This window comes from Mytilus trossulus, chromosome 11 (assembly GCF_036588685.1).
Source record: "Mytilus trossulus isolate FHL-02 chromosome 11, PNRI_Mtr1.1.1.hap1, whole genome shotgun sequence".
NCBI lineage: Eukaryota > Metazoa > Mollusca > Bivalvia > Mytilida > Mytilidae > Mytilus > Mytilus trossulus.
The window spans coordinates 44,756,969-44,829,057 of NC_086383.1; the positions used below are offsets into that span (position 1 = coordinate 44,756,969).

The 72,089-nt window shown below is 32.0% G+C and overlaps 2 protein-coding genes and 1 long non-coding RNA gene across 3 annotated transcripts; 1 reads left to right on the forward strand and 2 right to left on the reverse strand.

The window, feature by feature from the left end:
- Positions 1–19,653: 19,653 nt before the first annotated feature.
- Positions 19,654–37,224, reverse strand: LOC134690406 (ankyrin repeat domain-containing protein 39-like). The gene is made up of 7 exons (XM_063550377.1): positions 37,091–37,224; positions 36,549–36,618; positions 32,444–32,467; positions 31,219–31,299; positions 25,261–25,359; positions 23,757–23,864; positions 19,654–20,750 (listed from the first exon to the last, which is right to left on the reverse strand). Exons 2-7 carry the CDS (start codon positions 36,552–36,554, stop codon positions 20,652–20,654), a joined length of 417 nt encoding a protein of 138 aa, XP_063406447.1. The 5' UTR covers positions 36,555–36,618; positions 37,091–37,224; the 3' UTR covers positions 19,654–20,651.
- Positions 37,225–50,924: 13,700 nt separating this feature from the next.
- On the forward strand, positions 50,925–54,708 carry LOC134690408 (uncharacterized). Its single transcript, XR_010101926.1, has 3 exons — positions 50,925–51,170; positions 52,987–53,060; positions 54,630–54,708. It is a non-coding gene; the product is annotated as an uncharacterized LOC134690408 (long non-coding RNA).
- A 14,746-nt stretch (positions 54,709–69,454) lies between these two features.
- Positions 69,455–70,477, reverse strand: LOC134690082 (uncharacterized). The gene has a single exon (XM_063550057.1). It carries the CDS (start codon positions 70,475–70,477, stop codon positions 69,455–69,457), a length of 1,023 nt encoding a protein of 340 aa, XP_063406127.1.
- Positions 70,478–72,089: the final 1,612 nt, after the last annotated feature.

Consider the following 72,089-nt stretch of genomic DNA (forward strand, 5'->3'; position numbering starts at 1 on the left):
TCAGCGTGTTCTTTGTATTTAAATGAATAACGATACAGATAATATATGGGGTTTACATAAATCATACCAGACTGATATGAGAGGGAAGTAACTCAACGAACGTAAATCAAAGTACGTAAAGTACTTTATAAATATATTACAGAAATAATGTTTTTTTCTCAATATCATAGTTTTCATGATAATATTCAAAAGATTACACAAATTAACAAAAAGTAGTAAAATATTTACTATGATATGTACAAAGGGCATTAACTCTGTATACGGTCAATTGACAATTACTTGTATGTAAATCTTACTTTTGTCTCTTTTATTAAATTCAAGAAAATAACCGAAAAATGCCTTCAAATTATCGATTCGGGAGCAGCAACCCATCAGCGGGGTGTTTGATGCATCTTAAAATTTTTGGGCTGATAGAACTTTACATGAAGAAGTTTCAGAGATATAAGCCAAAAAAATCAGTTTATCCAATATTCTTTTTAAAGCCATGCCGGTAATATTAGTTGATGGGCGGAGTCATTGGATACTGTTTCAAACAAGATACCATAAAGACGATGTAGGCCAAGTTTGGTATAATTTGGCAACCTTGTTTCAGAGGAGAAGATTTTTGTAAAAGTTCGGACGACGAATGCAAAGTGATGAATAAGTTCGATGCTTCTTCTGGGCAAGATAAAAAAAGGGCAAGTACATAAAACCTGACCGATTCAGACGTTTGAATTTAAATATCAACCAACTGAACGAAAAAAATTACACATTTTCTGTTTCAATCATTTTCTTTTTTGAGAACTGAATTTGAGTTTAAATAGTATCGTGGTGTTACATACCCCTGCACAACTGGCTGTACCTGTTGCATCTGTATTGACATTTGAAAACACTCTATCACCAGCTTTGACATGGACACGTACCTGCAAAAATATAAACAGAAAATTTAAGGAAAAGATTAAACAGAAAACTTAAGGGAAAGATTAAACAGAAAATTTGTCAATATGAATAGTATCTATCATTTCTTTATACTCTGGTTTGAGGAACGTAAAGTGGTTTAATAATTCAACCCGACCAACCATGCAATGTCTACATTCTTGTGCTTATTTATACTTTTGTTATGCAAAAGAAAAAAGAAAGAAAACAAAACTAACCTTGGTGGATGTTCCAGTTCTTCGTATTTCACCGGAGCTCTCTGGGTAAACTTTCAATCTTGGAACATTTTCAGAAATCTGTGACTGAAATGTTTGATAACAAATAAATGTTGTCATGGAACTATTGAAATTTCATTTACACATTCAATCGTTTAAGCATGTTCGTTACTCTGTTTCAAAATAACAAGACTGTTATGAATTGATCGTATATAAATAAAGGAATTAAAGAAACCCAGAACAAAATGAATGGTTCGTGTGCTTGTTTTTGAGATATAAGGCATTGAAAATTTTCGGGAAATAATTATCTGTAGACTTTTCATATTAATAACCTTGGCACCTGTTTTGGTTAAATACTATTAAAAACAAGGATTTTATAAGATTACGAAATTAGGCTCCTTAAACTTTATGTTATAAAATTATGGAAAAACGATAAGGGGTTAGTGGCAATTTCTTTCAAGGGAAATACATGGATTAAACCAGAAGATTCCGAAAATCTGGCAAAAGTTAAAAAAATAGAGGCGCAAACATCCTTGAATAAAACACATCTCTATATAACATACATGTTACTATTATAAACATTATGAAGTCTCATAAACACGTTAATTTGCATATACTTAAAAAATAATTCATGGGGGCTCAATTATATCATGATTTTACCGCGGGATAGCCCTTTTTGCAAAATATTAAACCCTGAGCGATAGCAAGGTACAAATAAAGGCACCGGGGGACAACCCGTGGTAAAATCACGATATGTATCTATTGCAAGTACTTTCTTAAATAAACAACATAACCGGAACATTTCACATTAAAGATTAATTATCCTGCATCTTAACTATGGTGTTACCTTTGACATGTAAGATATACCACTGAAAAAAATAATCCATTGGGTAATTTTTTAACAGCAGGTCATCTTCATAATTTTTTGGAATACTTTTACGAAAAAAAATACTCTCATAGTATTTTTGTCAATTGTATATGAGGGTTTTGATTGCGCTGTCTAAAACGTATACCACTGTTTACATAATTAAATCGTTGTTAATACAAATCAATCGTTGCCAGCATTCTTATCCAGATTTTAAATTCGGCAACTGGACAATTCCGGAAGTTATGTATGTGTTTGTTTATCTTCTTGAATTGGGAACATAAGTGGCACTTTATTATATATAGTTAAATGATCCCTGGCGCTGGACCATCAAATAGAAATAGACCGTTGGTTTTCCCGTTGAATGGTTTTACACTAGTAATTTTGGGGCCCTTGATAGCTTGTTGTTCGGTGTGAGCCAAGGCTCCGTGTTGAAGGCAGTCCATAGATCCTATATTGGCACTCACACCGAATCTTCAAATATCTATGATAGAGGTCAGGGCTGGAAATAGTCGCCAAACTGATATGTACTGATAGTATTGCAATCTCCTAGAAAATATCATTGATTTATCACAAATAGATCCAATCAAACTAATTTGAACAGAACACTTTCTTACTGATTGAAAGTCTCTGGTCCATGATCTAGGGGACAAGACCTCAAAATAGTTGTCAAAATGTTATGATTTGACAAAAAAAAGGAAGTTGGGCAGATGGAAACACAGTAAACCATATATAATATAAAAAAAAATCTTACTCTATATAACTAATATATACATTTTTCACTTACACAAGGCGTTCTTATTACTAGATCTGACCATTCATTGTTGAACTCGTGTGTAGTTGTACATGCCTCACAATAATACACTGTATCCTGTTCTGCACTAAAATCAATCAGTCCGGTAACGGAGTCTGGGTTTTTCAGGTCACATTTCCACTTTTTCTCAAATTTGACATTTGACATCTTGAATCTTTTACTTATTATCTTATTTATTTCCTCTGTCACGAAGGATGCAATGTGTTTGTACATGCCTGTTTTTATTTCCTTTTTGAATTCTAAAATCTGAATTTGAATCAAATTTGGACATGTCATTAAAAGTAGTTTTCTTAACTTTATTGTCTCCTGTAATTCAAAGACAGCAGTACCTCTGAAAAGAGCAACTTGACTTTTCTCCTTTTCAGTGGTATCTACTACTGCAATTTTATACTTCCTGCTCAATGAAGCAATTAAATGATTAATAAGATGTGGTGGTAGAAATCTAAACTTAAAACATAACCAGGTGGATTTCTTGCAGGTATCATTAGTCACATTGAACATCTCATATATGTCGTGTTCTGGTTTTGATTTGACCATGCAAGGTACATAGTAGCAAGTTTTTTCAGCAAAACTGCTTTTGGTTGCAGGTATTATGATATCAAATTTCTCCATAATATTGAGGATGTTCTCTTTGTGTTGATCTTGTTCATAAAGAACAGTTGTTTTATCTTTAAAAATATCTTCTAACACTTCGCTATGTAATATTCCACTAACATGCAAATCTTCCAATTTTTCCTTCATTCTATGTCGGCTTATATTTAATTGAAATTTCTTTGCTGTAACTATACATTTAAAAACGTCAGACAACCACTGTGTATCTAAAACGATAAAATCAGGGAGATCGTTAAAATATACCAAAGCTCTCAATTCATGGTGGAATTCAAGGAACAACCTGAGTTCTTCTTCATTTAATTCCTTCGGTATTTCCGAAGAGATGTCCTTGATATCACGAAAAGAAATAACTGGAATTTGCAACTCTTTCTTTTTATTTTGAAGACGCTTTTCGAGTTGAATAAATTTTAAAGGATAGTTTGTATTCCATGTACTCATTGTGCTGGCTAATTGGACGATATCTTGTCGTATTTGTTGAAAAACATAATCATCATCCTCAGTATTTGAAATGAAGTATTCGTGTCTTATATGTCTACACGCATCATCTGAAATATCGTTGACAAATTTATCTAGATGATCCCTACACGAACTCTCAATCTACAATATTATACAATGATCAGCGCAAATAATCTCAATCCAAAATGTAATAACACTCATTAAAGTTAAAATGTACCAGGCATATAATAACACAAGACACTTATTTTGATTGCAAAAGACTTATTACATAAATTCTCCAGTTACTCCTCTTCCATATTGAGCAAGCATTAATATGAATAGTTCTGTTTCCAAACCAGTTCACCGTGGTTTTTTTTTTGTGCGGTCCGCGTTTCAAATATGTCTATTTCTTTTAGAAATAAGAGACAATGATTTAGATTTTAATTACTAAATTTTCCAGTCTGATGAGTCATTTCAGGATAAACACAACATAGTTCGAAAATATAAAACTAATTTGTACTACGAAACAACAGAAAAGCTCAGCAGATCATCGTTTTTCGTCCTGTTTCTAAAGCTAAAACTAATAAATGTTATATTTTCCGACAACATACATATATTGTATATGAGTTGAAAAGTATTGCAGACCAATATTTCTAAAGGCTTTTCCAAGTATCTTGACTGCAGTACAGTACAACACACATTCTCTGTATTGCGATTCAAGATAACAGCATAATGCATTATTCATGGCTAAACTTTTTCTGAAGCAGGTTGGCATTAAAAACCCTTCTCTGTCTATTACATATACTATTTTATACCACTGTGTCGGAATACTACTGTACATCGGTCATTTTGGAAGGAAATTAACAGTTATTGATTTTATTCAGATACATGTACTTAAATAATTAAACTAATTTTCAAAACTTTTGTCGGACTAATATTTACACTGTTTTTGGTGGAGTTTGTGTATCTCACTCTTTATTTTTCTGTGTTTGGTTTTAGTATTTGTAGTCGCATTCTTTTTTATATATATTTCCGTATCAATCTTTTTTTTTTATCTAAATTTACCAATTAACTTTAAAAAGCTTTGTTCTATGATAATTCTCGTATTTTTGTCTTTCATTTTTGATAATGTGCTGTGTTATTCAAAGCATACCGTTTTTACTTTAAGGTATTAGCTTTATTTAAACACATTTATTCTCAATCTATTTTCACCGATAGATACACAGGAAATAGGTATTTTGCTATTATTTGGTATGCATATTAAAAGCAACAGTAGTTCACCACTGTTCAAATGTTACAAATCGCATGAGTATATCTTCCAATTGTTACGATATTACCGCGCCTGTATTTCCTATTATATATATATTAATCCCCTTCACCTTTCATGGATGTGACCTATTGAATTAGACTATTTACCGGATTTGTAATAACACGAGCAACACGACGGGTGACTCATGTGGAGCAGGAACTGCTTACCTTTCTGGCGCACCTAAAATCACCCCCAGTTTTTAGTGGGGTTCACGTTACTCAGTATTTAGTTTTCTATGTTGTTTCTTGTGTACTTTAATTTGTTAGTTTGTCTTTTTCATTTTTAGCTTTGTCGTTGTCAATTAATATTCGAGTTATGAGTAAGACTGTTCCACTGGAGATGTTCGCTTCCCTTTTAGAGAAAACAACTTGGTTACAAACAAAAACCGACTACATCAACTATAAGAAGAAAAGTAACGTAACAATAGAAGTACTGAAGTGCAAAAAATAAAAGCCAATGCAACATACATTGAAACGAACTATTTGAAACTAACTGCAATTTTCCCGACTTGGTACAAAACATTTTAAGAAAAGAATAATGGATAGAACCTTGTTTTGTGGCTAGCGAAAGCCTGCTCTTAGTAACAATATCAAAAATACCGCTAAACTGACAACATTACATGACAGGATTACAATTTACAGTACAGATAAATGCAAGAACAATCAGGGCCGAACTTTTTTCACATGATCCTTACAAACCTCTTCATCCTTTGAACACCTGATTTTGTCTTTATGGGAGCCAACAAGAATCACGGATGGATCCAAAGTATTTGATGCACGTGTCTTAGTACATGTAGTATGAACATTCATTCCAGGATTATTACTTTCAGGTTTATATTGCTGCTCTCTTGTACAGTAGCAATGTATAGAGTTCATCCACAATTGGAACATATCTACAAACAAATTATTAAATATCAGCATGTACAAAAATGTACATTGTTAATTGATACATCAATTCATCCTGCACTTCGGTGTCTTCCTATACAGATACAGCCCTACAGATATCGCTATGCTGTATCTGTTTACTATACAGATATCGCTTTGAACCTCCGCCCACTGCCGGACTGAGTATTGTTTGAACCTGTGTGACCTCAGAATGTGTATTCCAGTTGCATTCCAATGACGATGACAATTGTCGATTTCAAAACTTGAATGTGTGTGATTGTGTTACAAAATCAACCATATCAATTTCAGCATGCATTCTTAATGAATGTCAAGTCTGAAGCGTAGGACAACTCGTACACTTCTGTTTCAAATTTGACAATGTTTTGTTATTTGTTTTTACTGTTGAAATTAGTTGTTATGTTTAGATAGATAATTATTCATCTTTAGCGATGCATTATTGTTGACAATTCGAGATTCTTTTATTGCGAACCCGTCTTCAGCGTAATGTGTGATTTTGATATTTCTACGAGGGCCTCAAGGGATTACAAGTCGAAAATAAACGCTAAATATATTAGTTTTTGTGTCATTCAAAACACAAACAATGTACAGAACTAATTGCAGGATAAATACAATAACTGTTAAGTGTCTTTAAATATCAGCTGTATTTGTACTCAGCTCGAAACAGGTTTAGTATCTCGCTAAAAGCTCGAATACACCTTGTTTCCTAGCCTCGTACAAATACAACTGATATTTAAGGGGGTACAGAACACCTAAGAAAAGATAACTCTTACTCATAGTCTGATTCATTGCTGCGTTTTAAAATTATGTGCAATATGCAAGCTTTTAAAAGATCATGATCAGAATGTTTACATTATTGCTAAGACCAGCTGTACACCCTTTGTTATTCATTTAAGCCTTAAAAATCAGTTAAAGTTAATCATTTTCAATAAATGAACCTTCAATGAGACATTATAGGGAAATTTCAAAGTGAAATAAATTTACCAAAAGAAAACAAGGACGTTTGACAAGGAGGGAAACAGAAAGAGAAGGGACCATAACTGTTTTCGTTTTTTACTTGGCAATGCCTACATGTAGGTCTTAAATAAAATGAAATAAAGTGCAAAATGTCTAAGGATGCTACCATTTGATATTAGGGGGGGGGGCTAGGAGACTAAGGCCCCGGATTTATAAAACTTTGTCCTGCATTTTTTTTTTTAGTTGAACCTGAGACTACTTTAACACAAAATGTGTTATAGTAGTCTCAGGTTAAACTCATCATTGTATTGTCCTGCATTTTTTATTTTCCATTCTTTGCGGACCTGTAATTTTCATTAGTTTACTGAAATTGTTTTCATAAATTGTCATCCTGTTATGCTAAATTACTGATCCTGCCTTTGTTTGTTCCAAAGCCTGTCTTGCCTTTTTCAAATTTCATCCAAGCCCCCTCCTCAAATGAGGGTGGATATGACCTTTATCGGGACTCCGGGATCGAGTGTTTCTAATGTTAAGATTTAGGGATTGACCCTTTTTGAGATCCGAAATTCTATTTTCGGATATCGGGATGTCGGGATTTAAATTTACCTAAATTCGGGACCTCGGGATATCAGGTTTTTAAGCCGGGATTTCGGGATCAGGACCCCTCCTACCCTCCTCTCAAATGTTAGCTCCCTCCGACAATAAAATTTTAACCAAATAAATAAGAATCCCTGGACAATTTCACAATGCTTATGTTCGTAGATCTTCTTATCAACTTGATTAAATCAAAACTGAATTGACTTCTCATACTTTTTTTTGTTAAACGAAACTAGTATTTTTAAATAAAATACACTATGGCCTTAGTAATACATGTAGTACAGTAATATAAAAACGATTACGAATACTTCATGATTTTATAATTGCTGTCATATTATTTAAAGTGCAATTGAATATTTTATTGAATGATTTATATTCATGTAAAAAGTTTGAAGATACCCAGCTACTCAACCACCAGTGCATCATTAAAATGTCACGGAACAAAAAAGAAGAAAAAACATCTCATTCAGTCCAAAAAACACTACATATATTTTTGCTTTCTTAATTCATCTAAAAAAACTTTATCTTTCTAGTATCTTTTTCCAACCTTTATCTTGACATGTGTAGAAAATTAACGGGTGTCTTCTATTCCGTCCGCAATTTTAGGGAAAGTAAAGTCCATATTTAGAATCATAGTTGAAACTGAAACTACACATGTATGATATAAATGGAACATGTTATTTTCGCTTTATCAAACTTCAATTTCGAAGGGATAGCAAAATTTGCTATTTTCTTTTGTTGTTCCATTGTCATGTTTGTATCTTTCCGATTTTTTTTTTATCAAATGCAATTTTGAAATAAATATAAAAAAAAAAGTTTGATGTTATTGCAAGTGACAAGTGAAAATGTTTATTTTCAAGACTCAATTCAAGATTATTACCGAATAGAGTAATCATTCTCTATCATAATAAGGGGCCCAAAAATAATGCGAAACTTGTAACTGCCGTGCTTTAAACTAAAAATCAGTTGTAACTAATTGTCATATTTATAAACCTCTGCAGAAATACTAAAAAAATGGTCTATGTTTAACGAACTTGATTTAACAGTATAAGGATTTTGCACAGTCAGCTCTGTTTCATCTCTCATAAGCCGTAATTCTTTGCACCAATAGTTTTGACGTTATGTTTTGAATCGTATATTTTTGAATCTGGCCAAACGACCAATAAATTGAAATCTTGATCATGTAAAGCATCTGCTTACTTTAAAGCTTTTGCCTATGTATCATGTGTACTTTTCGTGTGTCATGCTTTTAATTTCAACAGCTCGTATCTCAAATCAAAAATCAATTACATCCTTTTGTTCCCCCTGCAACTGATTGTCGGTTTGGGGGGGATTTTTTTAACCCCTGTCCGTCTGTCCCTTTATTGGTATATATATAGTTATTTGGCATAACTCCTCCTATTGTTTGATTCCTAGAAAGTTTTCACTTCCCTGTCTGTTGAGTATTTAAGTACGTACACTGCGCTTCAATAGAAACGATTCCCTTTTCAAACAATTCTATGTGACAACATGTCCATTATGTATTCCGTGTGCATTGAATGGCTTAAAATGTCATAAAATGTGTCTATATTGTTGTATGGTCGATTAAAGCTTTTGTTTTATGATTTTATTTAAATAAATATGAATTCATAACTACATGAAAGTCATGGCCTGTACAAGTGTTTCTTACCACAAAAAACACATATATCGTTCTTGAGGTCAAAGTTCAAGGTCATATGAAGGTCAAAATTTTAAGAAGGCACACCACCTCATGGTGATACATCCACATGCCAAAGATGTAAGGCCTAGGTCAAAAGGCAAAGAATTTATGGCCTACATAGTTGTGTTTTTCACGGAAAAACACCAATAAATTTGACCTTGAGGTCACATTTGAAGGTCACTCAAAGGTCATCATGATGCCAGACACTTAAGCCTGTGATGATACATCCACATGCCAAATAGCTAAGGCCTAGTTATAAAGACAAACAAAATTATGGCCATTATGTACTTTTTGAATAGATTTTGCTCTTATTAAATGAACCAATTTGAGGGTGGGGCCTAATTTAAACTTAAATTCCAAAAATTCTAACGGTTAAATTTTAAAAAAAATTTGCAAGAACAACCGACTAGTATAGCACTCCAAATGCTTAGTTTTATGAAAAAATTAAACGACACATTTTTTTTCAAAATAAAAATTCTTCTTCAAATACTAGAAGCACAGCCTTCACTTTTCGGGGCTAATTCTGATACCCCCTATTAAAGTTCTGACAATTTTTTTTAACCGGAATAAAAAACTTACAAGAAGGGGGTATCAGTGAACTAATATTCTCCTCAGCTATCATTATTGGCTATGCTATTGTCAATGCAATTTAGGATTAAGTTTTATTTTTTTTTACAAATTCAACCCTATACCCATATTTCAGAAACTTCCAATTTTGGCCGATACTAGTATGTAAAAGATGCCATATTTGAATTGCCAAATCTTTTAAACCTATGGTTCAAATCTTTTAAAATTTTCACAAGATGTTAAGGTTGGCCTAGTTTATCAATGAAAAAAAATTAAGAAAAATTAAACGACAGGAATTTTTTTGGGTATAGTGTTGGGTACCCCCTTAAAGGCACTAAACAATTATTGTCTATTAACAAATAGGTTAAGTGATAACCAAGTGTCAAAGTGGTGAGAAGATTAAGTGTAAAACAAACTAATGAGTGGTTTATGCAGTATCATATATAATGCGTTTCCCCCGGTTTTAGTTTGTTACCCCGATTTTGTTTTTTTTGTCAATGAATTTATGAGTTTTGAACAGCGGTATACTACTGTTGCCTTTATATTTATGACAATTGTAAATTTTCCTGTTTTTTTTTATAATGACAACCTCAAGGTATTAATCATGGTAATCAGGTAATGTTTTGACACAAAATCAAATACTTTTACAGTCATGCTGTTCAAATAAAAAAAATAAAAATCCAAAATGATTATGTTTTTAAATAATCATTAATTTTTTTTTGCAGGTAATGCAAAAAATTACAACTACATGAAATGCAAATATTGCAGCATTACTAGGAAAAATGTAATCATTTACAAATTAACATCACTTGATGTCTTGTGTCAAAACTAAACTTGATATTATATGGCCCCATTTTATATATTTAAAATATATATTTTTCTACGGAATCATTTGATATGATATAGAAACATATCAAAACCGGATTCTAAAAAAAACAAGGGTGCATAAATCATCATCAGTACATATCAATGTAAAATACCGAACTAACAGCAAAATTCAAAATGAAAAGGACCTAACCAAATAGAAATCAAAAGATCAAATACATCAAACGAATGGATAACAACTATCATATTCCTGACATGGTACAGGAATTTTCTTTTGTTAAACAAATGGTAGATTAACACTGATTTTAAAGCTAGGTACACCGTTCACTTTTACAACAGTCGTATCAAATTCCATTATAATGTAAACAATGTGTGACCAAGAAAACCAAGCATAATAGGTACAATGTGTAAAATTGGGGTATATATAATCAAAGGTATCTAGGATAATAAGATCATTAGTTTTCGAATAATTCATAATTTTGCAAACAGTAAATTTATAATACTGACTATACAATTGATATTTGTTTAATCACCGAAGTCCACCAGCAGTGGCATAGACCCAATGGTGTAAATAGTTATCAAAAGTATAAGGCTTATAATTAAATACGCGCGTTTCGTTTACATAAGTCAACATTGTTCTATAATCATATTCACTATAAACATGATAAAAACAAACAAAAGATATGTCCCAACAAACACACCAAATCATCTATTTTTTACTAAAAATGATTGAGGCCAAGTTTGTTTTAATTTTGACCCAATAGTTAAATTAAAAGCTAACAAGTTTAAAAAGATTTACTAAAATTACAAATATTATTGCGAAAAAAACCTATGCGTGACAATAACCCCAATATGATGCCAATTGCTAATAGGTATTTTTAACTTTTTTGTAGAGCTTTCATTGCTTGATATTTTTGTTTCATAGGTTATCTCAATCTCTTATGATATTGAAGATAATAACAAAAAATGTAAATGTTTAGTCATGACACCCATCTTCGTTGGTCATCGCGGTCATTGGTAATACTTTGGTTAATCTTGACCCAGTTATTTCAGAGGAGACAATTTCTGCAAAAGATTACGAAAAATATTGAAAATTGACTTTTGAGGGCAATAACTTCTTTAAATGACAAATGACAATTTTGGTGGTGACTGACTTAGACATGTTAGAGATGCTGAACACGTTTGCTGTTTTTCAGTGTATCTCTATCTATTACAATATTCAAGATAAAAACCAAAAACTGCTAAATGGCCTTAAAATTACAACTTATGGGACAGATATCCAACAACGGATTGTCTAATTGGTCTGAATATTTCAGGGCAGATTGATCTGGACCTTATGAACACTTTTATCCGAGTGAGATGTGATCTAAATGCTTTAGTTTCAAAAATATAAGTCAAACACTTCATTTTACCACTATGTTATTTTTTTAATTATGTTGGCCATCGTGATTGTTGGGCGGGTCATGAGTCACTGTTGAAACTAAAAAGGGAAAGATTAAGGCTGAGTTTGGATTAGTTTGACCCCGTGGTTGTTGAGATTTTTTGCAAAAATTATCGACGGACAGGGCCGACGGACGCAGGTTAAGAAAAGCTGAATCTACTCTCTGTTCCAGGTAGGCTTACACAAAATTTCAAATTTACCATAGCACTAAAGATAATGATGGAATGTTATAAATACTAAGCCACGTCAAATAATTATTACCACATATTGACTAAACAGTAAAACAAATAATTTAGAAAGAAAAATCAAACAACTTTCTTTTACATTTTATTATCCGCTCTATTTATTTCAAATTGTAAATTATTTTGAGGTGTTTCTTAGAAAAGACAAATATGGTCGGCAAACCTGCAGCTATTGAGGAGTTGTTCGTAATTGACATGTACAAAAACCATCAACATCAAACTTACATTTTTAGAAATGACATAAAATCAAAATGTCAAATACATTTTTTTCATTTGCTTCTTTGGTAATAAGTAATACTGGATAAATGTTGTCAATTAGAACGTTAGTCATAACTGGAAACTAAATGCTGACTGATTTGTAATAGTATAATCCTTTAACATAACTATTAAGGTACATTCATCTTATTTTCTACAAATATTGTTTAAATCTAAAAAGATTGGATGCAGATGTATTTTGATTGTAGTAAAAGAAAAACTTTTGTGAAATGCAGAGATAAAATGCATGGATTAAAGAACTGAACCATGGTAACATAATGTATATATCATTGTATATTAATTTGTATGTATGTTGTTATAGGGCTGTTATAGCTTACTATTCGATATGGGCTTTGTTCTTTGTTGAAGGCCGTACGGTGACCTATAGTTGTTATTTCTGTGTTACTTTGGTCTCTTGTGGAGAGTTGTCTCATTGGCAATCATGCCACACCTTCTTTTCTAATAAAGTATCTAGATCTTTTTTTTCTTTTGACAATATACATATATTTTCTTATAAATTACATATATATATATATTAGAGGGAGTGTCAGTATCACTATATTCCGTATTCAAAGTAAAAGGCAAAACTATAACTTAATATACTTGAAATATTTCTTATATCATAATCATTAAAACTGACCGTGTGCATTTTTGTCCTCAACCTCGTTGAGTTTAGTTACCACAATGTAGATTGCATCTGAGGACAAAAAAGTCTGATGTGTATGGTAGAATTCTTCATCCCCAGCAAAATCCCAAAATAAGAAAGTGGCATACTCCTCTTTGTCATTCAACTCAACCTTAGATCTTTCTATCATAGTTTTGATATCCGTAACTGCTTGTTCTAATAGTAATGTTTCTTGCACTTGAGGAAATTTAATTTGAAAATCAGTGTCTTTTTGTTCCTTTATTTTAGATTCATTGGATGCAAGATGTTTTTTAGTAGCTACTACATTTTTAACTTGAAATTCGGTTGCGACTGGCAGTATTACTTGAGTGTTTTCTGGGTTTTGTATATTTTTAGGCATCTGAGATAGAGTATTTGATTCCCTTGATTCATCAACACGTCTGTATAAAATGGTAACAGGGTTTGTGTCATTAACAGTGTCCTGAGTTCCCTCTTTAATGTTGGCTATTTTCTCACTTGCAAGCTTTTCTTCGTATGGTTTTAACAATCTTGCATTAAGATCAGTTTCTTCATAGTTGCCTATAACATATTTTAAAATGCAATAATATTCCGTGAACTGAATGGTTTTTAGCATAAACATCATGAATAAAAAAAACATTCACACAATTGAAAACTTGAATTAGAAGGTCAATACTTTTTTTACTCGAATTTGGATAGTTTCATTTCAAAACGTGTAATCATTAGTATGAAATTAATGTTGATTGTTCTGGGCGTTGTGATAAACAATAACATATTTGCTTGTTTGTTGTTTGTTTGCTATAATCCCATTTCATCATATCTAAATAACAACAACTATTTCGAATACATTCTAACGATCTTTTCGTTTGGCTTTTTTGTTCTCAACTAGACATCTGTTTTAAAAACATGTAAGGTATACAAATTTTGCGATAGTAAAACGACACATGGACTTCACCAAAGCTTCAAATACAATACAGTTAACTCTAAATTAAAACTATGTAAAGTTCATTAAGTAATTTGCCTAAACTGGTGAATGAAAAACAATGCAAAAGGTTGTTAAAACGTAAATGATGAAAACTCAAACTCCAATTTTCAAAAGTTACACAACATTATTTTTGATCCAAATTTAAAAGACCCCTACATGATTAATTTGTCCAATTGCATCAGAACTGGTAAAACATATTTGCAGTACACAATATGTTGATTCTATGAAATGGGTATTATCAGAGGTAATTGTACAGTCGACATTGAGGTTATACTAACAGTCGACATTAAGGTTAAACTTACAGTCGCCATTGAGGTTATACTTACAGTCGACATTGAGGTTATACTTACAGTCGACATTGAGGTTATACTTACAGTCGACATTGAGGTTGAACTTACAGTCGCCATTGAGGTTAAACTTACAGTCGACATTGAGGTTATACTTACAGTCGACATTGAGGTTATACTTACAGTCGACATTGAGGTTGAACTTACAGTCGACATTGAGGTTAAACTTACAGTCGACATTGAGGTTAAACTTACAGTCGGCATTGAGGTTATACTTACAGTCGACATTGAGGTTGAACTTACAGTCGCCATTGAGGTTATACTTACAGTCGACATTGAGGTTATACTTACAGTCGACATTGAGGTTGAACTTACAGTCGACATTGAGGTTAAACTTACAGTCGACATTGAGGTTAAACTTACAGTCGGCATTGAGGTTAAACTTACAGTCGACATTGAGGTTGAACTTACAGTCGCCATTGAGGTTATACTTACAGTCGACATTGAGGTTATACTTACAGTCGACATTGAGGTTATACTTACAGTCGACATTGAGGTTAAACTTACAGTCGACATTGAGGTTAAACTTACAGTCGACATTGAGGTTAAACTTACAGTCGGCATTGAGGTTATACTTACAGTCGACATTGAGGTTAAACTTACAGTCGACATTGAGGTTAAACTTACAGTCGGCATTGAGGTTATACTTTCAGTCGACATTGAGGTTGAACTTACAGTCGACATTGAGGTTAAACTTACAGTCGACATTGAGGTTAAACTTACAGTCGACATTGAGGTTATACTTTCAGTCGACATTGAGGTTAAACTTACAGTCGGCATTGAGGTTATACTTTCAGTCGACATTGAGGTTATACTTACAGTCGACATTGAGGTTATACTTTCAGTCGACATTGAGGTTAAACTTACAGTCGGCATTGAGGTTATACTTACAGTCGACATTGAGGTTGAACTTACAGTCGACATTGAGATAATACCTGACAATGTTGTTATCTTTGCGCTAATGTAAACTAAACAAAGCATTCAACTTAAGTCATTATTTCAGTGCAATTTGTTTTAACAAAATTCCACAAAATACAATCATTAGATGACATCATAGTCATGCTTCCGGAATCAAACGTAAACACCGTTCGTTTTCTGGCTTCTTTGTCGAGTAAAAAAATTAATAAAATGTAAACAAAAGAATAATTCTAGGTGCAAAATGTTATTTATTTTAAATTATTATTTTAAAAATTACATGTCAATACATTTCAGAATTCAAAATGTCGGCTACCTTAGTTACAGCCAGGGGTTTATAGAATGTTACAATTTGATCAACCAATCAGGAACATTGATACAAAATAATTGCTTTAGAACATTTTTTTAACCGCTACCTGTGTCTTTTCAATGTAATCTGATATTTATGAGCAGAAATCATTTTATGTACAACGAATTAGAAGTTATAAAAAAAAACAATAGTGAAGAAGCATCAGCGGATTTGAATAGTCTTATTTATGAAGAGGCTACTTTAGATTTTCTTACAGAACAGGACTTCAGTCGTATGCATTAAATCTTCTTTGATGGTTTCAAACATGCTGGCTCTTTTCAAAAGATATTTTATTCATGGTTGTTTTTTTGTTGTTCACAGATTATATTCATTACAATACTAAAAGTTTTTCCGAATACTGACAACATTTTGAATTTAACATGACTCATTTAAGTGGGATATAACCTCTTGGGATTCAAATGGAAGTTTCATTTAAATCGATATACATGGCATGAAAAAAATTATTGTAGAATTTCAATGACGTATCTTGATGTTATATTAAAAATGGAAGGTGGTTGCAGATTGACAGTTTTAACATTTTGCCTGCCTAACTGTGTTCATTTTGATTCAGGATAGAAATTCACACACATCTAACTTTTGATTTGATTTTGCTATATAGTTCGTATGATTAAAAGAAACATGATAAAAGTGTTGTTTTCATATAAACTAAAATCTCCCTATCCTCGAAAATAGAGAAGAAATCAAATTAAAGAATAAACATCTTACCGTCTAATTTATTCCAAATGCCATCATTAGATTTTGATTTGCATTTTATATTATGAATATCTATTCCGTTTGTACTTGTTATTTCTGTGTTTTTTCCTCCAAAGATTTTTTTCATTAATGAGGTAATGCCAGCACTTTTCTTTCCTTCGTTCAATAATCTTTTAATAAATGAAGTTTTGCCAGCACCTTTCTTCCCAACTATGACCAACCGTATGTCTCTTTTTTTCTCAGACCCTGACTCAATTAGTTTGAGATACAAAGGGACATATCTTTTGTCAGCCATCAAGTCTATTTCAGTTGGAACTGCAAACCAAGAATTGATATCTTTTACAAAAAAAAATGTAATCCATAACAGAAAGTTCTTAATGAACTCAATGAATACACTTGTAAAATTTATTTTCTTATTGCTTTTTTTAGTGAGCTATATACATAATTATCTACAATAGTAACTCAAAGGTAACTAATTGACAAAATACTGACCAATAAATTCGCAATGCTATCAAGAAAAAATACCTTTTGTCTCTTGTTCAGCAGTAATGTTTGTGGATTTCTCTAACATGACAGTCTACAAAAAGGAAGATCATGAACGGATATGATATATTGAATCAAGCCACTTTTAGATGTATTACAGTTAACACTTTAAAGTTGAACAAAATACTTAAATTGTACGAACTATATAAAATACTTGCGTCTATGATATAACATGTAAACCTCAATGCTTTGTGTATGCAATAAATTTGAGAATGGAAATGGGAAATGTGTTAAAGAGACAACAACCCGACCATAGAGCAGACAACAGCCGAAGGCCACCAATGGGTCTTCAATGCAGCGAGAAACTCCCGCACCCGGAGACGTCCTTCAGCTGGCTCCGAAACAAATATGTACTAGTTCAGTGATAATGGACGTCATACTAAACTCCAAATTATACACAAGTAACTAAAATAAAAAAATACACAAGACTAACTACATTTGAACAAAGGCCAGAGACTCCAGTCTTGGGACAGTCGCACAATTGCGGCATTGTTAAACATGTTTTTTTGACATCTCAACCCTCCTTTTACCTCTAGTCAATGTAAAAAAACAAACGTACAACAATACGCACAGTAAAACATAGTTCAAGAGAAGTCCTAGTCCGATGTAAGAATATGAAACAAAAGAAAATTTATTATAACAAAATGACAATAATGCATAAATAACAACAGATCCTATAAGTGAATCAATTCTAAAGCCACAAAATGCAATTTTTAATGACCTCACAACAGTGTTTGAACACTATCCCTTATTAATGAGTCTGCTTAAAGGTTTTGTTAGCTTTTGAGTTGAATACTGACTTTTTTGTGCCTTGTAAAGAATATTACCATAAAAGAATGGATGTGAAATACCAGAACGGATAAGATGTCTGCATGTTGAGTTATATTTACGAATGATAAAATTTAGTAAATATTTTGACTAGTTTGTGAATGCAGCCTTGATTTTAACCTCAAAGATATGTAAATTTGTTTTTATTAGTTTTTATCTCGGTATTTATTCATCCCAACATAGTGTTAAAGTGATATTGTAATTTTTTGTATTCCTGTCTTTCCTTTTTTTTTTTATGTACATTGTCTATGGAATGTCAATATGCTACCTGTTATGTATGTGTGTTCTGTTATATAATGGAAGTGTATGATACAGTCTTACAGTTGAGAGGTTTGACTTATTATTTAAAACTAGGTTTAATTCATCATCTTCTACTTAGGGTTATTCCTGTACCAAGTCAGTTTTTCGATGTGTTTGTGCTTTTGATTTCGTCACTTGATAAAGAACTTTCCGTTTACTTCCTTCGAGGTTCTATTTTTTTTTTATAATTTGATTTTGATTATGTCTTCGTCGATATTTAAATAATCTCCAATTGATGCAGGTTATTTTGGTATATAAAATATTCATAAATTAACTGTTAACAAAACTTTGAATTTTTTAAATACTTAGGCTTTTCTAATTCAGGAATAGATTACCTAAGCTGTTTTTGGCAAAATTTTTAGGAATTTTCGGTCTTTAATGCTCTTTAACTTTATTTGGTCTTTTAGACGTTTTTTGATCGAGCGTCACTGATGAGTCTTTTGTAGACGAAAAGCGCGTCTGGCGTAAATATAAAATTTTAATCCTGGTATCTATGTTGAGTTTATTTATGCAAACGTTTAATGCAGTTTTCCCTTAAGGTAGCCTGAATCGCAAACCATAGGCTTTTATATTCATTTTTTTTAATTTAACTGTGACGTCACTTTTTATACCATTGCTACATGTGTGTGACACACTCTTTATAATTCTATTATACTGTATTTTTGTACTGACATAAATTAATTTTAGGTGTTACTTATTATTTTGTGGTTAATGTGTCGAAATGTACCTTTTTGATATTTATTTGTGTTTTTCTCTTCGCTTAATGTTCCTGCATTTTTTTGTACTATATTCCTGTCACGTAATGTTGTAAGTTCTATGTTTCTTTTAACAATATTATCATGATTATACAAGCAGGGGGTTGACGTACAATAACAATAGGTTCAACATACAATTTAAAAAAAAAGTACCAAGCCAGAAGTTGTTAACAAATGGTTCGTTTCTAAATGTTCTGTGTTTGTTGTTTTGTCTTTTGCTTGTTTTGTTTTTGTTGCAATTAGTTTTATCGTTGTTCCATTAGTTTCCATACAGTTGATGTGTTTCTCTCGGTTTAAGTTTATATCCCATACTTGTTTGCTCAGTCGATTTATGGCTTTCAAACAGCGATAAACAACTGTTGATTATATATGCCCTAGGAAATATTTTGGAAATGCTTTACGAAAATTTCTTGGTGAGAATATTTTTTTAATAATGAACTGTGGGTTAATACATGTACCTGTCTTGTTTATAAGTTTGAAAAAAAAGTAAAAAGCCTGTAACTGTTTGGAAACTTGATTTTACATTTGTTTTATACGAAAATCTATAAACAAACTTAATTTCATCTTTTATTTCTTATTTATATGTTTATATATAAATCAAAAGTTAAACAGATGTACATGTATACGTGCACTTGCATAAGAGTGTTTTCCATCCGACCTAGCTCAATTGTCATTGAGAATAGTAACTTCTATATATATTTTGTTGACAATGTCCACATCTTAAACATGATAAACTTAGCACATTTTTTTATTGATATTTTTTGTCTATTAATTATTGTTTCTGCAAAAAAAACCTATGAAATACTCAAGTACACAAGATCAGTTCAAATTATATATACATTTATTACAACTTATTGCTATTGACGAAAACACATGCTGGATTACCGTTTGTGCTTTTATTTTCCAAATTTCAATGTGCGTTTTATTCTTTCAACACTTTCGCCGTTGCTTTTTTCGCAATAAGAAAATTATTTCAAAAGTTCTGTAGTAACAGTATTTTAAACTACCCATATACTGTGGGTTCAGTTATTTTCGTGGGTATCATTTTCGTGGATTGCTGAAAAACTTGCATATTCGTGGATACTTGATTTCGTGGTTTTGTCAATCTCTTTATAAAAAGCCTTTTAAAAATATGTTATTCGTTAAACATTTGAATTCGTGGTTCAACTCTACAGAAGAAACCATGGAAAACTGGTATCCAACAAATCATAATGAATCCACAGAAGTTATTAAAAACCTTTGTTAATCATGTTCATCTGTACTTTCTTGTAAATAGTTTTACGTTTCCTACCTCAATTAACAATTTCATTTTTTGCGTTCAAACGCACATTTAACCACGCAATTAGTAGTCGGTGTAATTTAATCAATTGGCATGTTGTCAATCAATTGAATGAGATCATTACAAATTTATTTCTCAAAACAAAAAGACTGCCATTCTTAGTACCAATGTGTAATCATAGAAAGTAGTATTTGATTTTAAGAGGATACATTTACAACCGCTTGCTTTCCTAGTGTACCTTATATGGATTCGCATTCTTCTGTTAAAGTGCGCATGCATGTTGTTTTATTATTTACTCAGCATTTATATTATTATGTACCAGATTTTTTATCAGTGTAATTGATTATTTGTAACTGATTAAGATATGTACGTGTAAGTATTCCATAACTTCTATGTACTGCCATCTTTGTCCTGCTGCTGCTAAGTCGTATGGAGTGTAACCCTGAAATACAATTATAATTTCACACGATTAATGGTGGTATGCAGGGTTATAAAATCAAAAGTTATGTTAGAATAAATTACAGAAACAGACCGAGATTTTGAACATCCATAAGATCCTTAGAATTTTTAAGAATCCGTATATGGTTAATAATACTACTGTAGCAAAATAGTTTTGTCGTTTGTTGTTCAAAATAGTATCAAATTTATAATATAACAAAAACATAATGACATATAATAGAACAATAAAATAAAATAATGACGGGATCTTTAAAAGTACAGTTACGTTATAAGAAACAAAGAAACATAAAAAGTGACATATACAAAACACACCAGCAAAAATGAAATAATAATTGAACAAATACTAATAAAAGACCAATATAACACGTAGTTAAGATGATAAACAACGTGAGTACGCAGAATTTTCACACCAAGACCATTGTGTATTATTTGTGAAGTTGATACGGAATATTATCAACAAGGTCTTGGTACCTTCCGATGATCTTTTTTTTTTTTTTTTAAATCGACATATATATAAGTCTAAAAATGAGGCGAGGGAAGCGTGTCTGTTGTTTCTTTTATTTCTAGTTCTTGAGGATATATTAATGGAACCTAATCAGAAATGTTCGGATTGTTAATGGAAAGAACATCATCAATATATCTGAAAGTGAAATTGAATTATCTGGCTTCTTTGATCTTCTTGTTTTTGACAAATGTCCGATTGATATAAAATAAGACGAAATCGACAAGTAGAGGCGCACTGTTCGTTCCCATAGGAATGCCGACAATTTATTGAGAAAGTCTACCTCCAAATTCAACAAATATGTTGTCGTGACGAAACTCCACCATACAGAGCACGTGTTCCTCTGTGTAGCATGAATAATATTAAAAAAAATATGCCTTATGGTATCCCAAAGTATTAAATTTATACCATTTTTAAGTTGAAAATCGTGCATTAAAACGGATTACTCAAACTATTAAGACACAATTAACATGTAATGAATAAGTATACTGCATTTTGAATGTTTAGATAATACATGTACAGGTATAAAAACATTAAAACAAGAGTTATCAGTAGTATATCTGTTATTCAGGCTCAGGAAAAATTAAATCTTAGGCCGGGTAAATTCCTTTTCTGAGACCTGAATTACATATAATATATATGATCTGATATGTATTAACTGGCACATTTTAAGGAAAGACTTGTTACTAAAAGTGGCCCTACAAGTTGACTGTATGACTTTCCGTTTTTAGATGCTTTATTCATGCTTCAAGAGAAACTTTGTAAAAAAAACGACTTTCCCAAATCGACATGACGCTATCTTCAAAGCATCTCGATATACATTAGCACGTTATATCTCAATACCAAAGTTGTAAATCGTGTCAATATCACATAAACATGTATATGGTAAAAACCTTTTTATAAGTTATTGATTTGTTCATTTTCATTTAATTATCGACATGCCTTTTTCATTGGTTCAAAAGATAGTATGCCAGTGGCACATTCGGATATTTTAGTACATTTCTGGTGATCTTACTGAATCGGCGTGGTGCACAAGGTCTGATTAGGCAAACTATATAAATTATTTACCAAATTTTGTCGGTTGTTCTATATTTCATGCATTCAACCTTCTCTCCAGACTGATAGTAAGTTACAAGACATGAACTAATACACATAAGAATACGAAAGAATTTTTATGCAGTTTGTTTTGTTTAAAATTTGGAGAATAGAACTATAATTTAGCACGGGGCCATAACAGAGTGATCTGTAATAGTTACAAAAAAATGTACCCCGTTCGGACTTGGTGTATCAGTGTAAGATCACCCCGAAGGCTGGAGTCAAGAAGGCCGGTAATTTTCACGTTTGAATTGTTATACATTGTCATTTCGGGGCCTTTTATAGCTGACTATGCGGTATGGGCTTTGCATAATGTAGAAGGCCGTACTGCGATCTTGTCTCTTCAAGAGAGTTGTCTCATTGACAATCAACCCCGTCCTTTTTTATATATAAACTTATTATCATTGTGACTATCTGGATATTTTTTTAAATTTTACGAAAGATCTCAGACAACATACCGATGTTGTAATTTAATATAATAGCACAGAAAAAGGTATACTGTATTGTATACAAATGTCAGAGGGTCAACATTTGGTAATTGGATATAATGAACCTGATCAATACATCAAAACTAAATTCTTGATTTAAAAAAAAGACGAATGCAGCAGAGGTTCATTACCCAAAGATTCGAAATAGTGCTTTAATTTATTTTGTCTTTGCTTAACATTTGATTTCAAAGTTTCATACAACAGTCAACTAATTTATAAAGAATGGATAAAATCTGCAGATAGCCGTGGCCAAGCCATTTTGATGCTTACAGAGAATGTCTCTTAAGTTCTATATTTATCATGGAAAACTGTTGAAGGGTCATATACATCATGTAGTTATACTAGGCGAGGTTTTAAATCATTAGACTAGGACGTTCAGTAGGTAGATGAAAAACAGTTTGGTCACACCAAATAAAAATGTAAATGATATTCTTACTTCACTCAACAGATTTTAAAATTATATTCAATTCCTGGGGTGTAATAGATATTGTCCATCTTCTAGTTTGTATATTATGTATACGTTAAGTTAACATTTATAAATCATAAATGTATATCTGTCTTTACAATAGAAAAGTAATTCTATAAATGAAAAAAAAGATGCACGTCTGCTTTTGTCTTTTTTCATTGAGCATAAGTTTGTAAAACCGTAATTAAATCGCTTTAAATGACGTCACTGAAGAATAAAGACATACAATTTCAAATTAAATTTATTTCCTCCCCAGCATACCACAGTTTACTTTGCAAATAAGTCACAGCTTATTTGTAAAATTCCAATGTTTTCAAATATCTTCCTCTTTAGTGTATAATTCATATTTTGTATTATTATTGACATATGAAGAAGATTTGTAAGTAAAAGTTCGCCAAGTTTTCATTAATAAATGTTCCAATCAGACATGAGTATTACCTGATTAGTCGTTACCAGTGGACAGATTCCAATATGTTCAACTAGATATCTTGTTAATCGTAGAGATCCACATCCAGCAGCCAGATGCAGAGCTGTTCTTCCATCAATCTATAACAATTTCATTTACCATTTATAGTATAGTACCTTTTACCAATTTCAGTAACCTCTGTTATAGTATAGTAGCTATCAGCAATGTACAATAAATTATACAACTATATATATTTGATACATAAAGTCAATATGTTTTAACAAACAACACACACGTAGTGTAATTCAATTTTGAAATGAGCTGTGTCGGAGATAAATCGACCTTATGCAAGTGCACATATACATGTACGTTTAAAATACTTTGATTCGTTTTGGAACATTATAATCTTGAGTTTTTGGTAGTTACAGTCATAATGATAAAAGAGATATTTTCAAATTAAAAAAGGATATTGTATGTATTGATATTTCATAAAGTCGTTTCTTTTCGACGCACCTCAATAAGTGTTTCCGAATTTTCAGTCTTATTTATTTCGTTGTAAATACTATATATAAATTTCCCCCTGTTTTATGGTGTAACGCCTCTGACATGCGATACGTTGCACTACTAACTGCTCAGTTTTTAATGTTTAATGTCTCCTTGATATTGGCTAAGGTTAGTTTGGTTTCGGATACATATCGTTTTTTTGCTTTTTAAGATATTTGCCATTGTGTATGAATCCAAACTACATTTGAACTATCTTACTAATAAAAATACACATGTAATTGGTAAATCCACTTACTCTATATTGATGATTCAAACATTCGCTTGATACAGGATGCCTTATAATTAAATCTTATTCTTTATTAATTTAAAGAGAATTACCAAAAGCCAGTTGCTATTTGTGGGTCTTTATTGATGTGTATCTTTTAATACATCTTGCCATATTTTAACAGATTGAGAAGTCTATGTGAACAATATTTACACGAATAGTTGAATTCTTCTGTATAGTGCATCTTCAATGTTATTGGTAATAGTATGTTAACGAATACAAATATGCTTACAAAAAGTATGGTGATTGAAATACATGCTCTGACCATGCCAAACTAGAACTATTTAATAGATACCCGGACCAATTACAACTCATAGACAGGCAAAAATGACTAGATATACAAACATATAGGATTAAAATTAAAATATGACAGCATTACACTTCTTTTGTATAGAAATATACCTTTTTCTAATTCACCTATCGTAATTTGTACCCTGATGATTTATTATAGGGTAAATTATAACAAATATCCATAAGCATATCAGCTTGTTATTACATATGATACAGTACAATGTGACGATTAATATTAGACCCCATTTATATAAAATCAAATCAATGTGTCATTATCAAAGCAATAACGTTGTAACGAAACAGTTAATTATAATATCAACACAGCACATGAATGTACAGTTCAATGACGAGGAGAACAGTTAAATAATACCAAAAGGACTGTGATTAGACTGATGAGAAAAAAACCTTTTACATACCTCTGTGGTCTCTTTTTTACATCCACTAACAAATAACAATTTTATAACCTCCAGATGTCCATTGCTCGCAGCCTCCAGTAATGCTGTATTTACACAATTCTGAAATTACACAACAAACACTAAGAGTTTCAGGTCCATACTACTTGTAACATGTGTTATTAGTTTTCGTATATGTATGTCTATTTTCTTTCAGTAGTCGGGTGTTGATGGTTTATGCTGTCTTTTATACAGTTCAAAAATTCTTGTAATTCAGTAATATTATTCATTTAATTATTGTAATAAAGCATTGAAAATTGTTAAAATAGAATATTTTGTGTTTTTATTATAATTATGTAATTTTAAATTAGTATAATGCTTCGATTTATTTCAAATTCAGTGTAGCACTTTGATTATATGATGTGTATGTTTCTATTTTAGTTGTAAGTTTTGACAACAGTTAGGGTTACTCATCAATGTTGTGATTATTTGATATATAAATGCATAAGTGTAATGCTTCGAATACAGAAAGGTTTCACATTTATGTGCTGTGTTGTGGATACAAGTGTTGTGCTATGATTACATGTTCTTTCATATTTAGTATTGTGCTTTGAGGTATGTCAAAAGCAACATTTTTGGTTTTGTTTACAAATATATTTTAGGTTCAGAGTTTTTAAAAACAAAACAGATATTTTAACCAGTTTAGTATTTTGAAAGCAGTTAAGTTTTACCTCAAGTGTTGTGCTGTGATTACAGGTAGAATTCTATTAAGTTTTTTTTTAATTTGATTTATAGGTAAGATACGCAATCGGTGTTGTGTTTAAGATACATGTAGGTATTCACAGTATGTGATGTGGTTCAATAACAGGTAAAATTCACAATCAGAATATAGAGATTGATTTTCGGCGTAATTTGGATGTTTTATACTGTTTACATGGTTTATGTCAATTTTGCAATGTCTTGAAGTAACTTTGTATTTATTTCGTTTTATTGTTATGATATAATTAGATTTTTACATGTATGTTTAATATTGTAAAATATAAGCTCAAATGATTTTAAGTATCTTGGTTTAAATACTTATTACTTTTTTTTATGGAATCGTATGTTTTAAAGAAACTTGTTTTTGTATGCTTGCTACTGTTATCTACAAGCTTCTATTTCTTCTAAGTAAATTGAATGTATGTGCTTATAACTGCTCGTGTACAATCATCATTGTTAGAAAATTATAAACCTGGTTATCTTTTAACTATTAACGTCTGGTGTTGCCCTTTTACTATTTTCTATGATTTATACTGGTAAATAGTACAATCTGCTATGATTTGAAGGAACGTGTAGTTTTTTTTCATGAATTGTTTTGATACAAACAGATATTCTAAACTAGCGTGTAGTTGTTACTTTATACTGCTTTTATATTTAATATGTTGTATGTAACATGTTATGTTTACAGAAATCGTTCATTGTGTGTATTATTCGGTTGAAGTACAACTTTACATGATTTAATGTTAGTTAAATGTCATTATCAATAATGTTTACGTAAAATCTACTTTTTTTCTGAAGTAAACAGTAATGTGTTTTACACTGCATGTTTTTTTTTATACTTTATATGTTATACCTGCAATGCCTTTCAAATACATGACATGGTCACTGGTATTAAAGAGATAATAGTAACTGCAATTACGATTATCCCAATATGGCGACGGTAGATATAGGTAAAATCTTTACACTCGTTTTTCTTAAATGTATCATGTATTTGTCAATAGTTACTCAGCTGCAAGGTGTATCTATACCATTACATCATATTTGAATCGTAACGGTGCACTGGAATTGTCTAAGCGCTGTGAAAATAGCCGTTGAAAAATTCGGGATGATAATCGTAACTCGGAAAAAAGATAATCGTAATTATGGTATCTAAAAATAAAAAAGATAATCGTAACTGGAAACTGTTTTATTGATAATGACACTAAAAACGTAAATCTGAAAGCATATTATGAAATTATGGCGATGAATTATTTACGAAACGTACCAACATCTCATGACATTTTTTTTTATGCATATATAATTAATTGTTCTTATGAAAACAGCTACATACTAGTATATCATAAAATTGGAAGGGTGAACAAGCTTCAAGAAATTTGGAAATGGGAAATCACGAACTTTGTTAATTTACAGAAATTTCCAAACACTAGGTATGCCACAAAATATGTGAATGAGCGATGGCAATTATGATACATGACAATAGTTGTCAGACGACACGCATGTGTCACCTTATATCAGATTTCTGATTAAGACAGTAAACAAAAATTATTTTATCCTGAAGTAAATAGTAAATATAGTTAATATTGTTTAAATTCATTTATTGCAGGTGGTTATATGTGCTATTTCTGCCCCGGGGAAGCCACTGCTGATTTAATTCTAGAACATACCCTATTATGCCATAACGAAGTAGGAAAGACATTTAGTATTCGTCAAAAACTGTTTGACGAGAAATTAGTTGCTACAGTTTTCATGTCACTTCGATCATTTTTCATGGATGATATCACAACTTAAAAGTTATGATGAACAAGGGATAACTTTGAAAAGTGTTTTACAGTGTCATTTCGGAGTCTTTTATAGCTGACTATGCGGTATGGGCTTTGTTCATTGTTGAAGACCGTACGATGACCTATATTTGTTAATGATGAGTCCTGTCGGTCTCTCGTGGAAAGTTGTCTCATTGGCAAACATACCACATATTCTTATTTATATTGGCTACTTCATGACTGTTACTGAAATTTCAGTATCTCAGATATAAACTATAAAAAACACAAATTTAATTTTGAATTAAGATAATATGACATCCTTAAAACATTTAATGCTATATAAGACTAGAGAAAGATTGGTTCTACATGGGATTCTTTGTGTATTATGAAATTAAGTAACGTGGAGTTCATTGACAAACATGGATTTGTGTTCTTTTATAGTTTGGCCAAAAGCCCGAAAATCAAGAAATAAAATTGATGTGGCTTTAAATTTTCTTACAAGAAATACTTATTCAAAGAATGACTGCAAAGATGAGAATTAAATAGCGCATGTTCCGCAAAATAAGAAACAAACTTATTAAAAATTCATAAATACTCGGTATATGATAGTATGCTGCATACATATGCATGGAAGATATTGTAGAGAAAAATATTGAAGGTACTAAACACGGAACATTTTTGTATTTGCATGCTTGCCATATAATTAGTACTTTTCTATTACATGAAAACAAAAATTAGCCTTACCTAATTTTCATGCATTTTTCTGAAGCACAAAATATTTGTTTCAAAATCTATAAAAATCTTTGTTATTAAACCAGTTCCGACAGTGATGATCTACATGTTATGCCCTTTGATGTAATTTATCAATATACATATTTGTGGGTTTTTTTCGGTCTGTCAAATGCTTCGTTAGACTATAGGTAAGGCTAATAAAAACAAAAAAACAAAAGTCACAATAAACAAAAGTAACAATAAACAAAAGTAACAATAAACAAAAGTAAAAAAACACAAAACAAAAGTGACAATAAACAATAGTAACAATAAACTGGTAACTATTCTAGATCCTTAACCATTGCACTGTTTAAAGAAACGTCCTAAAATACATGGGTATAATTTGATCAAAACATTTGAACTTAATTTTTAAAATCATATATTATATCAGTATATAATAGAAAAAAGTAAATCCAAGGGAAAAATATGTACGGCTGAATTTATTGAATTATAAGGAAAAGGGAGATATGGGGGGTCAGATATGAACACTAAATCCGATAATGCAGTTTTATAGTTTATCGTTAATTATCTCAACGAGAATGATTTTCTCGCTTGAGCTGGTACTGCGAAAGTGAGAAAAGCAATCAAGTTGAGATGACCAATGATAATCTGTTTATCGCTATTTTACCTATGACGATGTTGTCAATTTCAATGTCAATTTCGTTAGCAACGCCACGTGGCCTCCTTAGTTTCTAGCGATAATTTGTCCATCTCAAGCGAGAAGCATGATATGAAAATTATCACAAAAAAGATCAAAGGAAAAATGCACAAAATAGCGATAATTATAGATTATCGTTGATCATCTCAACGAGATTGATTTTCTCGCTTGAGCTGGTACAGCGAAAGTGAGAAAAGCAATCGAGTTTAGATGACCAATGATAATCTGTTTATCGCTATTTTACCTATGACGACGTTGTCCATTTCATGTCAATTTCGTTACCAACGCCACGTGGTTTTAGTTTCTAGCGATAATTTTTCCATCTCAAGCGAGAAGCATGATATGAAAATTATCACAAAAAAAGATCAAAGGAAAAATGCACAAAATAGCGATAATTATAGATTATTACATGGCATTTTCCATATGGCCCTGATATCAGCCCTAGACTCCCATATCAAGCCAGATGGCCTAACCCGAGGGCTTGATATGGGTCGTGTGCTGATACCAGGGCCATATGGAAAATGACATGTAATAATCTATTTATCACATATTTTAAAGCAAGAGAAAAAAAAAGCATACACCAAATTATGTTTAAAATTTCATCACAAATTCAAAAAAATATTTAACGAAAAAAAAAATATGTATCATTGTGAGTTAACAAAAAAGTTTGTATCACAGTAAGTGAGATGTAAGAAAAGTTTCAGAAATAATTTCCAATAAATAAGTTTTATAAGAATTGCAAACATTAAACAACTTAAAAGTGTTACATTACCAATGTTAAAAATGCTTAGGAAGAATACCGTATCGCTACTCATTCCAGTGCGGCATCATACATTTTCTGAATTCTGTATGACGTCAAAATTGTACGGGAACTTTTGTGATTTTTACTTTTTTTTACTACAGCAGATTCGTAACTTTCTAAATTTCTTTTCACTGTGTTCTCTTTTTATGTCTTGTATGAATTTACATGCATCGTCATTTGATCTGTGAAAAAGCTCTCCTTGGCGTTTTGCTGCTTCGAATGACAACTTGTTTACAAATAGTTTTTGATTGACAGGTTACCGGAAGTTAAACTCGGGGGCTTGATATGGATTTCGAAGGCTGATAAACAACCTTGACTTCCGGCTATTTTTAGCCATGTAAAAACGTACATATCAGTACAAATTATGTGATAAATAAAGTTATTGACGGAAACTTGTTCATTTCGCACAGAATTTTAGTATAAACGTGATATAAGAGGCAAACAACATATGGCATATGAAAATGTGGTATACGTGACTTTCATTTTGAGCAATGAATTGAAAGGATTGCACTTTTTGAATATGGGATATAGCTTATCCATCCTTTTTCTCATCAAATAGAGATATATATGTAAATTTATCCTAGATATTAACCTGTAAGTTTCTTCATTTATTTGTATATGCGTTAATGTCATCGTTAAACTGGGCATTTACAGTTTTAACACACAAAATACCATTGAAATGCTGAAAGACACATTTACTATGTTTCAGTTACTATTATCCGATTAAGAAAATTACGATTATCCAAGAAGAAAAATACCATAGAGTTACGATTATCATCCCGAATTTTTCAACGGCTATTTTCACAGCGCTTAGACAATTCCAGTGCACCTTTACGATTCAAATATGATGTCATGGTATAGATAAACCTTGCAGCTGAGTAACTATTGACAAAAGCATGCTACATGTAAGAAAAATGAGTGTAAAGATTTTACCTATATCTACCGTCACCATATTGGGATAATCGTAATTGCAGTTACCATTATCTCTTTAATACCAGTGATTGTGTTGATATTCATATTGACATGTTTCAAGGTGATCTGGTATAATACTGTAAAAATTTACTGTATTTTGAATTCACTTGCTTTATAGGATTTATATTGTTGAAGCAGGATCTGCTATTTTCGAACAAAATCTATTGGTTTGTATTTAATAATGTACATTGATCATAGGAGGCGTATTTTGTCCTGTAGCACTAACATAAAGTTGTATTGCATGACACTGCTCGACATACTTCATAGTCAATGTCTGTTAAATTCTGAATGCACAATTTCACTTCTTGTATAGCTCCATACTGAGCAGCTGTAATAAGTTTCTGTAAGTAAAACAAAGATTTAACATACGAATGATTGTACTGAAAATATCATGACATTATTAATATATCAGGTAAAAACTATGTACTCTCCTGTTTGGCAATGGCTACACAAGGCACCGGTATGCACCTTTCAGAAAAAAAATAAGACAACAAAAAAAAATCTTAATAATTAGCATATGCTACCTTCACATTTCATATAACAAGTGAGATTAAGTTCAGCAAAATAGAAACGAATATCTAATAGGATTTAAGAATAAGTACAGGAAACTCTTATCATTACTGGTGACGTTTTTTTTTTGTTTCACTTATGGTTTTTCTTGACACTCCTCTTGTTGTTTTCCTTTTGTTTATTTTTACTAATATTAGATTAAAAAATATCGTATTTGTCAATTAAAAACAAAATATTTCTGTTACATAATTGTGGTATTATTATAAGTATAAATTGTTGAGACAGTAATTAAACAAACAAACAAATGTAAGCTCAATAGAAATATTCATGTGTATTTCACTTCAATACGAGTACTATGTAAACATAAGGTCAAGTATGAGTTATGATTGATTGATTGTTGTGGTTTTCAGGTCTAATGAAAAGAAATAAGTGTTTAGCTGACCGAGTAAAAGTTTAACAATGACGCAAATTACACCTAAGAAAAAATTTCATTGACAATGGCTATTTTCTGAATGTATAGATTTTGTTTCCTTTTCAGAACCACTCATTACAAATATGTTTTGTTCCTTTATAAATGTTAGACAAATATAACACAAAAAATTTATATGTGCATGTAGTTTGGAATTAACAATAAATCTGAAATCTTTCGCTATATTTTCTATTCTCAGAGACGGAAGAAATATTTCAGATTCCTGATCACTTATTGATATCTCTTTAAATTTAAATCGCAAATTTCTATAAATACAAAATACAGTACAGTATCCACATTAGTTTTGCTATTGTTTATGCATATGTCTGTACCAAGATATGTGCTATCAATTGACACCCAACAAGTAACTGACGCATGTTTTTTTTCTTCACTTATCGTCATATTGTATCTCAAGTTGTTTCATACTTGCATTTGTCTTGATAATAATGGAGAACAAAAAGTCACTTCACCTTAAACATGTTTAACTTCAAAGGAAAACATATTACCTCATTCCAATTTACCATTTCATCCTTAAAAAGAGAAACATTGTGTATACTGTTAAGTCATAATTGTTATTGGCTACCAATAATACACCGTGATCCGTATAATCAAATAATGATTTAATGTTTTCCGATTAGAAAACAATTATTTTTAAACACGTTAAAATAAAACGACTTTCTAAAATGTATTATCAATGATACTATTAACAGCTATACTATTGTGATTTTGTAGTCATATATTATATGGCCTTCTGATAATAACATCTTATGATATATAATACTGAAATTTGTTTTCTCTAATCTAAATACGTGTTGTACACATCGTAACGAATGTTTTGTATTTAATATACATGCATATCTTTCTGGACTATGAGAAAGAACACAAGCACGTCTGTGCCGAAGTAAAGTTTTACAGGAAATTAGCCACCATATTCATAAAGCAGAAAATCAGTCCTTCAAAAAAAAATAGCATGTCTGATATCATTTTTTTAATCCGCGTATTAAATTATTATTTTTGTTATCACATTTTCATATTTGAACTACATGTTTATTATAATGAAAGGACCAACAATTAATCAACTCGATACAATATATTAAAATTCCGTGCATACTTTTGACTAGAAGCCAACTTAGAATGTGTATCAGTCATCCATATGAATTCACATTACCCACTATAGATATAAAAATAAATATTTATAGACCAAAAAACAGTCACGTGAGAGATTGCTAAGTTGTCTGTGTATTTGAACTACTGAACTATAAGCCTGTCGGTACTGATGTTCTGAGTTATATTTCAGCATGTTACTCGACTCGATTTTTAATGGACTAGGATTGTAAGCTTTCCCAACGAACGTTGATATTTCTCTTCAGATACTCCGACTTCCTCCACCCACATATCACAAAAATAATGAAAATGACGTTAAACACCAATCAATCAATCAATCAATAATTCTTAATATTTTTGCTATTTCAATTCTACAAATTTCGTGTTTCTGAAGCTAATCACAAACCGAAACGTGTTACTTGATTTACCCTGATCCGTTATGCATGTACATAGCATAGCCAAACACTTTTTTTTGAAACCAGGAATGTACATGAAAAACAAAGAGATAGAGGAATGTGAAGGGAAACTTTAGTTTTGTATGGATTAGTTAGAATATGCATATGTATAGGAAAGACGTTATAAGTTGACGTTTGCTGCATCTAAAAATGCAAACTACATATACAACATCAACTAAAAATCATGATATAACATCCAATCTGTAAGAACATCATTTAACAAATATGATACAGTTCTATGCTGATAATGAATGTAAAGTGTATGCATCCTTATATTACCTACTTCACACTGTTTTTTTAATAAAGGCGTTGCCATTCTAAACAGTACCAACTTGTAATGTAAAGCATAGAAAAACAAGCAGTATGTGTCTAACGATATATTTAGTAATTTTTCTAAGAAAGTGTGACGACAATATTTGTTGGACAATCTAATTGATACAAAAATTGGATATTGTGAGTGCCAATAGAAGCACAAAACGCGCATTACTTTCATTATCATAGATGTTAGTGGTTTTTTTATTACTTAATCTGGGATCTTCTATAAAAGTATATTACACTGAAGGTTTTTAAATTGACAAAAAAAGAATAACCTCTCTAGAAAAGATTTAGATACAGATACTACTAAATTATTATATAATGTAGTCAGAATTTGCAGTAACCAAACATTTTTTGATAAAATACCGAAGAGCTTATCTTTTGATTCCTACAAGAATTTATTTGTAAAATTAAACAAATGGCAAGATGATTAACTATGCATTGTTACAAAATTGTTCAAATAACGCATACAATTGAACCTTCGTGTTAACAGTATGCCCTAAATGAACTATTTTGTAATAAATTTGTAATACAGGTGAATTTTTATTGTCGACAATAGAACGAAACCATTATGGCACTTCATTTAAATGAAATAATCTAAGAGTTTGTACATTTTGTTACATCCAAGATATATTCAATAACTGTATTTGCATAGTCTTTGTTTCAATATTCGTGTATTCTCGTAGAATTTACAAAGTAATTCGTCAAACAAAGATAAACAAAGATAAAGACTACCGCAACTTCCATTTGACGAAATGACAAAGTGAATACTATGGCATGTTCCGTTAGGTAAATAAAAACTCAAACTCAAAATGGATTCAGACAAAATGAGAATAAGTTGAATACTTCCATTATGCGAATTATTTTGTAAAATTTTCATTTATTTGTTAATAAAGGCAGAACATAAGTTTGGATACACAATGAGTACCTACTAAATACAGCAATGTGTTAAGTCAATCGTAATGAAGTTGACAAGATATATGAATCATTTCTGAATGAACAATTACACATGCATTATGGCATTATATGACAATTATGCTAAAACCCTTTCATAAAACTAAAAGCATGAAGAGGCTTACGAAAAGACGCGGATATACAAAGCACTTAACAGTTAAATTTATCTCCTAAACAGAAACAAACTAAATTGAATATTTGAATATCTGATGTTTGGGGTTAAAGGTTAATAATTAACCAAAAACAACCTTTAATACATTTAATTTGTGTAAACGCTATACGATCAAAGTTTGAACCTTTGTTCCATTATATTCGTACAGACAATTTATATCGATATGTTAATATGTTGTCAATAAAATCATCCCATTCCAACTCGTTCTATTTTATCTTTTGAATATTTGTCCTACGCCTCACAAACTAGTGCTACTATAAAACATGCCAAATAAAAAATGATTTAAAGATTCTTCTCGAGGAAATAAATATAATTGTAAAGTTTAAAAGTAAGTCTGACATGCTTAATCTTATTAATTAGACACCTGGTGTAATTTATAATGTCGTTTAATTGAATGAGCCGTGATCAAAAATCGATTGTTTTCAACTAATATAATATAAGATTACCTCTATTAATTGTTTTAACCGACAAAAAAACCGACAAATAATAATCATGTTGCTTATTCTTCAGTTTACTATGTTATATCATGTGTTCTATTGTTTGTCTGTTTTTTTTTCTTAATTTTTAGCCAGGCGTTGTCAGTTTATATGATTTTTTGACTGTCCCTCTTTTATGTCACAATTTAAAAAAACAGGTAACTCTGGAAAGGTTTAGGACACATCCACTCATTCTGGATGTGTGTAAGCAATGGTCCTAGTTCGTCGTGAATTTCGGGCACGAACTAGTTTTTACTTTAATATAAACATGAATCCGCATGTTAAAAGCAAACCCATGAAACATAAATATATTTGCATCAGTTTTTCATTTGTTTTATAATATGGTCTGACGTTTTACTTCTCTGAATAAAGACAATTTCATACACTTACGTGATATACCAAATTGAAAAACAAATTAGCAGATGTGGTATGACTCCGTGGCGCAGGCCATACTTTGACCTATTAAGGTTTCTTTTATTAATTGTTATTTGGATGGAGAGTTGTCTCATTGACACTCACATCTCAACTTATTATATATATTCGCAACCAAATGACTCTCAAACAGCTACAACATTACGTAGAAGTTAGCAACTACAGGTGACCATTCGGTAATTATTCATTCAATATTTTGTTTGCTCCAATGTGAAGATAAAAGGGAATCTTACATTTTTATTTTGAATCAATTCCTTTAATATGTTTGTAGTTTTAATATTTTAATTCATTTTGTTGTGGTTCTGATAAGTTGACAACAATCGTTAAATCCACTATGAACCCGATTTTCTCAATCTTCATGAAATATTTACAAAATTAAACATTCGATTTACATGCTTTAATTTCTCGGAGATGAACCAGATTTTGTGAAACTCTGTATGTTTTATTTTTTTTAACGCTATAAAATTTGCAATTCTGTAAATATATACAATGCAATTTCTCATAAGAACTGCTTTTGCGGCTAAAACTGTGACCCTTTTACTATGAAGTTTCGTGAAAAAAGAAATCCTTGAACAGAAAGTTTATATGCACTACTATTTTATTCATAGGTCAAAATGTAGGAATAAGCGGAACATTTTCATCTTTTATATGCCCCGAACTTCTATGCGTTTAAACATATACTATAATTCTATACTACACTTACTTCCATTTTTTGGACCTCCAAAGAATTAAAATTTAGATGCTTCCATATTTTTCATTCTTAAGTAATGTCTCTATAAAATGAAACACAACAATCAAATATGGGAACCTATACGTTAACAAATTAACATATATACATGTATGAATATTATATATTCCCCCAAAAGAGGTGTGGTTTGAGAAACTGTATTTACTAAGTGCAACTTAAATATTTAGCACATCTAAAACGTTGATTCCATGACAAACGGAATAAAGTACACGAATTTGTGGAAAATAGTTTATTCATTAATATTTTAGTCGACTTTTTTGCTCATTAAAATAATCATATACAAGAACAGCAAGACCCCGTAAATGTTCATATATTTTCTTGATCCAGGTATACGTTGTTCAAGAACTGTACAATAAGCAAACATCCCGGCGTCTGTGCTTTTTGATGTAACTGCTAGAAAAAAAAACATTCCCTTTATGTTATCCATACTTTTATTTTGATTTATTTACAATATGTGATGGACGTCAAATATGAAGAATAACTGAAAAAAATCTTACCTCAAGTACTCAATAATCGGCTAGAAATACGTATCTGTAATAAACACATTATGACATTTTTCAATTCATGTATTAAGATATGTTTACAATCTGTATCACACAAGTCATGACAATTTTCAAAAACAACATACCAATCTTAAGACGTTTAGAAATGTTTAAATCCAAGTAACACTTCAGTGCGTCTACACTTCGAAATGGTCGATTCTAAATGTATTTGTCATTATTTGAAATATGCATGTATGTTCGCTTGGGTAGATTTAAATACACATATTTTTAGCATTGTCTGTTAGAAAAATGATTATAATAGGTTATTTCATATGTCAGATCTTCTCTCTTCGAGACATTTAATTGCTGATAGTACAAAACAAAAACAAAATTCAGAAACAGTAAAAAAGACATTTTAAACGCTAACATTACATATTTAATGTTGATCTTTAACATATGTAAGATGTCAAACTGATCACCTTTAAAACATCAAACCAAGTGAAATGTAATTTGAAGCAAGTATCGAACACAATTTCATTACAGACTTGGGACAGGTATATACTCGAATGTTGGTGAGTTTAAAATACTTTTTTCAGGAACATATACCCTGGAACAACAGCTATAAATCAGTTGTCAAGGTCCTGACACATATGATTAAATCATGACACACACACTAAATATAAGAAAGAAAAGATACACCTCATCACTGATTAAGAATTAAGATTAAGAATTAAGATTAAGTAATAGATCATCGGGTAAAGAACACTATAGTCCTCATCTCAATAACTAACGCATTATGTAGAGGTAATCACTGTTACAAATAAACGACAAAAACATCCAATGAGATAAATGAACTTGAAGACAATTTGTAAGTTCAGGTATCCCATAATGCAGTCTAATGTTCATACCTTTGAATCAATACATATAAAGTTATGGTTTGAATTATTGAAAACTAAAAAAATATGTTAGTTTGCTTCTTATACTCTATTCAATGTTGCAAAGTCAATATACCATGAATGAGGGGCGGTGCCAAATATTGTCTATGAAGCTTAAGATGTGCTGATACGTATACACTTACATATCAAATACCAATGACATATCCTTTTATAACTAGTAGTTCCTCATGAACTGACATAATCACAAACTAAAAGTGTGAGCAAATTCCCACAGAAAAGAGATTTGCTAATCCTCCTTAAACTGCATACAAAATATCAATGACATATCACAGGTGATTCCCAATGAACTAACCTAATCAAAAACTAATATTGTACCATCTATAATACTAAAACTACGAGGTCCAATTTGTCAGCCGCCATCACGTAAAAACGACGAATCAAAGAATTCAACTTTATATATAACTAATATAGTACAAAGGTGTAGATTAAACATTACACCACTTCAGGCCCTTTTGTTTTCCACGTAATTAATATTGCCAATAATTAAGAAGTTCCGGGTCGAGTCCGATACCGATACCAATAGTATATTCACCTGTTACCTATTACCTGTAAATTCTGCATATGACAGGCGCACCAACAAACGGTGTATTCAGGATTAATATGCTATATATACACGGGTCATAATCACAGGGTTGACACTACTAAATTGTCAAATTGTTACCTATTGCAGTATTTTAATCAGTAAGACTTTCTAAGATAACACTACGAATACTAAAAATCTGGACTTAAAATTAGGTGATAGGTACAGTTTTTAATTTGTTAGCGGGCATGACGTAAAACAGCGAAACAAAGAATTCAACTTTATAACTTATATAGGACAATGCGGTTGATTAAAAAATACTCCATTCCAGGATCTTTTGTTTTCCAAATAATTAATATTACCAACAATTGATAAGTTCCAGTTCGACGGGTTCAAACAGAAAGATTTGAAAGCAGAGAAAACTATGTATCTTATAATCGGCATGACTTTATCAGATGACAATACTAATACTAAAATAAGGCTTGCGCATAGTTATATACTTGAATTCAGTCACAGACCCGCGATATCACGGATGTATTCTAGTGTAAACTAAACAAAAGATTCAAAGTCAATAGATCAAAAGAGCAGGGCCATATAATCTCCATTGAAATGAGATTTGAAAATGTTTATTCAACTAGATACAAAATATCATTGATCTGTCACTTAGTGTTGACGCCTTTTGTTTGAAACGGTTTGTCAATGTCTCGCTTTTTGACGCCGGTCTCCGTGTGATGAGAAATTAACCAAGTGAGCTTAAACTAATTATCGTTCCATATACAATGTAAAACCAAGCATAACAGTTCCGGCGACTAGTTATGCATTGGTTTCGCACATAGTTGGAAAAGGAAATAGTTGTCCCTTCACCATCTTTAATGAAAGCAATCGTCACATCCGCCTGAAGAAAGGTACACTTATGGGTTACATGCAATAATTTGACAATATAATTATGAAAACCCGATAAGTCGCGTAAGTCGTGGCATTGAGTCGAAACGAGACCAGATGTCGTAGGCACTGCCTCAAAAATCAGATAAATTATCCAATATGCCACCACATATAGTAGAATCCCTTACTTTTCAGATATTATGTACTAGTTATTTAACAAATTCCCGTATATGTATTTCAGTGATTATCAAAAATTAAAAACAATTCAAGTGAACAGATTTACCGGCAATCTATTATTCAACTGATGAACCACACAACTTCAATAGCAAATAAGTATGACAGAAAAAAAAAAGAATACAAGATATGGACAAGAAGCTAATACAATGGTATGTTTCACTTTGTTAACAATGTAAATATCAAATTGTTTTAAGACGTCTATATAGAGGCGGGGTTTTTGGCATGTATCTAAAAACACGTTCGTCTCTTAGAAGTGTTGTAAAATCTGATTTGATATGTCACTGTGAAATGTGGATAAGTTGTAAAAAAAGTAGTTCAAATAGAAGTGTCTGTTCAAAAGCAGGTCAAATGTTCAGCGAACCAATTTTATTTTTTTTTACTATATATATTGTACTTTATTGGTTAGTATAATGTGCCTTACAATATAATATTGATTGATTGATTGGTCGTTGCTTTACGTCTAGTAGTAATATTCCATGCATGACGAGTAAATAATAAATGCAATAGGAAGGTCTAGTAAAAGAGGTCAACCGGAATGAAGGTCGGAAAGATTAGGACGACTGATACTAGAAAATGAGGGTATATTGGATAGGGACAGCAATTTCGCTTTGTAACAGGCCACCTACATACCCCTCAAAATGTTCTCATCCTACAAAGAGAGTGGCACTCTCTCAACACGAGACATCGGAAATAATGTCCCCATTTAGACCAGAAGTTGCTGCAAACTTGCACATGGATACTTCAATTTTAGAGGTGTTTTACTACTGATAGAAAGAAGACCAAGTGACCATATTTCTATTCCTCGGTCACCGTTGGGAGAAAACAGTATAATATATATTGAAGTTATCATTTTAATATCTAGTTCTTAATATCTATATTTGGTCGTAACATTAATATCTATATTTGTGCGTAACATTTTAAATATTCGTCATATTTTTATTATACAATAAGGTTATAATTTTTATATATTGTGTTTAACAGTTTATAAATTAGGCCTAACATTTAAAAAGAAACACGTGATGTGCTTAACATTTTAGAAATTATTTTTTTAATAGGTATCAATATGATTCGATAGAATTAATCCTCACTATCGCATTGACCTACACTACAAACCAGTCTGAACTGACCATCATCTGTTCTTGACTGTACTGTATTTTATGACTATCGTACAGCAATATACTACTTTTGCTTTTAGTTAACCCCGCCATGTTGTATTTTCCATTTGGAAGCTATTTGTTATTAGAAACCCAATGTTTCCTCTGTGATGAATGCAACGAAATCTTCAGGTGGAGCATAGTGATTTCGAACGACGATTAAAACATAGCTTCGAGAATATCGTTTTAGATGCCAATTATAAACCTGTAAATAATTGATGCTATTTTTCGATGATTTTCCTGTAATATAACCTTATTGCAAAAAAAAAAGGAATCATGTGTCAATTTAATATATTTTGCGGGAAGTGAGATAATTTTCTGCAATCTAACCTAGTGTCAAAATCAAACGATATAATTAAACGATATAAAATTATTATGACTGCTGAATTCCTCTAAATTAGAGATGGTAGACAGCACTACCACATGTGCATACATAGCTTTAGTACATTCATCTAGTGACAAATGTAATCCAAGCAATTATAGAGGAATTTCTTTAATCAACTGTATATCCAAATTATTTTAGATAAACATATTTATTTAAGTTTTTTTAAATCAACGAATGAAACTATGAGAAAACAAAATTAACTAATGCCGAGTTTGTTTTTAGAGTTAATGATAGAACTGCAGTCAGTGTATTTATCCTTAAAACTTTAATTAATAAATATATTCCTAAAAATTAAAAAAAATAATGTCTGTTTCTGTTTGTAGGTCTTAAAAAAGGCTTAAATGATTCTTTTTGAAGAATTAGAATGCTTTATAAATTAGCTAAAACGGGTGTGGGCAAACATATGTTTGAAATGATAAAACAACAGTTTATTCATACTGAAGCATCTTTAAAATATAATGATAAACATTCTAGATTGTTTTCCATTGACCGAGGAGTAAAACAAAGGGACAGTATCCTACACTATTTAATTCATTTATTAATGACATAGTTGAAAATTTTTACCACAAAGATTCAAAACGCTTGAGAATACTAAATTCTGATATAAGAAGTCTTTTGCCGATGACATAATCATTGTATCCAAAAGTAAAGAAGGTCTTCAAAATAGCTTAAATAACTTATCAAATTGAAAAATGGCAGTTATGTCTAAATATTTAAAAAACAAAAACAATGATCACTGAACAAAGAACTACAAAACTGGAACTATACATTGTAAGGTTCAACAATGAAAAAAATGATAACGTTACTGAAATATAAATTTCTTGGCAATCTGATTTAAAAAAATGTTAAACTAAATGCAAGTTTAACAGAATTAGCCAAAAGGCTAGGAAAGCTCTGTTTTCGATAACATAGCATGCAGCCCTGTTAATGTATCCTGTTATCTTTTTGATTCTCTTATTAAACTAGTTTTAACATATACTACAGAACTATCATACATAGATATATATCAATCTTATTATAGATCAAAAGGCAGATTAAAATACAAGAACACAGGTATAGAGAATTTCCGATATTTGGATTAAAGTCCTTTCGAAAAGGTTCATGTTAATTTAAGCAAATATGTTCAAGGTACTAAAAAACATCTGCTAATTTAGGTGTTAAAGCTGAACTTGGTTGACAAATTTATAAAATCACAAGCAATTCTTTATTAGGCTAGATTAAATACTGAAAATGTAAACCCATTACCTTGATTCACATGGGATATATACTTGGTCCACTTTTATCAAATATTCTACACAAGAAATGAATATTGATATACAAAAATAGTTTCCTGACAAAACATGGAACAAGTAAAAAAACCAAGGACTTGGATTAAGAATATTTCAAGCAACTTTTATTCCGAATTACTGGAAAATGAAATAAACAGTTTAAACGCAAATAACAATGTTTTTTCTTAACAAAAATATTAGTGTCCAACAAGACCAAGAATGTTTTATCTAAGATATCCAAATTTTGAAACTAGACGGTTTTTTTTTACAAAAATTAGAATAAGGGACCATAATTTACTCATAAAAAAGTGTATATCTCTAAAAATACATCGAGACAATTGAACATGTCCAACTTGTAAAACCTCAGAAGATGAAAATCACTTTCTCCTTTACTGTCAAATTAATAATGTATTACGTATAAAACGTTTTAATGACATGGCCATTAATATTCTTCTGTTTCCAAATCTGTCCAATACTGAAAATCTAGTAGTCCTGCTAAATCCTTAATATAAACCAAGTAAAAACAGGTTCCTTAATAAAACAGTCTTTTAGAGCTGAGGACATGGACCTCTTAATTATTTTGACTTGTATATGTATTTATCTTACCTTCTGCATATTTATAGAGATATGATTGGTTAAACGGCTACACGTGGTGACTGTATATTTGATACAGGGTGTCCGAAAAAAATATATGGCTAGTTACCATATATGGTTAGTTACCATATGGGGTTAGTAAGGAGTTACTTCCCGAAAGAAGGGGTTGTCGTCGTTTGCCGTACTTTTGTTTTTAAATTTTCCTTTCCAATTCCAATACATTGTTATATCTAATGAGTTTCAGCCAACAGATGTATTTTTTTACTAGAGAGCCGTGGTGTAGTGGTTAGTGCATCGGACTACTAACACAAAGGTTCCAGGTTCGATTCCCGTTTGGGATGAAAATTTCAGGAACTCAATTTTCGGCTCTCCCTTGACACCATTCGCGAGTATGGTCTTAAGGAAACGATGATAGTCCGTCGGACGGGGACGATAAATGCCTGACCCGTGTTAAGAGAGAGCCATATCTCTTGCACGTTAAAGACACCATTGTAGATTTCGAAAAAGAGAAGGCTAATGCCGCTACAAGGCAGCACTCGCACCCGCAAAGTGGAAAGGGATTAATATAAGTTGCAAAACTTGTTTCCCAATCCACTATAAATAAATATGTTTAAACTAACACACATTGACATTCAAAGTCGATGCTTCACCGGTCAACGTATAAAAATACATCTGTTGGCTGAAACTCATTAGATATAACAATGTATTGGAATTGGAAAGGAAAATTTAAAAACAAAAGTACGGCAAACGACGACAACCCCTTAACCGGAAATCTGTGGTGTACTAATGTTTAAAAAATGGAATCAATTAGTTTCTTCATTTCAACAAATAGACAAAATATCATGATAGATACAAAATTATTGATTTTTAATATTCAATGGAACATCAGTTTAAATTTATGATTTCTTTCGTCTGGCAAATAAACATACAATCCTTTACTGAAGTGCAAACAAAAAAATCTCGAATTAATCATAGATGTTATTTTAACTAAAGGTCTAATATTCACAATAAATTGCATTCTTGACCTAGCAATCCATTTTAAAAGCAATCATCGGTAGTGACAAAAGTTAGCTGGAAATGCATGGGTGAATATTTTTAATTTCAACATCAATTTGTTGCTCACAAGGAAGCTATTAAATCAAGAGTTCTAAATAGTGAAGGTGAAATCATCTCGTCGTAAATTTTACGGTCGCCATCACGAGTTGGTTGACCGCTATGGAATAATCGTTTCCCAAATGATATAGGATATGTGTCGTACGTCGTAACTACAATCCTCTTCCCTTTCATGAATGTGACCTACCGAATTAGATTATTTAACAAAACGACAGGTGACACATGTGGAGCAGGATTTGCTTACCTTTCTGGAGCACCTGAGATCGCACCTAGTTTTGTTGGGTTTGTGTTGTTTATTCTTTAGTTTTCTATGTTGTGTCATGTGTACTATTGTTTGTCTGTGTGTCCTTTTCATTTTTAGCCATGGCGTTGTCAGTATAATTTTGATTTATGAGTTTGACTGTCTCTCTGGTATCTTTCTTTACTCCTTTGAAGGACCTCCTAATATATATTAAACAACTTAACTTTGATTCATTGAAATGCTTTGGTTACCATGGAAACGGCATGCAAATTTTCCTTACTCCACATTTCCTGCGAAAATAAAGCAAACATATACAAAGATGTATTTTGATCCTTTCTGTGATAAATAAATATCCCTTCCTGGTTCTATTTATAAGAGTGATATCCAAATAATTCTTAAAGTTGGAGAAAGAAAACAATAATTTTTTGTCCAATGAAACATAGTATTATGATCTAGATTCGGTCCAGCTCACCTATTTTTGACCACAAAAAAAATAATTTTGTCAAAATCAGGAGAAATACCTCTTTTTCCCATATGGAAGAAAAAATATAAAACTACATATTTCAAAACAAAAATTAGTGGGGTCTATGCTTATTTAGAAACACCACCTTCAGTGTAAAAAAATCATTATGGAGAGTGTGTGTGGCAGACACAAAGAATACACTTCTTTTAAAATAGCTGTCCCTAAAAACATGTATTCCAAGGATTTATGAATGGTGCAATACGGCAGATAACATGAAAAAATAAACGACCAGAACAAATTAATACAATACCAACAAAAACAGATTTTTTCATAGATTTTATCCTAGTCTACAATGTTGTTGAAAATGCACATATACTGGTTAGAGATAGAAAGATGTATAAGTAATGTAAAACCATTTAAACGGAAAAAACCAACGGTCTTATAAATATATAAACTAGAAACAAGAAACACGTATGAACTACAAAAACAAACGACAACTACTATACATCAGATTCCGGACTTAGTGCAAACATTTGCAGCGGGATTAAACGTTTTAATGGTACAATGAGTTTGAATGTCCCTTTAGTTTCTTACTCCTCTCTTTTTCAACATGTTAATGTAGACAATATAAAATAACGTTTGACAAGAAAAGGCTTAATCAGATATGACAAGATGATAAGTATTCTTTTAGCATTTCAGTGCCAATTTCTTTTTTATAATTCGGTTAAAGTTTCTGAAGTGCGTATAGAACAAGTCCATTGATAAAATAGGTCACCTCTAACATTGTCATTTTGATCCTTTTCGGTTATATCATTTCTTCAAGTTTTCATAAGGTTTAAGAAGTATTTGTGTCTTAGGCATAAGTGAAATGATATATAATTGATTGTCGAAAAATACACCTGGCCCTTGGTGCAGTAAAATTGGTACTGCGTGTGTCATACATTAATTTCTTTTTCAAAGTTTGTGCCACAAATGCTGCCAAAATGACATATGAGCTTTTTTTTATCAATTTGCGTTCGTCGTCCTTCGTCGCCTGTCGTCTTTTACAAAAATCTTCTCCCCTGAAGCTACAAGGCCAGATTTCACCAAACTTGGACACAATGATAATTGGGATATATAGTTTGAATAAAATGTGTCCGATGACCTCGCTAGACAACATAGATAACCGACATGGCTAAAAAAAATTAACATATGGTAAATTGCAAATTATCTTTATTATTTTGAATACCTCTATGAAAAGAGAAAATCTAACCGAAGCAAAAATGTTCAGAATGTTGAGCTCTTGCAATTGTCTATATACTTCAAATGGCTTAGAAGAGTTATTTCCCTCAAATGACAATGTTGAAAATGCACATAGACCAATATGATCGATACATGCTATTTAGAGCGTTTAGTTTAAATAAAGTGTCGTGTATGAATAAACGTATTCTTTGTGTACAAGTAAGTTTTTATGTTATCGGTACTTTATATTCACAAAAACCTTGAACTACTTTGTAAAGGTAAAACAAAATATCCAACTTAAGTAACAAAAAAACACGATAGCTCTGCTCTACAAATACACGTCTAGCTTTGATTGATGAACTATACTTACTAAGCTGTCTGACGCATTTAACTAGGAATAGTGTACATTGAAATCATAAAATTTACATAAACGTATCCCAATAGTAATAGTATCAGTAAATGATTTATATCTTTCAACAATACAATGAACAAATATCACTTAAATTTGTTTTGTACAAATGTCAGGTTCAAAGGTAGGTAAAGCTGTTCAAATGCTAAATTGCAAGGAGGAGGTATGATAAAACATTAAAGGACACCTTATGGGAGTTCGCTTCTCAGTTTCAAAGAAAGTAACTTTTCAAAACACTAAATTATACTGATTGGGGATTAATAAAGGAATCCAAAGATCAACAAATTATATAGGTCACATTGCTTGTTTTCGAAATATTAGCCATTGAAATTTTGGCGGGAAAATATTTTCTCTTGACTTTTCATAGCTTTATCATTGACAAGTTCAAGTTCTCAATAACTGTTAAAAAATAATTAAAATTTTATAAGACTTTAACAGATGGCTTATCATTATACACGTAAAAGATTTTGAAAAAAAATGGTTTCACCGGGGAAATTTGTTTCAAGGCATTCAAATGGATAAAACCAGAGGATTTCGAAAATCCGACAAAAAAAAACCAAAACGTGTCAAGCCAGCTTCCTTAAATTTTCAAAATAAAAATCTTCAAACTTCCCAAATTAAATCTATTTATGTGGATACTGTGTCATACAATACCTGATGTCATTTTAAAGTTACAAAATGTAAAATTCACATACAGTATGTACAATAACTAGGCATTATTATATATATCTACAGAATAAAATTGAGAATGGAATTGGGGAGTGTGTCAAAGAGACAACAACCCGACCAAATAAAAAAACCCAACAACAACAGCAGGTCTTCAATGTAGCGAGAAATTCCCGCACCCGGAGGCGTCCTTCAGCTGGCCCATAAACAAATATATACTAGTTCAGTGATAATGAACGCCATACTAATTTACAAATTGTACACAAGAAACTAAAATTAAAATAATACAAGACTAACAAAGACCAGGGGCTCCTGACTTGGGACAGGCGCAAAAATGCGGCGGGGTTAAACATGTTTGTGAGATCTCAACCCTCCGCCTATACATGTAACCAATGTAGAAAAATAAACGCATATCAATACGCACATTAAAATTCAGTTCAAGAGAAGTCCGAGTCTGATGTCAGAAGATGTAACCAAAGAAAATAAACAAAATGACAATAATACATAAATAACAACAGACTACTAGCAGTTAACTGACATGCCAGCTCCAGACTTCAACTAAACTGACTGAAAGATTATGATTTCATCATATGAACATCAGGCACAATCCTTCCCGTTAGGGGTTTAGTATCATACCATCATAACATATATGAGAAGAACATAACCCGTGTCATGCCAACAACTGTTTTTAGAATAAATGTCTTTAGTTCCGACGCAAAGACCTTATCAGTGACTCAATATTAATGCCAAAATATGCAATCTTTAATGACTTGACAACAGTATCGTAATGATATCCCTTCTTGATCAGTCTAATTAAAGGTTTTGTAAGAGTCTGAGGTGAATACTGACACCTTTCCATAAAACATTGGATGTGAAATACCTGAACGTATAAAAAGTCTGCATGTTGAGCTATATTTACGAATGATGTCTTTATACCGATGATAAAATTTAGTAAATGTTTTGACTAGTTTGTGATATCGAAAACCCTGGTGTAATAATTTTCAGTAAAACATAAATTTCTCTCGTTAAATCTAAAACATTGTTACAAACACGAGCGAATCGCACAAGTTGAGATATATAAACACCGTAGGATGGTGACAAGCGAACGTCACCATCTAAAACGGATAATTAACGATAGGATATGAAAAATCATCCCTTTTATCATAAATTTTAGTATTCAGCTTTCCGTTAGTGATATAGATATCAAGATCGAGGAAAGGGCAGTGGTCATTATTAGTATTAGCTTTATTTAAAGTAAGTTCAGCAGGATACATTTCATTAATATACATACTGAAGCCTGCAACACTCAGCAATATATATGTTAGACAGACTCTAAATATAAAAAAAAAATACTCAAGCATCTGACGGCCGTTGTGTATATAATAGATTGATTTTTTTAATACAGGGTTCCTAACACTATAATAATGTTGCTTTATAATACAGTCTCATGGTTTGGTTGTTGCTTTTGTTTTCAAATTTTTTATGTCATGGTACTAATGTATTTTCTGAACAAAAAACTATGTTGTACGGATACGCCATGTGTTAAACAATTACCTCTTATGTATATATAACCTATGTCATATATTACCTTTATTCAGGAACTTGTAATTCAGTGGATGTCGTTTGTTTATGTGTTACATATTTGTTTTTCGTTCATTTTTTTTTTACATAATATAAGGCCGTTAGTTGTCTCGTTTGAATTGTTAATGTTTGTGTCATTTTTGGTCTTTTGTGGATAGTTGTCTCATTGGAAATAATACCACATCTTCTTTTTTTATATTTAATATATATTTGACTTAAAAAGATATATTGTGTTTGTTTTTGGATTGGTTTATTGAATATAGTGTATTGATCATTATTCATGAACAACAGTTTATATGTATAATGATGTGTTTTCATTAACCTCACTTTCAAACTATTTACATGTAACAAGTTTTTCATTTACGTTTTCCCTTTTTGCCTTGCTAGGCTACAATAAATGATGCATTGTCTGTTCATCTATTCCTATCAGACAAAAATATAGGGAACTTTTAACGGTTTTATTTTAACATCTCTATATTAATTGTCTATTCAAACAGATATAGTTATATGTGAGATAAGTCCGATTTCTTTCAAGGACTTATCTCGTGTGGTAGAAGTGTAAAAACTGTTAAACTTCTTCACAAATTGTCTTTATATTGTTTAAGAGGTATCGATTAATATTCTACTTTGCCTCAAACCTAGCGTAAGTTGTGTGCTTTATAATAACATCTTCATTACCTGTTTAAAATCATTTCACTTTGTTTGAAGCCAAAAATCTCAATTCATATTTTTCTTTTTTACTTTACTTGGTATCGTATCTGGTGAAAATCTATCCCTCGCCAAAAATACAACACAAAAGCAATAAGATGTGATACTTGTTCTGTGATGAACATATTTTCCTATTAGGTGAGGACATTTTGAACTAAATAATATTATAACAACGAAATCGTACCGTTTATTTAACACACCGAACGGTTCATACGAATATTTGAATATTTATTGTATCCTTTCTCTGTCTGTTGCAATCACAGAGGTTGATAAAAAAATGACAAAAGACGAGACAATTGCGAAAAAATATATCAAGATTGTTGACCTCCATGTTTACAATTGTTGACCTTCATGTTTACAATACAATTAACGGTACCAATCTTCTTGCACCAGCTGCGCATTTCGACAATACATGTCTCTTCAGTGATGCACTACATACATACAATGTAGTTGATGTCGTGATTCATGTTGTCAACACTTGTCAAGCTTTTGAGTTTGGCCTTGATACATAAAAATCACGATTGTAACAGTAACCAGAACGATATATCCTTCTTTTACAAACTGTTGCAGCTTCAGGTTAGTTGGTTAGAAAATGTTATGTCTTTCTTAGATAATACCGTAGATAACTTGTCCTTTAGGAAGAAACATGTATTTATAAATCTGTTATGTTGGCAAATTTTTCTATTTAATAAAAATCAGAAAAAATAGTAATTTTCGTTACGATTTCCGTTCATAGAGTTTAAATAGAGGAATTATAATTCATATATTCCCATGAATATATGATATGCAATCCCTTGTGTTTTTATTTGTCTTTTTCATTATAATTTTACCTCTTATTTATATTCTCTTCGGTCATGACTGATCGTTTACATCAATTTGGTAGATGTACGCTGAGACTACTATAACAGCAGACTGTTATAGTAGTCCCAGGTCTACGTGTAGAAATCTTGATTCTTATCATATAAAGAAAAATGTATTCAATGACATCCCTGTTTATTAGCATCGTCTATGTGAATACTTTCTTCAAAATTTATGTTTTTTTTTCGTACCCATGTTTTGACTATTTTATTTATTGTGTCTGTTTATTTAACGCATCAATGTAAATATCACGGGATTTGATGAGACTGTCATTTAAGTGAGAAGGTTAGCGCTATAGAACCAGGTTTAATCCACCATTTTCTACATTTGAAAATGCCTGTACCAAGTCAGGAATATTACAGTTCTGGTCCATTCGTTTTTGATGCGTTTTATTATTTGATTTTGCCATGTGATTATGGGCTTTCTTAATTGACTTTCCTCTAAGTTCAGTATTTTTGTGATTTTACTTTTTTGTATGGCTTTCCTAACTTTTAGTTAGCTTGTTTTTTAATAAAAGTACAAGTTTCAATCTTATTCCATGATACATATCACCTATTAATGCTAAATCATGGTGTCGCTATCTTTATTTTAGAACAAAGAAATATAATAATGTTAGCTTCTGTGATTATGCTGAGTATAATTGGGGTGATAAACAAAGATGTAGTGGCTCTACCATGCCTCACAGATGAATCCAAAACTAAATTTGAAGCTATTAGAAAGGCTCTGGGTATTCTACAGACTTCCATAGACGACACAATAGAAAACTTACAGAATGATGTTAAAAAAAAAGTTAAAAAAAATAGACGACAACATGGGCGCTTTGATTTCAGATTTTCAAAGTATGTGCACATGTTTTTATATAATGTACCTCGGAGTTTATCAAATTCAAAACTATTACAAACACTTTTGATAAATACCATTTATAATTTTTCATTTTACTGGAACTGATGAGAAATAAAATTCACTCATTCAACGGAATATATATATATATTTTTATTGAATTGTACTTAACTGAAATCAATGAAGTGCAAGTTTGAAAATAGAAATCCAAACGACCTTTACGTGTGTATGTTGTTTCGTTTTACAATAGCATTGCACCGGATCCGGAAGTCATAATTTTCAGAAATAGTCTATCCTTTTAATAAGTAGAACGAGTATCGTTAAGTTATGGTGTTGTTTGTGGGTTTTTTTCAGTGTCAATTATATTATACTTCAACAGATGTGTTTCATTAATTTCTTTATGCTGAGGTGTCAAATATTACCTTTTAATATACATAAAAGAGGGACGAACGATACCAGATGGAGGAGTCAAACTCATAAATCGATAATAAACTGACAACGCCATGGCTAAAAATGAAGAAAGACAAACAGACAAAAATAGTACACATGACACAATATAGAAAACTAAAGAATAAGCAACACGAACCCAACCATATCTAGGGGTGATTTCGGGTACTTCGGAAGGGTATACAGATCCTGCTCCACATGTGGCACCCATCTGATAACTGTTGAAGAAGGAGGTTTATATCACAACATTACTCACACATATATATATATTTTTGTGTATATAAAGTGTCTCGTATGTCAGTTTTTGGATAGGTATTGGTTGTTTTATCATGTATGTATATAGTAGATATAGGAAGATGTGGTGTGAGTGCCAATGAGAGAACTCTCCATCCAAATAACAATTTAAAAAGTAAACCATTATATGTTAAAGTACGACCTTCAACACGGAGCCTTGGCTCACACCGAACAACAAGCTATAAAGGGCCCAAAAATTACTATTGTAAAACCATTCAAACGGGAAAACCAGTGTATGAATTATTATTATTGCAATCAATATGTGATAATTTAATAAACAAAATATTTATGTATTTATTTATTCAATTATATTTTCTTATATAAAATGCCCCCTCGAACGATAGAAAAAGCTAAATAAAAACAAAACAAAACAAACAACACATAATTAAAAAAAAAATGAACCGTTAAAATATAAGGTTCGTATATCTCTAAATATACATTTGTAAAGTTTGTAAAATGAAATATTAGCATAACGTAGATATGCATATGTTCAACCAACATTGTTTTTTTTTAAACGCAAATTTTATTGAACATAGTATCCATATTGATATCAAAGTTCAATTTCTCCCTTACACATCTTAAGCATTTAAAACATTACTATATATAAAACTCAAAGCTCAACTCAAATGTCAACTCATGCTTTCAATTTAACTCAAAGATCAAATCATTTCAGATTTACATGCTTATTCAAACTCGAAAAGGTACTCTATTTTTCGCAACACCTTTGAGTCAAACTATGTACACTCACGCGATTTTCAACATTTACAATAAACCAAAGTGCTTTGGAACATCTTCAAACGTACACGATACGTATTATACATATACTTATAATTTCAGTAAAAAATAAGGACACTAGACTTTGAAAAATAACCATACTACTTCCTATCTTACATAGTGATTACGAATATCAAAGAAACCAATTGATTAGATATATAAAATCATGACAAATAGAAAAGAGTCAAAAACACCATGTACTATACGATATCATCTTCATGTTTTCTTTTGAAAATGTTCAATGATGACATTTTTTTCATACATAATGGTAACACCGATTTTTTTTGATTTTTTTTGCAGAAAGACAATGGAATAAATACAATGGTCACTGCTACTACTATGGATACGATCAACGTTCTTGGTTTTTAGCTGAGGTATGAATATCCACAGTTTTTCATTAAAATTTTAGGTGAAAAACAGAATGATTCTCTTTTGCTCTTATTCTATTTGAGGTGAATACATTATTTTGTACCGTCTTTGATTCATAGATGTGAAAACATCATTATACGTATATGATGTACAAACATTCCTATATTTGTTATGCAAGCATTATTATATGATGTGCAAATGTACTTATATTATATACAAAGATCCTTATTTGATGTGCAAATATACTTATTTGATGTGCAAATATACTTATATGATGTGCAAAGATCCTTTTATGGTGTGTACATTGTCTCATTTTCCCTTTAAATTGCTCGCGATAGACACATATTTTAGATAAACCTTGATAGTTTGCAGAAGCAGATCGGAATCAGATATGACGTAGACTGTAATCATTCTAATCATTCTAATCGTAATCATGTTCATTGACCATAACGACGATGAAAGCACATCATATAATGACGTTTTGACATCATATAATGAAGTAAATCTAACCACATATAAGATTACAAGCACATAATATAATGACACAACCACATCATATATAAGGGAAACTGCAAATCATATAATGATATGAACACATCATATAAGTATATTTGCACAGCATATAAGTGTATCTGCACAGCATATAAGTATATTTGCACATTATATAAGGATCTTTAAACATAGTATAAGTATAGTTTCACATCATATAAGAATGTTTGCACATCATATAAGTATATTTGCACATCATATAAGTATATTTGCACAGCAAATAAGTATATATGCGCATCATATAAGTATGTTTGCACATCATATAATGATGTTTTCCCATCATATAATGCTGTTTGCACATCATATAAGGATATTTGCACATCATATAAAGGTTTTTGCACATCATATGATGACAAGTGAACATCATATAAAGGTAAATGCACATCATATAAAGGTAAATGCACATCATATAATGAAAAAGGGGCATAATAAGACAGTGGTGGCGTTCCATAATTTGCCATTGCTAATCTAACTTCCCCTGAACAAATTTGGATAATATGATGCAAAATCATTTTGAAATTAGGAAATTATTTTGAATATTCTGAACCTTGTTTGAATGGGGAAAAAAGAAAATGATTGTGAATGGAATATGAGTTTATTCTTTTAAATTTATTGTATTAATTTTGTTACTATGGCCCCTTTATGGGCATACTGTTTTTTGGTATGTGTGTCCGTTCGCCCGTCTGTTACGCTCCATGTTAAAGTTTTTAGTCGAAGTAGTTTTCGATGAAGTTAAAGTCCTATCAACTTGAAACTTGGTATACACGTTTCTTATGATATTATCTTTTTAATTTCAATATCAAATATTGGGAGATTCGTGTACTAAGGATACATACTTGTTTACAATATTTTAGAGCATGAATGTTGGAGGTGTAGGGACATGCAATTTTTGAAAATTTTGCACCATTTAGGAATCAAATTTTAATCCCTCTTAAATTTGCTTATTTTTTCTTAAAAATGTCAAATCATAGAAAGTAATAGTGCAGCTGGGGCATCAGTGTACTAAGCACACATTCTTGTTATAGCAAAGTTGCAAACAGATTGGAGGATATTTAGCAAAAGTTGGTGATGAAGCAGAAAGCAAATGAATCAGCGATAATAGAAGTAAGCTTCATTGTTTATTCTAAAATTTGTCTCTTTCTATTCAAATTTAGTATATTTATGCCCCAATTATGGGAATAAGTTCGTCCCTCTACCCCCCTTCAGGTTTAAGTTTTTTGGGCGAGGTAGTTTTTTTTATGAAGTTGAAGTCTAATCAACATGAAACTTGATACACGTGTTTTCGTTTGAAGTGATCTTTCTAATTTTTATGCCAAAAAGAGTTTTTATTTCATTTTCACAGTCCAATGAACATAGAAAATGATTGTGCGGATTGGGCATCCGTGTACTATGGACACATTAGTGTTTAATAAAGTGTAGGAGGCATATGATATGATAGTCATAAGTGTTTTTTTTCCTTCAAATTTGAAATTGTCCCCGTCTTTTTATAATTTTTATCTTTGTGGCAGATCTTTGAAAATCTCTGTTTATCATTATTTATAGCTACTATTTGAATTAACTACACATGTCTTTTGCTGAAAATCGCATTTAGGTTTTATGTGTTGTTGGGTGCTAGCACATCTCTTTATAATCACATTGCAGGTTTTAGCCGCTTTCATTATTTAACTTGGGTAATAATTCGATTTATCTAATAGATTTTATTTGAGTAGGCATTAATATTTTCCCGCAAAAAGTTCAATCATATGCTGGCCGCTATTTATGCGGTGTACATACCATTTGTTTTCTTCTTAATACTCTTTTATATATAAACGCACCAAAGACGGTATAAACTCTTATTTAAAACACCTGAACTGATTTTGTTTTCTAGCATTTTCTAAATATAAAGATATCTTCTTTTTCGGTTATGTAAATATTTTGAAATGCCTCATTTGAATAAAAACGGAAGAAAAAACTAAACAAAAAAGAATAATACATATTATCCCGCATGTGTTAACTAAATTTGTCTGTACATGTGTATATATATATATTTAATAATAATTTACTTAATCTATATATATTTTTAACGACAAAACATTTGTTTCTATTAATTCCTTTTCTAAACAAAAATATTGATTTGATTGCAAGCGATAAGGAATGTTAGTTTGTACTCAGTATTGTCCACGTAAATTGATCGGTTAACAGTGAAACACGAAAGTTACGAAAGTAGGAATCTCGTCGGCAGTAATACATTGGAATGTTATCACAGTCATTGCGATGTAATAGTAATCAAAATAGTGTAACATTGTAACATATTATGTCACTTACAATAAAATGCAAATATTCACTTCAGAACTAGGTTATTACTACTGGATTGGTCTGACTGATCTCAAGGAGGGGGAATGGCGTTGGAGTTACGACCAGACCTTAGCAACGTATAAACCATGGTATAGTGGGTATGGAAGTAAAGGTACAGGTTTTAACTGTGTGATGCTGCATCAAAACACATATGCTTGGTTAGATTATCCTTGTACTTCCCTAAAGAGATACGTATGTGAAAGTCATTTCTGTATTTAAAACAGAAAGACAATTTATTTATATCAGTCTTTCAATTAGTTCAATTATGCATTTTTCGCTTTAAGAAGGCTACGATAGTAGACTTTTCTTCTATCATTATATATATACCGAACTTGGATATGCATGAAAGCTACTTTGATTTCATTTCAATAGAGGTGTTTAAATTTTTATAACGAAGTATTGTATGATTTCATGAATGTTTTATTTCCGCGACAACTATCTTATGCGACTAATTTCTGTTTATTTTAAGTTATGTAAACACATTTGATACAACTTTATTTTTAGACATCATTATACAGAGAACAAATGTACAAAGTCAAAACACTAAATAGATAAATAAAATAAATTCAATTATATCAAAATATATCAACGTGTCAAATATTATAACATAGAGATTCTTATATTACAACTTATGGTTTGTTCCTCAATTTGAGGTACAGGCTTGATAGTGATCCGTTTCGCTACATATATATATCAATTTCATATAAATAAAATGAACAACTTCTAAAATCCCTTTAAAATATGAAATATTACATAATTATGTAGATTTTATACATAAAACGCGTTTAACATGTTAAACATAGTTTTCCTTTCTATTGATAAGCTTATGATAAGCAATGTAAAAGAGGGACGAAAGATACCAAAGGGACAGTAAAACTCATAAATCTAAAACAAACTGACAACGCCATGGCTAAAAATGAAAAAGACAAACAGAAAAACAATAGTACACATGACACAACATAGAAAACTAAAGAATAAACAACACGAACCCCACCAAAAACTAGGGGTGATCTCAGGTGCTCCGGAAGGGTAAGCAGATCCTGCTCCACATGCGGCACCCGTCGCGTTGCTTATGTGATTACAAATCCGGTAAATAGTCTAATTCGGTAGGTCAAATTCATGAAAGGGAAGGGGATTGTAGTTACGACGTGATGAACATATCCGATATCATTTGTGAAATGGTTATTCCATAACGGTCAACCAACTCGTGATGGCGTCCGTAAAATTTACGAAGGGATGATTTCAACTTCACCATTTGGAACTCTTGATTTAATAGCTTCCTTGTGAGCAGTAACCCTCTATCAAGAAAATCATGATAGGAAATGCAAGCACGGGAATATCGTATCAATTGAGAGATATATACCCCGTATGCAGGTGCTGCTGGAATGTTGCTACTTAGAAATGGAAAGTTCACAATTGGAAAGCTGAAATCATCTTTTTTGTCGTAAAGTTTTGTCTTCAACCGACCCTCATTGTCAATTTCTAGATGTAAGTCAAGATATGAAGCTGACTTAACTGTATCTGTAGTATCCTTATCTCCAATTCGATGGGATAGATGCGTTCCACATAGTCACCAAATTTTGAATTGTTTAGTGAAAGAACGTCATCTATATAGCGGAAAGTAGATTTAAAGGATATTGCTAACTTCTTATCTTTCTTCCTAAGAAGTTAAAGGATGAAGTCCGCCTCATAATAATAAAGAAACAAGTCAGCAAGTAGAGGGGCACAGTTTGTTCCCATTGGGATGCCGACAGTCTGTAAATCTATTTCAACTTTTAATCAAGATGCTTGAATTGATAAATCGAATCTGTTTTCACTGTGTTGGGGATAAACTGCATTGTTGCATTTTCCACAGAGTAAAATCTTTCTCAAAATCTGTCTAAATTCTGGTACCCGAAATAAATATATAGCTGGATTGATGGCAGAATTCAGCAGGGAGATTATAGCACAGGCGCTTCTTTGAGATCTTTTGTTATCTCCTAGAAAATCGTAACTCAATAAAACACACACAAGAGGTGTTATAGTGACGAAAAACAGTATCGCCAGTATACAAACAGTTACAAACATCCGTTTATCCTTATATCCCCAAACGTTTGTAGAATTACTGTTCAATCGAAGCCATAGAAGACGAGACAATATTGACATTGTCACTACAACTAATAGCGTTATAATACCATAAACAGTTCCAATGTAAAAGAAAAACTTTCGTGCATGTCCGCTAAACAAGGTATCTAATGAGCACATTGTCAGGTCGTGATCTTGTGTCCAGGTACTGTATGGAATGCTGATAATTATAACAGACAACGTCCATGAAGCAAGGATAACAAACCATGCAAAATTCCTGTGATTTTGTACTGCTGTTTTTCTGATTACAATTTGTAATCTTTGTGCGCAAATACCAAACACATGTAGCATTGATGCAGAAAAGCTTAGGGAAAACATATAATATCGTATCCAACAATCGTAATACGAAAATATTGTGTCAGTGTACAAGTATGTTTCTGCCATAAGATAAGCAGATATACCGACCAATGTATCTGTAATTCCTATGCTTAGAAGATGACAATTTTTTACATTTTCTTTTCGTGCTATTATCCAGATAATCAACACAATTGATGGAACGTTCACAATTATCGTTGTGACAGGAAATCCAATGGATAAAATAGTTGTTATTTTTTCATACTCTTCAGTTGTACTGTTTGTGGAAGAAAAATTGGACATTTTCGGATTTTTTCCTACAAACTTTAAATTAATCTCCTTATATGAAGAAACATTTATTGAAATGATCGTATGGTATGATCAATATAGATATTTCCTGAATATTACAGAATAGGAATAATTTATTATATTTCTATATAAACCAATATTAAGTATTAATAAAATCTTACGCACGAACAGAAGAGACGGTGAATATACGTCAATGAGACCACAGCTAGACGTTTAATATAGGGTGAAAATACTGTCCTTAACATTTTACAAGTAACACGGGTCAAATAAAGATTATGCATAATAGATAATTATGACTATAGTTTTGCAATTTATATTATGTATTTATAATTTCTAATTCTATAGATTATACAATGTTCATGAGAAATTCTGGTTTAGATTAAGACACACTTGTAACTTCACTGCCAGCAGGTGTCGTTTTATCATTGACAATGATGGTGAGACAGAGACCTCTAGTTGATGTTTCATCTCAGTAAATATATACTCCTAAACATTTTACAGGTAACATAGGTAAAATAAAGGTTATTCATAATAAATAAATATGACTGTAGTTGATATATCAACAGATTGTATTTGTAATTTGAATCATATATTTTTCTTTTTTAAATTTTAAAGATGATGTTCACAAGAAATTTTGTAATAGCCTAAAACAGACATGTTACTTTACTGCCAGTAGGTGTCGTGTTTTCATTGACAATATTATAATAAGGGCATTTTAGGATAAAATTGTTCAATTAAGATTATATTCAAATTACAATATACTTTTTTCCTTTATATACATTATTTCACAGATAACATTGAATTGAGATAGAAAAACATAACATATCACTTGCTTACTTTACAACACGTTTTTCTTATACTGTTCTACATTTTTTTTTTTTTTTTTATTTACAAGAATTACAAAGAAGTAATTATTGAGTCTTCACCATTAAAACACTTTAAAAAATAACCAGGTTATAACTTGTTACTGTTAATTTGAAAACTTTGTCAAAAAAAGTAAAAAAAGACAATCGATGGTGAATCATTAACATTGTCTTTATTTATGACAGACCAGGATTTTCATTGATCTCATTTAAGCATTATATCTAATGCGTAAGGTTATGTAAATTGCATCCAAGTTCATACGCCGTAATGAGAAAGGAATTTACTGTCCGTTTAAAAATAGCATTATTTAGAAATGTCCTTTTAGTTTTATACGCTTTTAAGCATGATTTGAACTAGAAGGACAAAGTTAGGACAACTTAATAATGTGTCTTTACTTAAGAATAATGAAATATGTTTATCTTTCTAAATGTTACTAGCCAAAGACATAAGAGAGGTTGCTTTTGATTGGACGATTAGTTGTTTACTCTAACGTCATAGTAAGTGCCAAAAGGCATAAATAGGAGCCTGTAGACAAACATGGCAATCTGAACCAAGCCTTTGAACTGTCAACTACATTTTATATTGACCACCCGATTTATTGTTTTATTTGTTGAAAGATGAATGTGTATTTGATTTTCATTTTATTGAAAGAAGAAGTCAAAATCCGACTGAAATAAATACAATTCGTATGTATAACAAATCTTAGTGTTTCCTCACACTGCCATTGATTCCATACCTCCTGAATGATGATTATAAACAGCTTTATACCAACCCTAGGTTTGTTACAGTTTGTTGTCAGAAGTAGGATGACAAAAATAATTGTCATCCAGTGATGGAATACCTTGCTTGTAATTTTTAACGACTTTAGTGAACTTGTAATAATTTTCAATGTCTGACGAATCTGATTCAGAAATCGAGTTTCATATGGAACAAGGTGAAACGGTCGAGAAAAATGATAATGCATTAAATACAGTAAAACAAGGACAAGGTGATATTTAAAGTGCATTTAATAACAATGTACGAGACGATATAGCTAGACAGAGAAATACAATAGAGATGGAACGACATTTTGAAGGTGAACAAGCTAGGTGATTCGTATTTTGAAAATAATAGCGCTCATGAACAAAAATGGGGAAATGCACCACGATTTTGCCGTGAACAGTTGCTGATTGCCGGATATCCTGCTACAATTCGTCCAGATGCTTTTGGTGGATCAGATGGTGGGAAGAATATTTTTCGCATTTTCAATATTGTGCAGAGCTCAGTAAATGGAGTATGGAAGATAGAGTATTGACAGTTGCTGCTAGTTTGAAAGGTCCTGCGAGAACTTTTTAAATGAGCCTTCCTACACATGAACGCCGACCCTTTGGTTTTTACTTGTGCGACACTTAGAAGAAAGATTCGGAAGTGCACGTCAACAAAACCGATGGTTATCACGTTTTGAAATGAGAACGCGAAATTTCGGTGAAACAGTTGTTGCTCTCGGTGATGACCGCCAGATGGTACCAAAGGCTTACTAGTATTATAATTTAGATTCATTGTCAGAAGAAGTGTTGGCGCTCAATCAGTTATACAAGTCGATTCCTATATAAATAAAATTTTGTTGTGTAGATCGAGAATGTAAAGTTGTCGCTGACGCTGAAGATGTAATTGAAATATATGAGGCTCTTTCAGGGGAGTCAAGTGATAAAAAAGAAAACTATTGTCCGTTCAGTTTCTTATGACAATTGATGTGATTTCGATATCAAAACTAGTCAAAACATTAACAATATATTATCATCGCTACTAGGACATCACTTTTAAATATAATTTAACGTGCAGATATCTTATACATTTAGGTACTAGTATTGCACATCCATTTTTTTTATGATAAAATTCTTTACAAAGCACAAAAATGTCGACATTTACATCAAAAGTTAACAAACCTTCAAGCAGACTTATCAAAAAGGGATATAGTTACGATACTGTTGTCAGGGTTAAATAGGCTGCACATCTTGGCTTTAATATTGATTCATTTATAGAGTCTTTACATTGGAAATTAATAAACTCATCATAGATACTAGGACTAAATTTAGTATAAACGCTAGACGCGGGTTTCGTCTACAAAATACTCATCAGTGACGCTCGAATCCAAAAGAATTGAAAAGGCCAAATAAAATACGAAGTTGAAGAGCATTGTGGACCAAAATTACTAAAAGTTTTGCCAAATACAGCTAATGTTATATTTGCCTGAAGTACATTGTAGAACAGCCTTAGTATTTCAAAAAATTCGAAAATTTGTAAAAAGAAAATTTATAAAAATAACGATACCAATGACAATTCAAGTCATGTTATGAGTTTCAATGTATGACTAAAATAAACAAAGACCCATCGAAACAACATTAACAATCCTGACTACTGGTCTTGTGATACCCTGGGAGAAATAAATCTCCACCAGCAGTGGCATCGACCCAGTGGTTATAAATAAAATCGTCATAGATACCAGGATCAAATTTAGTATATACGCTAGACGCGCATTATGTCTACAAAAGACTCATCAGTGACGGTCGAATCCAAAAGAGTTAAAAAGGCCAAATAAAGTACGAAGTTGCAGAGCATTAAGAACCAAAACCCAAATGCTTTGCTAAATGCAGCTATTGTAATCTATGCCTGAGGTAGAAAAGCCTTAGTATTTCAAAAAAAATCTATAATTAGTTAAACAGTAAATTTACAGATATAACCATATCAATGACATTTCATGTCAGCACAGAAGTGCTTAATACTGGGCTTGTGACATCCTCGAGTAAACAAATCTCCACCAGCAGTGGCATCGACCAAGTGGTTTTGAATAAACTCATCATAGATACCAGGACTAAATTAAGAATATACATGTACGCCAGACGCGCGTTTCGTCTACAAAAGACTCACCAGTGACGATCGAATCTAAAAACGTTAAAACAAAAAGCCCAATAAAGTACGATGTTGAAGAGCATTGAGAACTAAAATTCTTAAATTTTTTCTCAATACAGCTAAGGTAATCTATGCCTGAGGTAGAAAAGCCTTAGTATTTAAAAAAAATCAAATCTTTGTAAACAGTAAATTTATAAATACGACCATATCAATGAAAATTCATTTCAGCACAAAAAGTGCTGAATACTTGGCTTCTGATACCCTGGGGGAAATAAATCTCCACCATCAGTGGCATAGACCTAGTGGTTGTAAATCAACTCATTATAGAAACCAGAAATTAGTTTTAGTATATACGCCAGACGCGCGTTTCGTCTCTTGAAGACTCATTAGTGACGCTCGAATCCAAAAGAGTTAAAAAGCTCAAATAAAGTACGAAGTTGAAGAGAATTGAGAACCAAATTTCCTAAAAGTTTTGCCAAATACAGCTAATGTTTAGTTTAAACGTATTTGTTTATAGTGGATTGGGAAACAAGTTTCGCAACTTATATTAATCCCTTTCCACTTTGCGGGTGCGAGTGCTGCCTTGTAGCGGCATTAGCCTACTCTTTTTCGAAATCTACAAGGGTGTCTTTAACGTGCAAGAGATATGACTCTCTCTTAACACGGGTCAGCCATGTATCGTCCCTTCCGACGGACTATCATCGTTTCCTCAAGACCATACTCGCAAATGGTGTCGAGGGAGAGCCGAAAATTGAGTTCCTGAAATTTTCATCCCGAACAGGATTCGAACCAGGAACCTTTGTGTTAGTAGTCCGATGCTCTAACCACTACACCACAGCTAATGTTATCTATGTCTGAGGTAGAAAAGCCTTAGTATTTCAAAAAAATCAAAAATGTGTAAACAGTAAATTCATAAATATAACTTTATCAATGACAATTCCACTGGGCTTGTGATACCCTCGGGGAAGTACATCCCGACCAGCAGTAGCATCGACCCAGGGGTTGTAAAAACACATTAATTCCAAAACAAATAGCTGGCATGATACGGGTGATATTCTGCTCATGATTTATGATGGTATAATATTAAACCACTAACAGGAGGGATTGTATTTTATATTCATATGATGAAGACATAATCTTTCGATTAATTTTAATTAAGGTCTAGATCTGGCATGTCAGTAACTGCAAGTAGTTTTTAATTTTATGCATCATTTTCATTAGTTTTGTTTCTTTTGTTACATATTCTGACATTGGACTCGGACTTCTGTGGGACTAAGTTTTACTGTGCGTATAATATGTATGTTGGCTGGAGGTAAAGGGGGGTTAAGATATCTGAAAACATGATTAACCCTGCTGAATTGTCTGCCTATTCGAAGTCATGAGCCTCTTGTTCTTTTAGTTTTAGTTTCATGTGTATGTTTAGGAGTTTAGTATGACGTCCGTTTTCACTGATTTAGATTAAGCATTTTTTGTTTAGGGGTATTCTTTAGCACTCCTGGTAAACTTTGGTTGGGTTGTAGTCTGTTCTTTGGTCGGGTTGTTGTCTCTTTGACACATTCCCCATTTCCATTCTTAGTTTTATAAATTAGTTATGAGAATTTGAGTCGTCAAATTGGAGATAAAATATTTAATAGCCAGCTGCTTGTACAAAATCACTAGTGATTTAAGTGATTATGCAAAATCCATAAAAAAAATCAGAAATGCTACAGTATCATATCACTCAGCCATTAGCTATGTGCTATTTATTTTAAAACAAACAATAATATGAAAACTAATCCATTCTTTCCATTTTGAATATGCTAAACATTACGTTAATAATCATGAAAATATATTATTCTTTGTTGTGACAGTTGTTGTTGAGTCACCATCTTTCACGTCATCGTATACTAGATCTGTCGTAACGACAAGAATGTCCCGAGCTTATTAACCAAAAGAATAAAGTCCAAAATCCTCTTACTTGGACCAAAAACAACGGAACGGAACAAACGTAAACTCGATCTAGGTAAGCACGCATATTAAAATGTCGCTCAACATGTAAAGACATATGGAAAAAATTGCTATTGACAGCAGTTTCGCTCACAATATATGAAAAGTAGACATTTTCGCAATTGTTTTATTTTTTAAATTATTTAGAGATGTATCTAACGGTGTACAAATCTACAAAATATGTTACATACTTCTAGTTTACAGCTACTATTTTCAATGACGTAAACTTTCCACTGATAACCTTCCCTTACTTTTAAATTACTCCACTACCTGACCCGAAGAATGAATTCAGATAAAACTTTATAATTCAACGAGAAAAACGATAGAAAGTAAAGGTCGCTGATTTATTTGAGTTATCCAATGCTTTGTTTAAATTCTGTTCTTTGCCTGTTAACACTTATAAGCCATACAATCGAGAAAAGTACCTTCCACATGACAACTGGCCTTACAGGAACATAAAGAGTAGTAGACAAGAGGAACCAACATAATTATTCAACCCGCCACATTCTGTAATCTAAAATTAGGAGTCTGCGTATGCATGAAGCCATTTACTTTAAGGTTTGTTCCGAACGAACAGATTTTCTAAATATCTAACCATAAATTAGTACAAAAGATGTAATTACTTAACTTAAGGAGGCTCGAGGTTACAAACATTCGGCAAATATTTAAATATTTCTTTTTTATTACAATTTTTATATTATTGCACTATCAGTTGCTACTTAATGTTATGGTACAAAAAAACATCCCAAAACATTTTGGCATTAAAATATCTTTTTTTTAACTCATCGGTGACATATACTTTTTATTATCATTTTCAAATATGTTGTACTTAAAACGAAACTGTTGTAAAATTTAAGCGATTTCTGTAGGTTTTTTTTATTTTGGTATTACCTTTTTTATTCAACAGAATAAAACTCACCTTAAAAAAGTTGCGAAATCCTAATAGTATATTAAAAAACTATGACTTCTACCCGCGAGCTCCCTGTGATGGTGTTATGCATACTGGCCCTGTTATTCGGGTTTTTCGTTTGATGCTGTATGTCATATTTGTTTTTCGTGAATTGTTTTGCACATAAAAAATGACGTAAATTTTCATTGAATAGTTTTGTACAGCTTACTATATTGTATGCGGTATGGGTTTGCTCTTCGTTGTAATTTTATACCGTACATTTGTATTCCTTGAAATAACAGTGTTATGTTGAAACAGCTTACATAATATCTGTTGTTGAAACAGAATACATAGGACTATTTGTGAGAAACTGATCTTATATTTCTTGATAAAAATTTATTGTACATTATATTCGTATATTTCTTGATAAGAATTTATTGTACATTATATTCGTATATTTCTTGATAAGAATTTATTGTACATTATATTCATATATGATTATCATATTTTTAGTAGAAACAGTAGTTTTAATTATTTAATTATTAATAGGTCTGCTGCTAATAAAATCCGTATCGCTCAACTTTAAAGCACACCCTTTACCGCATCTCTTTATCACATTGTACTTTTTAGGGGTCCACTACTCGGACTTCCCGATCTTTTACCGAATCTGACTAAATTTACATGAAGTCCATGCAAGCTTCTCATCATATCTGTATCTGTAAATAAAATCCCAAAGCTTTAATAGTGAAATATGTTTCTTTCATTGATCTCAATGAAATATCATACAATTCAAACACGAACAATAAACAACAACTAGAATTGCCATTGCAAGCAATAGCGGATGTCACCCTTCCCCCCATTGCCACTAATTGGCAGCCATTTTGAAACATCTAAACAGTGAATGCAGATCTATGAATTGCGATATATCTTTCTGTAAATTTTCAGTACAATAAGTGCGTTGACAAAAGTGTCACATTTCTGCTGTTTCCATGGCAACGGCAACCATTTTGAAAATTCTAAAGTCAAAAGTCTCATCTATACATGTCAGTTGACAATAATATTAAGTTTCATTAAGTTTGGAGCATTTTGAACATTTTTGACATTTCTGCAGTTTCCATGGCAACGGTGGCCATTTTGGAAATTCCAACTTCAAAAGTCTCATGCAGACTTGAAAGTCAACAATCCTTTTAAGTTTCATTACTTTTTGAGCATTTTGAAATTTTTAAAATTTTTGACATTTTGGCTGGTTTCTATGGTAACAGATACCATTCCAAATTTCTAATGGCAGATACCACATTGGTACATGGGAGGGAACATACCATCAGAGTTTCAATGATTTGACCTACCATTTTAAGGAAGTAAATGCAACTTTTAATGGTTTTTAAAGCGTTTTTACCATTTTTGCCCTGTTTCCATGGAAACGGCAGACATTTTTGAAATTCCAACGCCAATTTCCACATCTACTAAAGTTGCTCATCGTTATGCTAAAGTTTCAAATGAATTGGAGCATTTTCATATTTTTGAAATTTTTGGTGTAGTTTCCATGGCAACATAGTAGTTCCAATAATGACCAAAATCACCCAAAACCAGTAAATGCCTGGCACCTTCATTGTATCAAAATATAATGATTCTGAGTTTAAGTATCTCCAAATTATTCACCAAAAACAAAAACTGGAATTTTTCACAATTGTTCCGTTTCCATGGTAACGGCAGCCATTTTTTTGGGTCTTGAGACCCACTGCAACCCGAAATTTTTTGTTCCTCATTATAGTTCACTATCATCAAGAGTCAGGTTCCATTGTCTCCAAAAAAGCTGCCGGACAAAAATCATTGGAAGAATAAGAATAATAATAACAAAGAAACGGAGGAATAACAATATGTCACCCGACATTGTCGATCGGGTGACATAATAACAAAGAAACGGAGGAATAACAATATGTCACCCGACATTGTCGATCGGGTGACATAATAACACAATAAACAAAATATTTCGATAGACAACAGGAAGCAAATTGTAAGTTTACCAAGCTGATTAGGATAAATAATTGAGAAGTTCCTATATAAGATATAAAGCCATTAAAAGTAAAATTGGACTTCAACTTCATCAAAAACTACCTTCAAGTTGACCAAAAACTTCAACCTGAAGCGGGACGAACGGACGTACGTACGGGCGGACGGACGGACGTACAGAACAGAAAACATAATCTGAAGGTAACCCATGTGTTTTGGACCAGTAAACAGTTCCTATATTATCTTCTTTTAAAAATAAGATAAAACGTAGAAAACATCGAAAAATCCGTATCAGATTACTATCATTCTAAGATACTAATATCAGTCTGAGGACCATTAGGCATCCAGTTCGAAACAACAACCAAACTACACAGAACGACATTTATAGGTAGCCATAGTTTTCGTATTGAAAAAGTGCTAGGCTTAATACTTACTGTAAACTGTAATGTATGTCTTAAGTTATATAACATAAAACATTTAAGCTAATAGAAAATCGATTACAGTGGTTTTTTTCAAAATTGTTCCTTTTCTAGTATCTGTCATGCAGATCTGGATGTTAATTTCATATTTGTTTTTCACACACTTTTTATGTTTGTGTTTGTTATTTACACAATAATTCTTAATTTTGATCTTTTTTACAAAATTACTACTGACAGTTTAATGATTCTTTAGATATTGTGTTTGTTATTCACACATCTATAAGTTATTTCATATACTTTGATCATACTTTGCAGTTAGAATAAATGGATGATATATATTATTCGTAAGTGATGAGCATGGAAAACGCATAATACATTCTATAGCAAATAAGCAAAGTAGTTCTTTCAAAGCACTGCAGTTTAATTAATTTTTAGATATTGTATTTGTTATTCACACAACTATTCGTTATTTCATATACTTTGATAAAAAAATGTACTCTTGTAGAAAAATAATTAAATCATTGTATTGTTATTTCTAAATGAAAACATGATTTGTATTCAGCAATGAAAGTAATATTCATCTGTTCCTCATATATCTCATACGAAAGATCAGCTATTACAGATTATTAGACACTGCTTTTCATAAAAAAGATTAATGTATTGTTCCTAAATAGAGTGATAAAGGTGGTGTATATGTATGTTGATATTTAAACAGTAATATTAGAGAAACGAATGATTTTCTGTTTGTTGATGATTTATATAAGTGCGTTTATAGTGTAGAACACGTCGAAGTAATGAGTATATGTTCCAGACCATATAAGTTTTTGAACCATTTCCTATATGGCACTATACAACTAAAAATCGACCTATATGGTCCGGACAAGTATGCGTATACATGTACGGTCCGACCAAACGTGAACGGTCGGACCGCAGACCGTACGAGTATTACCTTGTAAACATCAAAGGAATGCTGATCCAATTCCATCATCTGGTGTGGTCCTCCTTCCTTGGCTGTTTCGGCGCTATTCCACAACAACCTCCAGAGGTGCGCCGGCTCAGGTGATCAATCTGAACCTGGAACTGGATGGCCTACACGGCTCCGATGTCTCAGCTGATGTCATTGCTGTTCTTCTGTAACTGAATGCTGTTCTGTATATCTAAATCTGTCCATTATCTACACAATAAATGTTCATTGTTCTAACACTTTTTACTTTTCCACACTTCGTCTCTCTACACACTTCTGTAATCAGTGTCTTCCTCTCTGCTCCTACCACTCCCAAGGTCCTAAGTGCCCGCCACATTGACTGTCCTGCAAAAGCCCTGCATCCGACTTCTATTGCCAAACACCACGTCCTCCATCCCTGCTGTTTGCAATCCTCTACTAGCTGCTGGTATTTTGCCATCTTTCTTTCATAAGCTTCCTCTATTCAGTCTTCCCATGGGACTGTCAGTTCCAGCAAGACCGCCTGCATAGTTTCCTGTGACCAAATGACTATATCTGGTCTTAGCGATGTTGCTGCTATTTCTGCTGGGAAACTCATGCGTTGATGTATGTCTGCTGTCATCTGCCAGTCTGATGCCGTTCCAAGTATCCCTAAACCTTTTGCCTGGTTGTCTTTCTTTTCTCCAGCCCTAACAAAACTTACAAATGTGATGTTCTTCTGCATCTTTCTCTTCTTTCCCCTGGTGGTATCCACTTTGCTGCTATTGTTTTCAATACACTGTCATGCCTTCATGTATATCTTCCATCTTTCAATGCGACTGGACATGCTGACAACACATGTTGTAGAGATGCTGGTTTGTCTTTGCATAAGGTGCATGTTGGGTCTTCTATCAACTCCCAGGTATAGAGGTTTGATGGGCTTGGTAAAACATCATACACTGATCTTAGTAGAAAACTCAATCTGTATCCCTCCATACTCCAAATCTCGCTCCAGGTCAAAGCCCTGCTTCTAGCTCCTTGCCAATTCAACCAACTACTCTGCTGTTTCATTCCTACTGCCTTAACATTCCTACTCTCTTCTTCCATATGTCGTATTTCCTGTTGCACCAGTTCCCTCCGTCCCTTCTCATTTGCTGTATCCCACCTTGGTTTTGTTGTCATACCAAATCCCTGTCTACCAACTGCTGTTACACCAACGATGATACTGTGCTTTAGTCTAGTCTCAGCTTCCTTAACTGCTTCCTCTGTTTTCCATTTTCTTCCTGTCCTGATCTTAACTTTGGATCCTGTCACTTTAGCATCTTTGCTGTCTCTCAACGTCATAACCTGTTTTGTCTTTGTAACTTTATACTCTTCTGTCAATGCCTTCATTGGTAGTTGTAGCTTTGTTCCTGTGCTGTACAATCCAATGCTGCTGAAACTTCTTGGCACACCCAACCATCTTCTTAGACATGCACTGATCTTTCTCTCTAAGGCCTCCACTTTGAACAATGGGAACTCGTAAACTAGTAATGGCCACAATATCCTTGGTAAGACCCCATGTTGATATATCCAGGTCTTATATCTTCCTGGGAGCCCACTTTTGTCTATCTTCGTCAGCCATTCTACCAATTGCACTTGAACTTCACCCATGCTTACCATATCTGCTAGTGTTGCATCAAACTTTTTACCTAGGCATTTCACTGGTTTCTCTCCAACTGTTGGTATCTTTTCACCTGCTAACTCAAATGTCTCATCTTGCACTTTGCCTTTCCTCACTATCAAACTTCTAGATTTACTTGGTTTGAACTTCATCCTGGCCCACTTAATCATCCTTTCCAAGTCCATCTTCCCTCTATGACTGTTTTTGCTGTCACTGTCATATCATCCATAAAAGCTCTTACTGGTGGTTGCATTACCCCTGATGACAATAATGGTCCTCTACTTGGTTTTTCTACTGATTTTACAATTAAGGTCATCACTGCTGCAAACAGGACTACTGATACTGTACAACCCGTTAGTATTCCAACTTCAATTCTCTGCCAAGCTGTGGTGAAGTCTCCAGCTGTGAACCTCATTTCAATCTTGTCAAAATACTCTCGCAGCATAGTTCTGATAGTTGGTGGAACATGATACCTCTCCAATGTCAGGTCTACTAGTTTGTGAGGTGTGGACCCATAAGCATTAGCCAGATCTAGCCAAAACACTGCTAAGTCACTTTTCTTCTCCTTCGCTTCTCTTAAAATCTGTGTAATAACGCTGGTGTGTTCGATGCAACCAGATACTTCAGGCATGCCTCCTTTCTGGACTGCGATGTCTATATATTCGTTGCCAAGCAGGTACCTCGTCGTTCTCCTTGCTAAAACTGCCAGGAATATCTTCCCCTCAATATTCAATAGGGAGATGGCTCTAAACTGTTCAACTTTCCTGGAGTTCTCTTCTTTTGGTATAAAACATCCTTCTGCCTTGTACCATGACTCTGTCATCTCTCTCCTTCTCCAAATTACTTTCAATAACTTCCACAACCTGATCAGTCTGGGACAGTTCTTATATACCCTATATGAAATACCATTTGGTCCTGGTGCTGACCCTGCTCTTGCCTTTCTCACTACGTCCTGCACTTCTTGGAACTTCAGGTCTGACTCATCAAACTTTTCTTTTGGCTCCTCTGGTGTTAACAATTTCTCACATTCTTCCAGGTCTCTTCTCCTCGTTTCTCATCACTGTGGGTCTTACTGATATGGTCTTTCACTTCTTCCCTCGAGTTTTCCAGTTTGCCAGATCCTCTCGCTCCAAATACTCGCTTCATATACTGAAATAGGTTTGCTGTAAATGTTGTTCTCTCCTTTGCCTTTTTCTTTCTATCTCTTCTATGCGTTTCTGCTCTTGTAAGTGTTTTAAGTTTCTCCCTAGTTTCCTTTCTTAACTGCTGTAATGGTAACCTTTCATTCTCATTGGCGACTTTGTACCTCTTCTTTAACCTTCTCAGGTCTCCTCTCAATTCCTTGATCTTCTTCTGTCTCCGGTTACTATGGCCTTGTGTTGTTGGTTGTTTCCTTTGTGGTACCACTCCAAATCTGTCCTTTCCTACGCTGTAAATAATTGACGTCATTGCTGTTATCTTTCTGTCTACACTGCCTGCTAATGTTGCCTCTAAGATGTTTTCCAAATCTTCGTCAAGCGCTTTCCAAACTGCTTTGTCTGCATTCGTTGGCCATTTGATCTTCTCTTTGTGTGGCTCATTCTCTTCTCTACGGGTTGTTGGTTCTATCCTGTTTTCTTTACGGACTGTTGTTTCTATCCCATCTTCTCTATGGACTGTTGGTTCTATCCTCTCTATCTCTTCTGCCTCGTCACGTTGTTCTACCTCTGTAGGCTGTTCCTCGTGCTCATCCTCACCCTGGGTCACAGGGAGGCTATCATCACTGTGGTTTGCTTCCTGGAT

Excerpts from the sequence above, each read along its gene's own strand:
- LOC134690406 (XM_063550377.1), bottom strand. Across the intron at positions 31,300-32,443 it reads AAATGGTAAATTGGAATGAG|AAACTTATTACAGCTGCTCA; the intron begins GTAATATGTTTT and ends TTTTACTTACAG. Across the intron at positions 20,751-23,756 it reads CACTGGTAACGACTAATCAG|GGTTACACTCCATACGACTT; the intron begins GTAATACTCATG and ends ATTGTATTTCAG.
- LOC134690082 (XM_063550057.1), bottom strand. The coding sequence starts at position 70,477 with ATGATTAAGTGGGCCAGGATGAAGTTCAAACCAAGTAAATCTAGAAGT.